The sequence below is a fragment of the Polyodon spathula genome, chromosome 4 (genome assembly GCF_017654505.1).
Source record: "Polyodon spathula isolate WHYD16114869_AA chromosome 4, ASM1765450v1, whole genome shotgun sequence".
NCBI lineage: Eukaryota > Metazoa > Chordata > Actinopteri > Acipenseriformes > Polyodontidae > Polyodon > Polyodon spathula.
Genome location: NC_054537.1, coordinates 25924289 through 25996377, shown reverse-complemented (window position 1 = coordinate 25996377; position 72089 = coordinate 25924289). Strand labels below are relative to the sequence as shown.

The 72089-nt window shown below is 36.1% G+C and overlaps 1 protein-coding gene across 1 annotated transcript; it reads right to left on the bottom strand.

Annotated features, from left to right (window-relative positions):
* Nucleotides 1–39014: 39014 nt before the first annotated feature.
* On the bottom strand, nucleotides 39015–65768 carry LOC121314361 (cysteine-rich secretory protein LCCL domain-containing 1-like). The gene is made up of 15 exons (XM_041247523.1): nucleotides 65610–65768; nucleotides 63774–64078; nucleotides 58794–58912; nucleotides 57727–57859; nucleotides 57375–57490; nucleotides 56937–57037; nucleotides 56537–56704; nucleotides 56297–56357; nucleotides 53653–53719; nucleotides 52106–52236; nucleotides 51921–51964; nucleotides 51759–51831; nucleotides 50425–50500; nucleotides 46130–46263; nucleotides 39015–39404 (listed from the first exon to the last, which is right to left on the bottom strand). The coding sequence occupies exons 2-15, from the start codon at nucleotides 64029–64031 to the stop codon at nucleotides 39353–39355; spliced, it is 1533 nt and encodes a 510-aa protein (XP_041103457.1). The 5' UTR covers nucleotides 64032–64078; nucleotides 65610–65768; the 3' UTR covers nucleotides 39015–39352.
* Between the last annotated feature and the right edge of the window lie 6321 nt (nucleotides 65769–72089).

The following is a 72089-nucleotide window of genomic DNA, read 5'->3' as shown; positions in this document are numbered from 1 at the left end:
GGTGGATACAAAAAGAGTGTTTCAGCACTGAGACAAGTACCTGAAAAAGACACTACACTGGTACCAGGCTGTGTTTCATTGAGATTTGGAATGTAGTCGATCTCATTTGTAGGAGAAGTTAAAACTCCTTTTTTGTGACAATTTTTGACAATAGAAGAATAAAAGAAAGTAAATGGATAAATAGGCTGAACACGATTTTGCCAGCGGGGCTCAACAGAAAAGAATTAACTCCAATAAATATATAACATTTAATAAATAAATAAACAAAATTAATTCAAACTTTGTGCATGCTGATGTGCTGGGGAGGCCTAATCAAGGCTGATCCTCAGAGCCAGCATTGCATGATAATATAAATATAAAATAATGTTAACTAGAATTAATACAGATTTAAAGATATAAAAAAAGATTATGTCACAATACATAGAACACCATTACATCATGTAAGAATAAATCATGGATTTGAATATAAACAATAACAAGTAGTTGTCATGCCATCAAAAACCTATAAATACCTCCAATGTTTTGATAGAAACACATGCTCCCTTGAGAAAGATATGTATAACATATCAAAAAGTTGGGCAGCTGGCTCTTTGAGCTAATATATATATATATATATATATATATATATATATATATATATATATATATATATATATATATTTGGGTCCACCACTAATTTTCGTCTGCCATCTTGCCATCTGATGGCTATGGTGGCCCTGAAGTGCAAAACACAAACACAAAACCGTATCAGGGCCATCGTAGATGGCAACAATAATGAAGTGCAGCTGATTAAAAAAACACAATTGCAACAAAGTCTCATTGTCACGTCCCCTGTCAATCAGGTATTTGCAATGATAGCGAGATGATAATGGATGCAACTGGTAAAAAAATAAAATAAAAAATTCATCTCTTTACCGGGACTCTGAGGACAATAGTGAAACTAATGCTAGAACCGTAATCTCATGCCTTTCTGATTACCAGGGGTGTAATAGGATGTAGAACATAGACATTGTCTGTTTGCTATTCCCATAGGAACACTTTATGATCAGTGAGGTTATGGACTGGTTAGAATTCTAGCAGTGAATTCATTCAATAGCTCTGCAGTTTATATTTTAACGGTCAGACCGTATAGTTCTAAAAAAATGCACAATACATTACTGTTTACAGCAATGGAGGAAGATGGTGGCATTTTTACAGGTGAAAGAACTATGCCAGTCTATAGTTTCTTTGGGTGCTAAGTTTCTTGCATTTTGTTCCTGTATTTCTGTTGCTCTAGCTACTCTTTCAAGGCCAAACGCATATTTTATTGTATATACCTCATCTTTCAGGAGAATGTTGTCTTTAGATGTGTGACCACTACCATTACAGTTTGTTTGTTTAAAAGGATTTTTACATATGGTGCACATCTGAAGCCAGTGTTTATAGGCTTTAACCTGGTTTAGGTTAAAGAATCAGAGCGTTTTTTTGGCAGCAAATGTAGCCTAAGGGTATCATTTAAACAATTTAAAATGTCCACCTCTTTCTCAAAATCCAGAACATATTCAACATTGTACTACATCTGTATACATTTGTTAATGCAGCTGTGGGAGAAATGTGTAGTTATTATTATTATTATTATTATTATTATTATTATTATTCATCAAAAACTCATTCGAGGGACAGATACAAGGTGCCATGACTATCTCATGAAATGATTAAAATTATGATTCAAACAGTTTCACGAATGAGTAGCAATTTGATTAAATTGGTTTTAGAATCATTTTAATAACAATTCTTGTGGACGCAAGTTTAAGAGTTGTTTAAGTATGTTTTCCCAATAATACTGAAAAGTTTGTTGTATTTTAATTAAGATTAAAGTGAAAATATTCTTGTAATGGTAATTTAGCAAAGAGAATAAAACTGATATTTGTATCCTTCTATGATCAGTATAACTAAAGATATTACAGTTTGTTTAAAAGGACACCACGTAGTAAGCCAATAAACAACATAGTTTATAGGATGGCAGCAGACTTTATCCAAAGATATGCAAGCTTAAAAGGCACCAGTCAGATTCACCAGTCAGATGCACAGCAACCTGGAGAACAACAAGGCCTTCTAAAAATCAGTTGCAATATTTATCGTTATTATATGGCGTTCATTTTAAGGCACCGGTAAACTTTTACTATAAGCATTTGCTCTCTCTCAGTTTTAAAACTTATCGTTCACAACACAACACAGTGAAATGATCACAGTATCATGCAGTCATTTTAGGACAGTATTTAATAATAAAGCTGAAATGAAAATGCTTTGAAATAATTTCAAACTGGTTAATAGACTAGTAAGAATTGGCAAAATCAGCTCGGTTTTATACTGTCCCACAGACCCCGCTGGTGCTGTTGCCACTGGTAGAAGCTCTGTTTGAGTGTATTGTGGTAGACTTAGTTGAACCGCTAGAGAGCAGTGCAGCAGGATACAAGCACCCGTTGGTCAAAAAGCCACCTTTTCTTATACTCAGTCCATGCACTGTCATTCTCTTTGTTTGTTTCAGCTCTCCGGCCAGAGCTTCTGTTATGTTGTATCTTGCAAGAGCTAACCAAAGGAATAGGAGAGCATCATTTTTATGGGATCAACCATCCTCCCAAGACTCGCCCCTCAACCAATCCAAGAGTTCCGCACAATAGCCAGCACACATTTCTATTGTATGACTCTGCAGCAGAGTGCTTCTGTGGGGAAACAGCAGCACCTCCATTGTTGTGGACAAATCCTTGTTGCCCTCGTTGCCAGGGCAAAGGCTTTTAATTTCTCTCAAATCAAAACGATTCCGTAACATTGTATATGTAAAAAAATTAATCCCAGGTTTGTTTACATCCAGGAGCTATGATGTAAACACAGATGCAGTTTCATTGACCAGACCATAGCACCCCCAATTTCCGTTGAAATACAGGGCTAGGTCATTGAAATACAGAGAAGGCTAGTTCAGCCAGGGTGTCCTCAGCTAACTACGAACCAGCGACACCTGTGGTCTGGCCAGGCGCCTGCATGCTTGCCTGTAAGCTGTCCAGGGCTGCGTTGTCCTCCGATGCTGTAGCTCTGAGGTGGCTGCATGGTTAGTCTGCATTGTGTAAAGAACTGGTCAGCTGACCTCACATGCTTCAGAGGACATCGTGTGTTCGTCTTCGCTGCTCCCGAGTCAGCACAGGGGTGGTAGCGGTGAACTGAGCCTAAAAATAATTGTACAGTACTAAATTGGAGAGAAAATAATAAAAAAAATAATAATTGGTGACGACTAATTTTTTTTAAAAAAAGGGGTTATGTAATTTGTGTTGCCTTTTTAATACACATACTGTCACAAAAATTAATACCATGTTAATATATAAAGGCCAACCTTGCTTTTCCATTGTAGTCATTTTAAGTATCTAGATGTGTGTTAGTATAACTACTGGTACTGTAAAGTTGTGTAATATGGATTTACTGGCTGTAATTCTTGTTTTTTTCTAGGGAGTTGTGGCAAAGTGCCCGCCCCTGTGTGTATTTTGTGTTGTGTGTTAATGTTGGTGTATAGTCATTGGTGCACGGGATATAAATGGGATTGTGTCACACGACTGTTTAAAATGTATATTTGTATTTAGGCACAAGGATTGCACAGCACTTCACGTGCAAGTAAAACTTAATAATATGTGAGCATAGGAAATTGCACTTTATTAATTCACATGCATTTGTACCGTGACTCCAACTGAATGATTGATTAGCAATCGAGTCTCGGTACAGCTCCATAAAAGCTGCATGTTTTCCACTCGTGGTTGTGTATTCGGTGAGTGGAGAACGGGATTGGAGACGGAGGTAAAGATAATAAGAATAGTTAAGGTTAAAGTATCAGCTCACTGTGTTTGTCTGTATAGTCCGTTTTGTTTGTCTCTTTTGTTTTGGCGAATGTGCCGTGTCCTGTGTTTTTGTTTGTCTTACAACCTACAACAAGACTCACAATTAATAATTTACGACTCGTTGTCAAATTCGAGTGTCGAGGTAAGAACACACAACTGAACAGTCGTCCTGTTTCTGGTCTGACGTCCCCCACTCCGGCTGTCTTTGTCACAGGAGTGAACAACACTAGTGGACACTTGCTGCGACACTGCTGTTGATAGTACAGGTTTATAAGGAGCAGTTCCACAAGCCTAGCTAGAAGAAACGTGTCTGGGACTGAATCGCATTAAATATTTAGTCAGTTAGATACAGTTTTATAAGTTCAGTAGTATGCGACAAAGATCATCACAGAGTAGTCCACCATCATGGTTTAAGAAATACACAAATGAAAGAAAAGAGGACAGTGACCAAAAATGTAATAAATTAATAGAAATAGGTAATAAACAATTGGATATATTAAATGAAAGAAATAATTTGCTGAGTGAATTTACATTGAATTTACAAGACACAAACACCACTTACGTACAATAGCAACTTTAGTAAGGTACGGAGGGTATATACACAGAGTGTATTAAAAAGCAAAAATAAACACATTTACAAACAAATCAAATATACATATCAGTATATACTAATACTAATATTCCTGATTTTAGGAATCTCAGGACATCTCATCAACCAGAATATCACAAATATCAAAAAGCAAAGAATTATTAGTTGCCATTTTAAAAGTCGCTCAGCTTTCTCGTGTAGCAAAGCGTAAAGTCATTTAAATTCAGCTCAGTGTGCTTTTACTTAACAAGCGCCCACTTCCATGCGGGCTAGGAGGGAAGTGGGGGTGGGGCTTGTATACTAAAATAATACTATTTTAGGTCATACTAAAAGACAAAAAAAGATCAACATGTATTGTAATATGGGATTCGCAAACAAGTTATTTACATATGTATATCTCAAAACATCAAATTGACAAGCATGCCAGTTCTAGTGTTAACACTAGGCAAATATAATATCATGTGGTGATAACTTCAACAGTGTAACTACTGTTTGTTGTAATAGACATGTGAGATTTGTGACCTGTTGCTTAAAGCTTTGATATCAGTCCAGAACAGCACCCAGGATAGGGTCCTACCTTGTGCTTTGGACATGCCAAGAACATGAGAAAATGACTTTCGTGTTTTTAAGCAGGCTGCAGGTTCCAAAATGTTTAATTAGTAATAGATAATTAGAACTAAATGCCTTACATATTTTTAAATAAAGTAATTTAGTGGTATTTACAGAAATAATAACTAAAACTGATAATGCCTGGTCTTATTCAAAAAGCAGAAAGTCATGTTTTAATAACTGTTTATAATATGATCAAGAGTCTGCTCTTGTCTCTGGGCTTTAAGAGGCAGTGAAGCATGGTATGGTTTCAAAGTAAAGGTCTGGGTCTTTCTGTAGAGAATTGTGTCCAACCAAGGCTAATTCTCTGCCAGCCAAGAGAACTGGGTAGTGTCCAAAGTCCCCGGAAGTAACATTGTCTTGTGAAGATCCAGGGGTCTGGCAGCAGGTGGCAGCACTTAACTCTCCTATTAAAGTCAATGCACTGTTGGGGATTCATCAATCTAGATCAATGTACTGTATGTAAATGGAACAGTTTGTTAATCAGCTAGTTTAGGTGTTATTTGTGGATAGTGGGACACAGGAATGTAACAGCAAAGATATTCTGTTTACTACTGTATAGATAACAGTTTGCTAGCGAGATGGCAGATCACCTAACCCGGGGCTAATTTAAAATATACTTTCCTGCCTTGTAGGTGTCCCCTCCCCCCACACGCTAACATTGGTGTCAGTTACGTGGTATTTACTAGCAGAAGGAGAAAATGCCCGACACCACTGCAGCATACTGGTACACAAAACATTCAAATGAAATCACAAACCTGGCCGCATTTATGTTCCCAATTGTAATGGCGAACGTGAGCTCATTTATTAAGTATTTTTTAGGCACCTGTAATTTTAAATTGGCAAACCTTTTTTTTTTTTTTTTTTACCTTGTATCAGTGGTGTAACTTTGCTTTCAAAAGTGTGGGGAGTGGGTCAGTTTCTGTAGCTGGGGCATGGATGAAGATTATTCTATCTAAAATAATCAAATATGTTTTAAACAAGTATAACAAAACATTGCATCCCTTGTATGTCTAGTCAAACGATCCAAAGACATTACTGCGGCAATCATTCACAACAATAAATTGTTGGCACAATGTTGTCATGAGTGATGAGAGTGGCAAATAGCTGTATTATTAGGTCGCGTCTAATTCATGGAGTTACAAAATCTTCGATGAGCACTGAAGCTCTGCTCAGATCTATATATAGTTTCTATATACCAATACGATATCTTGTCAGGCTAGTACGACGTCGGGACAGAATATACGATAGAAGAGGCGTTTCTATATAACGTTGCTCACAGCTTACCTGCTGTATTTCATCGACACCAATTTACTTGGTGTATAAATGCGACAGGAGGACGGACCACTGTCATTTCCCTCGTTGAACTTTGAGAAACATGGCTGCTGAAAGATGTGTGAGCAGTTGTGTGCACTTCTGTAACATGGTTTCTTTTATTTATTTATTTTATTATTTATTGATATTGCTATTATTATAATTATGTAGCCTTTTGTTATTGTGTAATGTTTAGTATTTATTGATACTGTTGACTGAGTTATTTCTGTTTTGACTATGCTGAGACTGTGTAGGGTGAAGCAGCCTCCGCCTGTTTGATCCCATGTTATGGCCTGCTAGCAGCATGTATTTTATTTACAATTTTCAGTCCTTTTAATCCTCTTTGTGGAAAACGTTACACAGCTGTTAATTTAAAATAATAAAATGTTGTTATTACTTTATACTTCTTCTAGCAGTAGACCTATCTCTGCTAGTATGTTTTGTTTTTGTTGTTGTTTCAGCAGATGCCATTGATGATTTTCCTGGCTGGTTTGTCTCCTAACTCAACCCCCAATTCCCTTCAATAATTAGGCTCAATATATTTAGTTTTTTAAATGTCATATGTGTTCAACCATATATAATAATTATTTAGTTAAATGTTAAATTAGACTTGATAAATAACTATTAGTAACACAATGTGTTTATGGTACAGTTCCAAATGTGTACATTACATGAGCATAAGGGTGTTAGGTCACTTATAGTCATATGACGAATGAATGATTACGCAAGTACGATTTCCAATACCATTCAAAATTAATTACTTGTGTTGCATGGTTCATGTATTTTCAAACACGACACCAACTACGATTCGACTCGACTATAGAAACAGGTTGTAACTGATTGAAATTGCAGGTGATAACTACTGGTCAAAAGACCTATTGTATTTTAACTTATGATCTCAAAATATTAGAACCGAGCCCCAGATCACATTATACAACTTGAATGCTACAGCGAGTGTGGCATAATGCAGATTTAATGATAGGGATGGAATTGCCCTTGAAATATACTTCTAGAAACGTTGAGGTTTCCCCACAATTGAAATTCTTAAGATAAACACAGTTTTGCTTTTAAAATAATAATAGTACTGTATTGGTATAAGGAAGTGGCGTTTTAAAACAGTATTTTCAGCTGCCATTCTCTTAAAATATGCAGATGTATCTTGAACCTCAAACCGCAGTGTATCGACGATAATGTAAATAACAGCGAGCTCCAGAAAGTGAGTTTCAAACTTTAAACGTGTTCCTGTGTACAGGTAAGAACTCCACTTTACTATGATGAATATGATAGTGTTTGTTTCTTTCCTGCAATATTGTATGATAATAACTACATTTCTATAGTAATTTATACAGCCTTTTTCAATAGATAATGTTTGTTTTAGTATAGTTGCCTACTTCCTCCTAAACAGCCGATTAGAAAAGTCTCGGCTGTCAGTACACTAAATTTAATTTTTTTTGTCTTTTTTGCAATTCACTGAGTACATCATCCTTATATAATTCATGAGCGATAACCATGTGACTGCTGCTACTCCTCCCTTCATAAAATGTCAGCAGCAATGGCAGTTTTCTGACCATTATCGCTAAAATAAATTATCTACTATACTATATACTATACTACATACTATAATACTATATCTGTTAACAGCATAGCTTACACACACACACACACACACATTTGTATTCCTATAGTTGTGGGGACTTCTCATTGACTATCACTGTATTTTTTTTTACTATTTCTAACTCCAGTCAGACAAAACTCCACACGGTGAAAGTCGGCAACAAACTAAATATTTTGGCACATTTCGTTTTTTTTTAAAGGCATATTTAGTTCTTAAAAAGGTATTTTACAAAGTGGGGATGTCCCCACAACATCGTTTTTTCAGGAGTTACTATCTTTGTGTGAACATTTTGGCAAATTTTGTCCCCACATTGATAGTAATACCAGCCACACACACACACACACACACACACACACAAAAATATGTCTCTGTATTTCATTATTTGATAAAGTACACCATTTTCTTTAATGGTTAAATGTAACATACAAGTTTGTATTTACTGGTGAAAATAAAGTTAACCAACAATAAACTGACCAATAACTGGATTAATGTGATTTTTTGTCAAGCATTTTGACAGCAAATCTCAGTGGGGGAGTAAAATGGATGAAGAATATTCAGAGCAGAATAAGCAACACAGCATGCACCAAAACAAAATCTGGTACATCAGCAGATTCCAATTATCTTAATTTTCCAACTTTATTAATTCATTAAATAATCTTGACCCATAGCTGTGCTTAATAAGGTGTTATTTTTGCTGTTCAGTGTGATTAATCACCTCTGTATAGTATGTGAAGACTACAATTCAGTAAGAATGAATAACTTTGAATTGCTGCTGCCAAGAAGGCAAGAAACACAGCAAGAATCTGATTAATGGTCTTTCTTCCCGAATAGCATCAGTGCACATGGATGCAGGGTTCCAAGTTAATGATATATCCTGTGCTGCTTGAATAAGGAGAGCCCTCTGCTTTACCTAAACTAAATCTTTCTGCTTTTAGTAATATTTCATTACTTTTTTTTTTCCTTCTAGGACATTCTAATTGATTTGAGAGACAGATCTAAAAACCTTTTTTTTTTTTTTTTTTATCTATGTCCCGTTTTCCCAGTAAATGTCATTGCAGAACACAACAGTATATATATATATATATATATATATTAGTGTAGTCACTGTTACCAACAGCAGGAAATAATGCCCCAGAGTATTAGAGATGTATGGCTAAGGGTGACCCTGAGTTGATATTTACCAAACCAGATCACGCCATATACCGTACATTTCAAGCTCACACATCAAAAAGCTCAGCACAGCCAGAGGGCAAAAATATTTTCGGGTTATAATGCCCTTGTCAGTTCATTCTTGGAAAATACATTTCTACTGTTCTGCTTTCCAGCAAGGCAACCTGATATCCTGGCAGCAGTTATACGACTGGATGTGAAGATTATACAACCGAAATATCCAGAGGAAAATTTAATTAAGCATAGGCACGACTCGAAGCCTGCAGAAAAAACAAGTTAAAAAGCCTTCTTGACCATCTTCTTCCATTAACTAGGGTGTCTCAGCCAATATCTATTAAAGATGTACTATTCTTTATTATGACAAATAAATAATAAGCATAAAAAACAGACCCACAATAGTGACTGTCACAATAGTGGTTTGTTAGTTAAATACTGTGATGTTAATCTATTTACCCCTTTATGTTTTGTGGTGTTTATTGGATTTTAGAATGTATTTCAATACATTTTTTAATTCACCTTGTTTAATGGTTTTATAATTTTTAATTGGGAGCAATAAAAGTTCAGGAAGAATCAGATGTGTGGAACCCAGTATTGGGTTGCTTGTGAGACTTTTTAGAGCTAAGTGATCCCAGTCATTTTGAAATTATTATTCTTATTATTATTCTTATTAGTATTATTATTATTCGGCACTGGTAGTAGTCCTCTTCGCCTGGCTAATATTATTATTATATATTATAATAATATATTATAATATTATAATAATATATAATAATAATAATATATATAATAATAATAGCAATAAATTCTAAACCCCCCCCCAGTATGTTAAATATCACAAACAATCAGACTTAGTAAAATTATAGTAGGGTTGGGCGGGGCTGGGGGGAATTAGTAGATAAATATATGGCATTTAATCCTATCCATTTAAGCTTGTCGTACTGTATATGTAAACACAAGCTCTTAGCATGTGTTTAGACATTGCTGTATAGTCTTACAGCAGCACATGTTCTAATGTATTCCGCAAGGTTGCTGCTGATATGCAGCAGGTCTTTATAGGAATCGTACAGTATATCTTGGTAAATTACTTTTTGTGGTGCTTAGATGTAATTGCAATGTCTTTCAGTGGCTCAGTTTGAACTCACAGCAGGCATGTCTGTTCTGTTTTATACTTTGTATGATAAAAATCTTAAGAATCTGCAACTCACTTAGATTGACTAGCAAGAAGGCAACTTGTATTGAAACTGCTGTGCCACATACCATAACCTACTTAGGGGTGCACTTTTTGTCTGATGAAAAAGTCTTCGATATTTACCTTCCACTGATTTTATAGTACCCAGTGGGAAAAAAAAAATGTTAGGGTTTTAAGCTGCTTAAAACTTGGTGACAAACATATCATGGAAGCAGTTGTACATATATTTATTTTCATATATCTGGAAAACGGTATATCAAAATGTGATGAAACTGGTATTAACATTAGTTAGTAATATTTTATGAAAATATAACACTGTGAGGGTGTATGAGTCTGTACATCTATCCGGCTGTTAATCGTACTTACATTTGTATATGTTTCATGAGAACAGAAGACATTGTTCCCCATACTGTAAATCAGTCATTTTAGTATGCTTTACCATAATACTAAGACATAATTTGCTAACCCAGTGACATAAGGAAAGGAAAAACTAACACAAAAACATAACATTTATACCATGATAATAACATCTGGATGTATGCTAATCTTGCATAGGCTGTTGAATTCTGTTTATTTAAATAACAACATACTAAAATACCTACTGAAGACCATAAAAAATTAATACAAGGTGTGCAATGCTTAGGGAAAAGTCCATTGGAGAAAAATATACTTTAAATCTTAAACAAATGAAACTCGGGTATACATGGGTGCTAGTCTTATGAAAACAAGGACATATGGTACGTATTGCTGTACAACCTTGGTATTTAAAGTGTTGCTTAAAAGCAATTTTTTTTTCATTCATTTGCACATTTGTTGTAGCATGCATTATCCATAACAAGATCACTATAAATATATATATATATAATATATATATATATATATATATATATGATATATATATATATATATATATATAGAGAGAGAGAGAGAGAGAGAGAGAGAGAGAGAGAGAGAGAGAGAGAAACTAACCCTCTCGCTCTCTAATATTTAGATATATTTCTCTTGATAAAATTTTGTATATAATAAATAAATTAGAATTTCTGCTGTAAAAAAATTACAAATTAAAGCTATGTGATTCATTTCATGTAGTTTAACAAATAATCTGAACTGGCAGACACTTATCTCACAGAACATCAAATAATACCTTCAATCATTAAGCACAACTGGATTACAGATCCATTTTAAATATATAATTAAGGCACACACCTGTGTTGCAGAGTAACAAGAGGTTTTTAAGTTACAAAAATCATAGCCCTTTTCAACTATCAGAAAAGCATTTTATAGAATAATAACTTGGTTACTTGGGAATTGTGGCGTGTGGTTTGTAAAACCACACTAGGAAAACTATATTTGACATGGCATAATGTTACACATTGGGTGGTGTAAGTTCCTCTTAATTCTATCAGAAAATATTCCAAATTTAATTGTTAATAATGATTAAAATGGACTGTGTTTTATTTATATTCCCTATAATATAGTTGTATATAGGCTGCATTTTGCAACTGATAAAAATGGAGTTTGAAAAATAATATATAAAAGTTTTGATTTTTTAGTTTGCAGCTTTTGAAAGTGTATAAAAATAAATGCAATAGAAGGGGAAACAAAATGCTTCAATATATATAATGCCAAGGAGCAAAGCTATTATTCAGCCTGCGAGAACAGTATCAGTAAAAGCTGATCAGCTGGATATTTAAATTTTACAAAGTGGATTAAATTAATAAAAAGTGTTATTTATTTTGGATGCAACCCTGGGCAATTATGTAAGGCAGACTACTATATTACACCTACCGTCAGGGTCAAGTCTCCTACTACGTTTGAAAGATAATGTATTCTTTTTGAGGATAGCTGTAAGGAGACAATGGGGAGCAGCGAAAGCAACCTATTATTATCATGCTGAAAATCTAATGGCATCAGCAGAAGATTTTGGAACAGTACAAGTAGTTTTCCACCTCAGCACTACAGGCTCAGAATGCAGAATGCAGCTATATCCACAAACACTCTGCTTAATTGGTTGTAGTCAAAAAAGTAAGACCTGATGCTGTAAATTAAGAAACAACATAGTTTATTATTTGTCTTTATGCTGACTGCATGAAGTTTTTCTTTTACAGTTACCACAGAAATAGCTGTTAAATTTACAACCACACTGTAATCTACAGAGAAATGGTATGGGACACATCTCTGATTGTATTCTAAGCCTGTTGGAAGCATCATTTTCAGCCTGTTGAATACCACAAATGAACAATTAACAGAGCACATACAGGTCCCATTTAGCTAGTAACAGTAAAGATGTCCATGTAATGGAATCAGACCATAATACAATGTGTTATAATTCTGGTGAAGGGTGGTGAATGAGATTTACTTTTATTGACCATTTATGCATGAAACTGTCAGGGAAACCACCCAATACTGAATCAAAACATCACAGCCAGGCCTTTGTGTGTCTGTCTGAATGTAAAACTGTTTATATATATATATATAAAACGCTTACCATTTGAACTAAAACAGTTACTCATTTTGAAAACTGGGAGAGCACCTGTGTGTGAAGACAATGCAATTGGGGATGAAGAATATAAATGTTAAATAAATGAAAGCAAGTAATCCAATGTCTATAGTACCTGTACTAAGTATTACTGTGAACTAAGCTAGACTGTTTAGGTTCGAAATTGGTCTTAAAGTGTTAGAACACCCTGCAGTATTTACAAGAAACACGCTATCTTTGCTATATCCCTTGCTGTCCCTATTGCAGCATTTATTTTTGCAGATTTTCATATTTCTATTCACACATCATGGTTAATCATCTACTAACGTACAGGGGAAAACTGACGTAAATGATACGTCTAGAAAAATTGTAAGTGAACATCCAAAATTCGTATATAGTACCCGGTTACTAATTCATACTAGTGAATTTATATTATAGTTTGCATGAACCAAATGAACGTTATTATCAAATCAATTTTAAATTATTTGACAGAATCACGCCTAAACCAATATTATAGAATATATAAATATATATATATATCTATATAAGCTTATATTATATATTATATATATATATATCGGTACATAGACAGTCAAAAAGACGAGGTCATTTTTGTTTCTGTATCATATATCATAATGGTTATAATAAATGTTCTATAGTGTAATGATTCATGATGGAAGTGTCATTTGGAATTATTAAATATGTTCTGTCATTAGTTTTCTGCTCCAGTAAAAACAAAGACATAGTATATAGTATTACCAATATTATTCTACAAGATATCCACACTACCTAAGTAATACCTTCACATTTAAACAACATGGTTGACATTCACATTCACTTCAAATTGTGATGATCGCGTGAATAAGGTATTAGTGGCTCTATGTATTGTTTCTTTGTTGTTTTTTTTTTTTTTTTTTTTTTTTTACTGAAGCAGGCAACTACCTATTCTTGTTTTTCTTTTTTCTTCTTATCATGGCAGTGTATCCAGCTCCCTCCTGCAACAATGCTAGTGTTCTGCTTCAAATCAGTCTCGTATTATGGGTACAGAAAACCAGAAGCAGGGAGTGTGGTCTGGATGCACTGTGATCTGTAGAGGAGTTTTTTTTATTCATTTATTTATTTATCTTCTCTTGTTGAACTCTTCCAAATAAATGTTGGAAACAGATTGACATTTCTCTACATTGACCCTGACTATATCCGGAACGTGTATTGGCACGCTTACCCTCTGGTTGCTAGAAGCAAGGCCAAATCAAAGTCGGCGCTATGTTTAAATACCTGTATATAATTCTTTGATACAGACAACATGGGGCACAGCAAATGTAACATAAAACGTTCTTTGTAAACTTTGCAGGGTGTTCTGTAACACTTTCAACTTTTTTTTTTTTTTTTTTTTTTTTTCGAACAATGCTGATTATGGATACATATTTCTAATTCCAGGGGGACTATGCTGTCTGCAGCAAATTATGAGGAAATAAAAACAGGTGCAAATCATTTTCACCATTTTCTTTGGCCTGGCTCAACTGTTTTTCTTGCGTTTGCTTATAGAACTTGGTATTTTTCTGTTTTTATAGTTTACTTATCATGCATTGTCTTCAACAGCTTTACTTGACACAGACACTTTAATTGCTTTTGATATATAACATATTGAAAATATTGAAACCAAAACCTGAGCAATGAACATTTAAGAGTTGAGCACGTTGAGCAAGTATTTCCATGACTCAAATGTATTCCTCCGTGTTGACTAATGTTACTAAAAAAGCTAGTCTATGAATACAATGTTAATTGTTCACAGGTGTTTCTGTATTACAGTTTCATTAGTTCCATCACCTAGAATCTTTCTGTTGTTCCTAATGCAGTAACACCTTACTGTAACACTTAAGAAATAACAATCTTTTTAACTAATCAGATTACTCAGCTGTAGTTTTGTCACAAACTATGACTATTTTCGATTTTAATATACATTAAATAGATCTAGTCTAAATTGAAAAACAATCCATCATTATCACAACTATGGAGTCTACAACAGAAGACAGCATGGGTAAAGTTGAATTGTCTATATTCATACACACATGAATGGAAAGCAAAAGATTACACCGTGTAACAATTTTTTTTTTTTTGTTCCTGGGTATTAAGTGTTATTTCCTAATTGCTTATGCCTCAAAAGTATAAAAAATGGCTATTATTCCCCACAAACTTTGCTTTTGTGACCAGGACAGGTACATTTCAAAATATCACTATTTCCAATGAGAAAAAAGGGCGAATTTGTGTCTTTTCGTTCACATAAAGTAAAAAAAAAAAAACTTAAGACTATACTGTAAATTTACAGTATAATCGTAAATCTCGAAAAACTACTCACTTCTAAATCTTTTGTAGTCATTTTTGTATTACTTTAGTATAAATACATGTTAATTTGGATTCATATGTTGTTTTTTGCTGACTTTATGTGAACGAAAAGACACAAATTTGCCCGTTTTCTCATTGGAAATAGTGATATTTTGAAATTTACCTGTCCTGGTCACAAAAGCAAAGTTTGTGGGGAGTAATAGCCATTTTCTATACTTTTGAGGCATAAGCAATTAGGAAAAAACACTTACTACCCAGGAACAAAAATTATGTTACATAGTGTCATTCAAGAAGGAGAAGAACAAAACATGTTTTAAGGTAATTTTTATTGTGATGATTAGTGTAGTCAACTTTGAGATAAACATTCCAAACTGGATGATGTAACTGAATGTGTATGTTAATAACCTCAAACATTAAACTTAAGCAAGTTATTGCTTAAACCAGTGGAGTAATCAGTATTAGGTCCTTTGCTCTTACTAATCTGCATTAATGACTTAGATTCTGGTATAGTAAGCAAACTTGTTAAATTTGCAGACAACACAAAAATAGGAGGAGTGGCAAACACCGTTGCAGCAGCAAAGGCAATTCAAAATGATCTAGGCAGCATTCAGAACTGGGCAGACACATGGCAAATTACATTTAATATAGAAAAGTGTCAGGTACTGCACGTAGGCAATACAAATGTTTCAGCTCAAACTTTCAAGCCCATTTAGTTCCCTTCATCAGATAAGACTAGAAATAGTCTCAATTTGTACAATTTAATGATTTGTATGATTCGTTAATTTAAACTATTTATACCTAAAATGTATTCATTCAGATTTTGTGATGCATTTTGAAGTGAACCTAATCAGTTTAAATAAGGTTTCTTAAGCCTGCAATACTATCATCGTTATCAGATAACAATATTATAGTACAATGAAAAAAGACAATTTGGATCAATTTGACAACTTTTAGTGAAAATAAAATAAAGTGCTCTCTGTCTACGAAGGATTTGGCTACAGGAGAGTTGTTCTATGGTTTAAATGAACCAATTAATTTCTTGCCCAGTGAATTTTGATATATCATTTGGGTCAATGTTTTCATTGTAAATCTACTAAAGCAAAAGAAAATATTATTAAAACCCTTACTAAGCATTTGTAGTAGATCTGCAATTCTTTGATATATTAGGGCAGGCAAACAGGTTCAGGACTATTGAAACTGGAGGGCGATATCAAATCAAGCGCCAACATAGTAATAAAAAGTTCAGAGGAGGTCTTTAATTAGATATGATTTATATACTTCCGTTTGGCACTGACTCCTCAGGACATAATCTTACAGCTAGTGTTTCCCCTTGATTTTTTGATTTGCCTTGATTTTGATTTATAAAATAAATACTGACCATTTTTGCAGTGTAGAATTTCTGCTTGTGAGAGCTGACTGAAAGCCAATAAACATAAATTAAATAGATTCTAAAATACAGGCAAAATGGTTACATTGTGTGCACAAAATTGAGAGCTTAGGAATCAAAACGCAAAATAAATTGAAATAAAAAAGAAAAGATTGTATTTATAAATGTTTATACATTCTTATATTCTTAATGTATTTGATTAATTTTTATATTTTATACGTTGTTAATTTGGATCTGAAAGAAAAACACATTGGAAATGTGAAAAAAAATAAAATAAACGCCAAGTTATCAATAGTGCCCAGCCATTTAAAGTGGAGAGATCAAATACACACATTTCAGTAATTCATTGGGGCAACCTTGCCCAGCACAAGTAAATAGGCACTTATATTGAAGTTTGCAATATAAACCCTATGTGGGAATCAAACCCAAGACATGCTTCAAGTGCAGCTTGCAGTGCAGATGCCACATAGCTTTCACGCCACAAAGTTTGTTCCATTTTGCAACATTTGCAAGTAGTATAGCAGTAAAGTTACAGTTTTTAACAATATTATTTTGAATACACAATATTATTGTAATGTTTTCATGTTTAGGAAGTAGTACTCAGGGAGATGGTGTTTAATTCTCAAAAAGTCCTGCAACAAAGCAGTTGTCCGGGTCGTTACAATATATGTTTTAATCTGAAAGTAAAAATATATGAAAGCATGCTGACCTTTATTTATAAATATTTTCAATAATATACAATTGAACAAGAACCACTGAGTATTTATTTTCATTTCCTACAGTATGATTTCATACGGTATTAAATGATAGTGTTTATTTCTGATAGTGAAAAATAAATAAATATATCAAGATAGATAAAGAAAGAAATGTCTACGCATTTATTTCAATATGTATTAATCTATTTATGTTTTAATTTTATATATATATATATATATATATATATATATATATATATATATATATATATATATATATATATATATATATATATATACACACACACACACACACACACATACAGTGCCTTGCAAAAGTATTCAGACCCCTGACCAATTCTCTCATATTACTGAATTACAAATGGTACATTGAAATTTCATTCTGTTCAATATTTTATTTTAAAACACTTAAACTCAAAATCAATTATTGTAAGGTGACATTGGTTTTATGTTGGGAAATATTTTTAAGAAAAAAAAAAAAAACTGAAATATCTTGCTTGCATAAGTATTCAACCCCCACCCATTAATATTTGGTAGAGCCACCTTTCACTGCAATATCAGCTTTAAGTCTTTTGTGGTAAGTATGTACCAGCTTTGCACACTGTGTCAGAGTGATTCTGGCCCATTCTTCTTGGCAGATTTGCTCCAGGTTGTTCAGGTTGCTTGGACAACGCTTGTGGACAGCAATTTTCAAATAGTGCCACAGATTCTCAATGGGACTTTGACTGGGCCACTAAAGGACATTCACCTTTTTGTTCTTGAGACACTCCAATGTTGCTTTGGCCTTGTGCTTGGGATCATTGTCCTGCTGAAAGGTGAATTTCCTCACAAACTTCAGTTTTTTAGCGGACTGAAGCAGATTCTCTTGCGGTATTTTCCTGTATTTTGCTCCATCCATTCTTCCGTCAATTGTTACAAGATGCCCAGTCCCTGCTGATGAGAAGCATCTCCACAGCATGATGCTGCCACCACCATACTTGACTGTAGGGATGGTGTGTCTTGAGGCATGGGCAGTGTTAGGTTTGCGCCACACATAGCGCTTTGAGTTTTGGCCAAAAAGCTCTATCTTGGTCTCATCTGACCACAAAACCTTTTCCCACATCACAGCTGGGTCACTCTCATGCTTTCTGGCAAACTCCAGACGTGCTTTCAGATGGTACTTTTTGAGTAACGGCTTCTTTCTGGCCACCCTCCCATACAGGCCAGTGTTATGCAGAGCTCTTGATGTGGTTGACTGGTGCACCATTACTCCACTCCAAGCCACTGAACTCTGTAGCTCCTTCAGAGTGATTGTTGGCCTCTCTGTGGCTTCTCTCACAAGTCTCCTTCTTGTTTGAGCACTGAGTTTTGAGGGACGGCCTTTTCTTGGCAGAGCCTGGGTGGTGTGATGCAGCTTCCACTTCCTGATTATTGATCCAACTGTGCTCACTGGGATATCCAAACACTAGGATATTATTTTGTACCCTTTCTCTAATCTATGCATTTTTATTACTTTATCTCTAACTTCTGTAGAATGCTCTTTGGTCTTCATTTTCCTTCAGATTCACAGCCTTACCAATGATCCTTCAACAGTGGGGTTTTTATCCAAAAAATGTGACAGCAACTTTAATGGTTCACAGGTGGAGGCCAATGATAAGGTAAATGTGTCCTTGTTAGGACAATTTCTGTCATTGGTGAAAACTGGGAGCTTCCACAGCACAGGGGTTGAATACTTATGCAAGCAAGATATTTCAGTTTTTTATTTTTATTAAAAAATTTTCCCAACATAAAACCAATGTCACCTTACAATAATTGATTCTGAGTGTCAGTGTTTAAAAATAAAATGTCAAACAGAACGAAATTTCAATGTACCATTTGTAATTTGGTTATATGAGAGAATTGGTCAGGGGTCTGAATACTTTTGCAAGCCACTGTATGCTACATATATATATATATAGTTATATATAGTATATAGATATAATATATATATATAGATATATAATATATTGTAAGGTTTTTTGTCCACAGAGTGTTAGTCTCATCAACCAGTATCAAAAGGAAACCATACTTCTTTGCGTCAATAGACCACAATGACTTTACACTGACAGAAAACCAAAAATATTCAGAGATCAGGATCAGAATCTCAGAATGATGATGATGATGATGATGATGATAATGAGGACTCGAAAAAAAATCTTCAAAATCTCAAGTCCCCCGAGAATCTCAGTTGGCTGACTTCATCTTTCAAAATAGTGCGTGCTTTCTCAGCTAATTGTGTAGCAGTGGCAGTTAACACAACCCACATGCAAACTTAAGGTTATAGCTTCAAATCCCATGTACACCTGCCCTTTTTTTTAAATGTATATAAAGATGTTTTTGCAGGCAAATGTTCAATTTGAAGACAGTTTAATTCAGTAATATAAACATAGACATCATAATAAGTGAGTTCCCTAGTATATTTCCATGTTGACAAAACAAGTTAATTGTCATTAAACTCGGATGTCCTGTAATATACATATGTGTGGATTAAAACTCCCTGGGGTCTTCAAAAAAGTTATTATTTTTATTTTATTTATTTTTTGTCTGCAATGCGTGCGACTAGTCCATTTTAAATTTTTTACCTTTGGTGATTTATTTCTTATACTGTATCACAGGTTGTGACAGAGATTGAATGACGCTTGGTGTTAGATCTCCCTCCCGACCTGAGAGGGTATTAGATAAAGAGAGCAGGATGAACTGTCAGTCCTCATGCTTCACTGATAACTTGGCGCGAGCAACTACAGAATCACTTTCTATACAAGAAAGGTATACCTCCGTGTGACGAAGTGCCCGCCCCTGTGTATATTTTCTGTTATGTTGTGTGTTTAATGTTGGTGTATAGTCATTGGTACACGGGATATAAACGGGTCTGTGTAACACGAGTGTGTAAAATGTATATTTGTATTTACGCACGACGATTGCACAGCACTTCACGCGCAAGTAAAATGTAATAATATGTGAGCACGGGGAATTGCACTTTATTAATTCACGTGCTGGGATTCAAGTGAATAATTAATTAGTAATTGAACCCCAGCACAACAGTATATATAGATGTACATTTTCACATACTCGCGGTTGGGTGTTCGGTGAGTGGAGAACGGGATTGGAGACGGAGGTAAGAAATAATAATAATAATAATAATAATAATAATAATAATAATAACAACAACATATAGTAAAATATATCTGCTCACCGTATTTTTTGTTTAGTATTAGTCTGTTCTGTTTGTCTGTTTATTTTGGCTACCAGTGCCGTGTCCTGTTTCTGTTTGTTTGTTCAACCCTTTTATTTTCTGTTCTGTTTATTAAATGCTGAGCGAAACATTCGCTCAGCTCCACCAAACCACACCTCTCTGTCATTCATTCCTTTTCCTGGTTCTGACACCGCCCACTTCGGCCCTCTCTGTGACACCCCAATACAATAATATACTGTAAGCATGAGTTTCAAACTGACTTTGGAGAAGCCCTCAGTACATCTCAGTACATATGTCAGAAAGCACTGATATCCATGGAGTCAATTCAAAAGAGATGAAAAGACTGGCAAAACCTTACAATGTTTGATATTTATACCTTTGTAAGCAATTGTTGACTCCCTTCAACCCAACTGGTATTTGTCCAATAATCAAGGTAGTCGTTCTTTTAATACACACAGTGAGCCTACCACATACTTCCTCTGTGAGAAAGGGGGCGGTGCTCTCTGACCTTATGGTCCTTTTAAAATACCTCCCCCCATCTCAGGGTCAGCCATGTGTAATGTGGCATGGTGCGTCCATTATGCCTTTTAATGCACCTTATACTAGACTTACAACTACACTAGTCTTTTCTTATCTGAAATTTACCATAAAAGCAACTAGCACGTCTTTTTTTTTCTTTTTCACTTTACCTGTTCGATTTTGCCATAGAAATACATAATGTCACACTTATTTTGTTCTCTACAATAGCAGCATCAGAGGGTAAAATGTACTGTGGATTTATATATATCCAATGATGTAGGTTGAGATCGTTCTGATGCCTTTTCCTGTCAGCTCCCTCACATAGATCTGACTTTGATTGGTCTTGCTTCTAGCACCATAGCAACCAGAGGTTAAGCGCGCCAAGATAAAGGATAAAGTCAGGGTCAATGTAAGAGAAATGTCAATTCATTCTCAATTAATCATTCATGGGCAATTAAGAGGTGTCACAATTAACAAGTGTCACAGTGCTTCAATGAAGAACTCCAGTGTGCTTGAACAAAAATACCTTGTTGAAAACAAACATTTCTACTGTAAACATCAATGAGGGAAACTGATGTTAAGCTAAAGAGGGGTACAAATGGGTTAAAAGCCCAAAACATGGGACTTCTTTAGAATGCACACACCTATGAAAAAAGTTACGCTCAGATGAAACCCAGAAAGTGATTTACACCATTAATCAGGATTCGTCTTGGAAATACCAGGTAGGAAAACTCTAATTATGCGATGTCTTTACAAGTCATTTAAGACAGCATTTTGATAGCGTCAGCCTGAACAACATAAATGAACCACTGTCTCTACATGGAACAAATAGCTCAAGTAGGAGGCACCCTAACATGCAGATTTCCACAGCACATGCTTAGGGGGCACACAAAGCTATTGTGCATTTGTATATTTAACTGATGGAGCAGTTTTCAAGACTACAAGTTTATGTCTGTACTTTACTAGGAAAATGTGTTTGATGTTTTATGTTGGATAACTGACATTTGGCATAAGGCTGATCTATTGCCTGACACACGGGAGTGTTTCCATGTTTCAGTCCAAGGTTATTTTAGGACAGTTATGTTTTTGGCTCAGAGCTACTTGTTTTCATTTATATTTTCAAAGAAAGAAAAAACTGAAAGTTGCTGAATTTATTTTTTACTCTAATTTTTTTGAACTCCTCTTCTTAATAAGTTAAATGTGGGTGGCATATAAATGCTGACTTATCTGTCATCATTTAGTACTACTAGGACTACTACTATGACTAATAATAATAATAATAATAATAATATAATAATAATAATAATAATAATATTTTTTTTAATAATAATAATAATAATAATAATAATAATAATAATAATAATAATAATAATAATAATCTATTTTTTTATATACAGAAAACAATGTGATGCCAAACAGATATGCAAAAGGTTAGAGATACGGCAACTTCCATCACAGTAGAGTCGACATCAATCCTGTGTAAATGTTACCCCGTACTATACCATAATAGAAATATATCAGCTAAGGATTTTAGTTAGCTTACATGGGCAGCAACTTGAGTTTTTAGTTTTGCTTCTCTATCACAGGGTATTTCCATTGATTTTAATGTAAACAGCTTTGCTTCCTCATTTAAAGTATATATCATATTCTGTTATGTTATTGCCATTGTTGTTATTAATGACTTAAGGTTATTTTTTTGTCTTCTGCCTCTGCCTCTGCCTCTGCCTCTGTCTCAAAGATTAGAAATACAAGATAATAATCAGACCTACAATATGCCACGAATGTGAGGCCTCTATTGAAACAATGCACTGCATGTGTTACTGGCCATCCTGTCAACCTGTGTGTCAGGGCACGTGTACTATAGGTTGACACAACAACAATTCTTGTTTAACTAGCACCTTCAATACAGTTTGTTTTGGGACTTATGTCAGCTAGGTCAGTTAAAGTAGCTTTATTCTATACAAGTTCTCTTGCAAACAAGTCTCTGCTACTGAGTGAAGTTATCTCTGACCAGAACCTTGACTTTTTATGTTTGACTGAAACCTGGCATCAACAAGAAATGGTTTTCTTGAAAAAGCCCACGCCTCTGGTCGTGGCAGGGTGTTGACTGTTGTATACCGACTTGGTTACAATATCAGAGTGGTGGCTGTTTCTTTTTTTTATCTCATTTGAGTGTCTAGCTTTTAAATTAGTTTCTTCCATACCTGTGGTGGTGGTCCTTTTCTGTCAGCCCCCTAAACAAAATACTTAATTCCTGAATAAGCTGTCAGACCTGTTAACGTTTTTATGTCCGAAGAACGCTCAGATTCTGCTCACAGGTGATTTCACTATTCACGTTGACTCTTAGTCCTGTTTTCTATCAAGAGAGTTTTTGGCTCTTATGGATTGCTGTGGGCTCACACACATGTAAATGTCCCTACTCACAATCAAAGTCATATAATTGATTTGGTTATCACCACGTGTCTGCGAGTTACTAATCTCCAATCCCTTGATCTGACAATTTCTGATCGTATGGCTATTTTGTTTAACCTGGATCTACTATTACCAGTAATCAAAGCTGAACGTACTGCTCAATTTCACAATGTTAAATCTATCAATTCTATTGCATTTGCTGAAAACCTTTTTGTTACATCACTATATGACGTTCATCCCTAGGCGTTGGTGGATATGGTGGAGTCTTATAACACAAACCTATGTAGTGTTCTTGATAATTTAGCACCTGAGAAAACACACATAGTTTCCTACACGCATTGTTCACCATGGTACAATAATCAGCAAACATTTTGTTTAGTGCCTTCATTAGTGCAGGCACTTGATGCAATTTTGGAACTCAAGCCACATGTTGTAAAACAAACAGACCCAGTGTGTCATCAGAGAGCTCAGGACAAGTAAAGCTATACTGGCCAAGGTTTAAGAAGAGTTGTGTTGTTTGCCACCTGAAATAAAGACCACATTGTTGTATCATTGTACAACTAACTCAACATCTATTTGACTCCAAGATTTTCTGCTATGAACTGTAGCCAGAAGAGACTGGAGCCAGAAAATTGACCATAATTGTTAAGAAAAATTGTCAACCTTTACTCTACTTCCCCACACTGCAGGGTATAATTTCTGTACCTCCCTCAATAACACATGTCAGCTGGCATGAATTACTAATACTGTATTACAATACGACAAATACCAATATCAGCAAAATCACAAGACTAACACTACATTTCTCCTTCTACTTCATTACATCTGAATAAACAGCAAGGAGTGCTTAGCCAGTGATATGGGATATGCTTAGGTAACAAAGAATGTTTTCCTTGATAGCACTAATGAATATGTTTGGCCCATTCTATGCGGTTCCCAATTGAGGATTGCTCACTGATTCAAGACCATACTAATAGGTTTCCTTGGTAATATAGTTTTCAGTATTAGAAATACCTTGCTTGTGAGGTTAAGCAAATAGACAAACATTTTAATACTGTACATCTCCATATGGTGTGGATACATCTTATTTGATATGGCATAAAACTTGTTTATGTTTAATGTAAAAAAAAAATCTTAGCTTCACATATTTAATTTGAACAGGTGGTTTGAAATGACCAAGCTAACAGGATAGCCCTACATCAAAATGGTGGGCTTTTGGAAAAGGTTATTGTGCTGAGCACAGTTTACAGTACTGACGTATTTGTTGCCCTTACATACATAAGCACAGAAAATAGGACAGAAGGACAGGAGGATGGTCTGCTGTCGCAGTCATCCAAGGGGAGGATAGGTTGCTGTCGCCATCGCAGGAGGAGAAACAGCTGGCAGCTTGCCAAAAGCTCCTTTAATGTCACTCGGATGGGCCTGAGATTTTTTTAGGCAACTCTCTGTGGTATTGTCCATGGCTGGACGCTGTTTAATATTTGAGACGCCACATATTGTTTTCAGTATTTAAAATAAATTAAAATACATTTGTGCACTGTACAAAAGACACTACGGATGATCCTTAGCAAAACTTAACTTTTGCTAAGGAAGTTAATTTATTCACCAGGTGATTATATGTGAATAAAATACCAGTGTTAGACTCGGGGGTGAACGGCATCCAATCACGTTTTTGGAAGGGTGGACACTGTCCACCAACAATTTTTTGTGAAACGCCATTGTTCACACTCGTCTTTATTGTTATTTATCATGAATAGTAGCATATTTTACTACTCCCCAATACTTCTTCGTTTAATGTTCCCAATGCAATGTTTCCTTTTATTGCACCTGCGGGAAAAGGTTTTCATCTGGATATTTCCAGTTGTCTTAAAGCACAGAGAGCTCTCACCCATATAGGTATATGGGTCATCCAATAATTTATTCCATAACTCAGATTACTGAAAGTGTGCCATGGACCTCATGGTAATCACCAGTGTTCACTTGTCTTCAGCATGTCCCAGGGTTATGGAGTTTGAATATAATATTATACTGATGGGCTCATACTTTGACTGGAAAAGTAAAAAAAAAAAGTAAACATTCTTGACTGCTAGAGTGCATTTTTTTCATTCTCAGAGGAGCTGAACCAAATGCTAGCAACAAATTCAATAACAATGTGGTATGATCAGGAATTAAATTAAGGTTATAGATAGAATAACTTTAACCCAACTTTGAGATTACAGTACCTCCTCTGCTTCAATCTAATGTTTGGCCTCACCAAGGAGTTGGGCAGGAAAATTGCTTCACCAGCAGAGGGATTAGGAAGTTCAAGGAAACGCAATGTGCCTGAAAGGTTAGGCTAAGCAGAAAAACCAAGCAAGTCAAAATGCTGTAATACATCCTTATGTCAATTGTTTTTAGGGTAATTCACATGTCTACATGTTTGTTTTAGTCAAATATCCCTTTGTTTTTGACAATAACTAGTTTAATAGACTATTAGGCTATTATTGTAAGTTGTAATTTCCAGTTAATCAATCAGTAAGAAAGAGCATGTTATTGCTTAATCATTTAGAAAGTGGTTTTTCAATCAATGGATCATCAATCTAATACAAACCACCAGCCCTTTCTAACAGGAGCTTATTTTGGAAATTACTATTTTACATTATTCACTGGACATAATCAGCCAATCAGCCTCCAGCTCTAACGGGCTTCTACCATACGGTAGATACCCGCTGGAACCTGCAGCATCCAATGTGAATCAAACTTAAAACTGATCCCCACAAGTATCGCATTTTTCACTTTGACTTGCAGTAATGAAAACTACTGTTTGGACAGCAAGTACTAAACAAAGACACAATTGATTCAAATATATTTCATTTTCCACCAAAAGCAGACAATCATTATTTTGTACCGACAAAGCAGCCAGTCCTGTACCCGCAACTGCCTGTCCGCTCGACTGGAGCGCAGCACCTTTCAACAACAACCAACTGAGACAGGAACAGTTCAGTATATTGCTCAATTCAGATATTTGGCACTTCAATTTTTTTTCTCTATTATGTATTTGATCTTTTAGGAAAATTTCCTGGACTATTTTCCTAAAACTTTTTATAAGAAGAAGGGTCCTGTGGTAAGGATGGCTTGTGGCTGTAGGACATGTGCAGCATTGATACTTGAGATCTGTGTTGAATGGCAATGCCCGTATGTGTTCAGTAGTCTATAGGGCGTTTTATCTCTCACCCAAGCGTAGTGTTTTGTGGGTAAAACAGCCGTTAGTAGGTGAGTACAGTTTGATTTAAGATATAGAATGATGCTTGTACACAGACTTGTCAGTTACATATTGGGCTGTATTAGAATTCCTGATTGTACAATGTCAATTGTGATATATAATATGCGTGTGGGTGTGAACGAGAGTAACGTTACCAAGTTACTTAAATTTCTTTTGTGATTTTCTCCAATTTGTAGTTACTGTATTTGCGTAGCTTTGAAAAAATGTGCTCTGCCAAAACCTGTCCTTCTTTTTTATATATATATATATATATATATATATATATATATATATATATATATATATATATATATATATATATATATAATTACGTTTTTATATTAACGCCCCACATATCAGAATTCACCAGCTGCTACTGGTGACCAGGCAATAGAGACACAGTACTGTGAGTGGAAGCGCTAATGCGTGGATTTATTATAAATAAAATGTTCAAACAAAAACAGAAACACTTCACTGAAACAACAAGGCATGTTGGCCAAAACAAACAGGTAGTATAATTTAAACAAGTAGCATGCTGGTGTGAATCCAGCACAGGTAGCAGTTGTTTATTTTTTATTTTTTGTAGAAAGCATACTGTCTCGCTCTCTCATTCCACCTCTGAACACCCAACCTTGAGGATCGGCTAATTCACAGTCCTGCTTTTTTTTTTTTTTGAAGGCTGAACACAAGGTCACAGGATCCAGTAGTCAGTGATATTTATATTTGGTAAAGGTAGCTTGCCAATATAATGTATGACGTGGTATCAAATAAATAAATAGATTTTAAGTCCAGCTGGTAAAGCAAGATATTTTTGTAGGATAAAAAAAACAAACAAATCAAGACCAGTGTAAAGTGCTGTGTGGTCATTCAGAATAATTCTTCAGTACAGAAAACAAAGCACTAGCAATGAGTAGGTTTCTGTTCATGTTTCAAACAAAAGATTCTCTGAAGTGTTTTTTTTTTTTTTTTTTTAACTGTTTGAAAATGATTTACTCAAACCTTAAGTGAGTTCAAAGTGATTACTGAGAAAGGACTTGTGCACTGGGATATAGAAAGTATGTGTTACCACTACAAGGGAGTATTTACTTGTCACATTTTATTTTAAGGGGCACTTTTGGCTTTATCAACTGTTAACAACTAGCTTACTAACATATTAACAAATTATGTAAATGTTTTGTTAATGTTTAACCTATAACAATATAAATGGCGTGACCTGTACAATCTGAGAAACGTTTTGTAGTACATATGACCGTGCAAAAATGTACATTTTGTGAGGCTTGTTATTACAAGGATAATTAAGTATTCCTACTGTTATACTAATACCACAATTAAATATACTCTGATTATTAACTATTAGCTTCAGACATCTGTTTACATTTTATGTGGTCAGTCTGACTCAATAAGAATTAAACAACTAATTTGGCGACCACATTGCATTCATTAAAACATCAGACTTGTCACATCTAAACTAACATTAAGGTAATTATATTGGATTTAGTCATATAAACCAATTTTGGTGACTTTTTTTATAAATAGCACAAAATGTCTATTTTCATAATTTCACTTTATTTAAACCTCCCACAATTTCATTGAAAAGAAAAATTATTTGTCACTGAAACCCCTTTATGAGAAGGGCGTGCCTCACTTCCTGCCTGCTTGACCGAAACCAACAACCCAGCAAGGCAGCAGTAGAGAAGATGCTGTTTAATGATATAGTTTTTTTAAAACATACTTCTTTTTTACCAGCAGGGAACATACTGTATATGTACAAACTTTGTAAATAAAAACAACTAGAGCTGCACAGGCTTGAGTCTTAACCTCAAAGGCTCCTTATGAGCTCAGTGATAGTCTACGAGTAATGGAGCTTGAACACACACACAAACTCGAACACACAAAAAATACCTACAACCCTCTTTCCACTGCAGCGTTTTACAGGCAGTTCCCTTAAATTTAACACCTTCATCTTAAACTCCCCTGTTTGACTGACATTCTCACTATATCCTACGACTGTGAAGATCAAGTGGCTATATGTATTCTTTTGAGTTCGATCATTTTGGTCTCCCAAGTGCTGACACAGCATTCACAGTTCCCTTGCTGGCAGTAAGCGAGACACTGGAAAACTCAAAGTGTTTCCCTAGCATGGGTGTGTCAGTTGTCGCATTCTGTATTTGTGCTTAGGTTGGAGTACATTTTAATGCCAAAAGAGAAATAAATAGAAGGCAATTCAGTAAACCCAGTTGACTACAGTATGTATACACTTTGCTGAGGACTGTCAATGTGAATGGAATAGATGGCCACAGACCTCAAGTGTTATTTTAAAGTTTGTAACTGTAACAAAGGACAGGATTCATATGACTATATGATTTTTTTCCTACTTCTAGAAATAAGTATTTTTAGGTGGGAATTGCAAAGGTACGCGTGTACTTTGAAATCTAGTAGACTGCCAGGAAACATGGTTAAGTTGACTTAAAATTTTTAGCAGATTGTTACCATTAAATATTCTTACCACAATTATGTGGTGATAAAGACACTAACAAAATACTCAAGTCTTCGGCATGCTCAGCAAAGCAGACTTCTAACATAATTTATCTGCAACAAAAAAGAGAGATTAAGGTAATAAACCAACACAACAAAATATAAACCCAATTTAATTTAAACTAAAAATGAAAAAAAAAAAAAAACAGTCTGCCCCTTATTAAACTGTATTTTCCACCACTACATTAGTAGCTTATATTAGAATTGTGTAAAATAATCCTTAAGGAGGTAAATTTAGGTGGAGATAAATTTAAGTGCTAGTAACCTGAAGATAATGGTAGTTGACCAGAGCTGAAGGCGAGCAAGGCCCTTCCACTGGGAAAATAGTCCCGTAAATGTTCATAAAGAATCACATACATAATTAGAGAAAAAACATAATAATAATAATAATTTTATGGAACAAATAATTTTTTACTTGTCAGAGTTGCTTGTAGTTTATCTAGACAGTGCCAGCTATCTGAATGGAACAATAAGATGGAACTGTCCATGTCTCGGTTTGTTGTGATTGAAAGATGCTGTGCTCCAGTTCAGATGACAGGCTGTAATTGGCTGATCTGGCAGTTGCGAGTACAGGACTGGTTGCATTTGCCTGTGCAAAGTAATAAGAACATAAGAACATAAGAACATAAGAAAGTTTACAAATGAGAGGAAGCCATTCGGCCCATCTTGCTCGTTTGATTGTTAGTAGCTTATTGATCCCAGAATCTCATCAAGCAGCTTCTTGAAGGATCCCAGGGTGTCAGCTTCAACAACATTACTGGGGAGTTGATTCCAGACCCTCACAATTCTCTGAGTAAAAAAGTGCCTCCTATTTTCTGTTCTGAATGCCCCTTTGTCTAATCTCCATTTGTGACCCCTGGTCCTTGTTTCTTTTTTCAGGTCAAAAAAGTCCCTTGGGTCGACATTGTCAATACCTTTTAGAATTTTGAATGCTTGAATTAGGTCGCCGCGTAGTCTTCTTTGTTCAAGACTGAACAGATTCAATTCTTTTAGCCTGTCTGCATATGACATGCCTTTTAGGCCCGGAATAATTCTGGTCGCTCTTCTTTGCACTCTTTCTAGAGCAGCAATATCTTTTTTATAGCGAGGTGACCAGAACTGAACACAATATTCAAGATGAGATCTTACTAATGCATTGTACAGTTTTAACATTACTTTCAACAAAAACTCCTAGGTCTTTTTCATAGATTCCTTCTCCAATTTCAGTATCTCCCATATGATATTTATAATGTACATTTTTATTTCCTGCGTGCAGTACCTTACACTTTTCTCTATTAAATGTCATTTGCCATGTGTCTGCCCAGTTTTGAAAATTGTCTAGATCATTTTGAATTACCTTTGCTGCTGCAACAGTGTTTGCCACTCCTCCTATTTTTGTGTCGTCTGCAAATTTAACAAGCTTGCTTACTATACTAAATCATTAATGTAGATTAGGAATAGCAGAGGACCTAATACTGATCCCTGTGGTACGACTATGGATCCATTATGACTATGGGAGCACCTACACTGATCCCTGTGGTATACCTAATACCTAATACTGATCCCTGTGGTATACCACTGGTTACCACACTCCATTCTGAGGTTTTTCCTCTAATCAGTACTTTCTGTTTTCTACATGTTAACCACTCCCTAATCCATGTACACGCGTTTCCTTGAATCCCAACTGCATTCAGTTTGAGAACTAATATTTTGTGCGGGACTTTGTCAAAAGCTTTCTGGAAATCTAAATAAACCATGTTACATGCTTTGCAATTATCCATTATCGATGTTGCATCCTCAAAAAAATCAAGCAAGTTAGTTAGACACGATCTCCCTTTCCTATAACCATGTTGACTGTCTCCCAGGACCCTGTTACCATATAGGTAATTTTCCATTTTGGATCTTATTATAGTTTCCATAAGTTTGCCTATAATAGAAGTCAGGCTTACTGGTCTGTATTTACCTGGTTCAGTTTTGTTTCCCTTTTTGTGGATCGGTATTATGTTTGCAATTTTCCAGTCCGTCGGTACCACCCCTGTGGTGGGGTGTGTGGTAGCTGGTTTTGGTGTGTGACAAGGCAGAAGCCCTCCACTTGTAAATAATGTTTGGTTTGCTTGTAAGGGTATTAAAGATTTATTATTTTGTATTTAAGTTTGGCAGGGAGGGAGTTAATTCCATCCCTACCGAACCCTCCTGTGGAATGTGGCTGGGTCTTGATTGAATAAGTGATCATCAATCAAGTCCCAGCCACATGGTATATAAGGGAGCTTGAGCCTTTGTTTGAAAGGAGTTATTGGATTGAGTCCAGTGAAGGCGCTGGCCAGCAGAAGCAGTTTATTGGAATAAAAGGTTATTGTGTTTTGTTTAACCTTTTATTTTTGCCCTTGTGCCCTGCTTCTTTGTTCTTCTTTTGTTTGTGTAATTGTGAATAAATGTGTGCAAACAGCGCTTCCCCTGCAGCTTCCTGACTATGGTCTCATTAATGATGCTGTTCTGTCACACGTGATTAATTAAATACATTTGGACAAAGTGCCTTTGTTTAGTATTTGTTGTCCAATAGATGTGAACTGAGCTTTCAATACAGCAAGTCAAAATTTAAAATCTTGCACTTTTTACATGCAGATGCTGTAATGTTACATTGGACATCTACTGCCTAATAGAAACCCACTAGCACTGGAAGCTGATTGGCTGATGGTACTAAATAACCTTCTAAAATACCAGTAACTACTCATCAAACCATAAAACACCATATGGCACGTGGAGTTCTGTGAATGCCCCACTGAAACTGACAGTGTAAAAACATGAACTTCACCACCTTGTTCTACTGCAAATATCTTGTCTTTCAGCTCAGTTTGCCTCTACTTCATCGACTGCTTTTGTAACATATTCAGTATAGTGAGCCCTTTCAGATCCTGCAAAAGCTCCTGGATGAGAACAAGCAAGTATTAGGAACACAGAAGAGATGAAGGACGTCTAACAGGTATAATACTGTGCACATAATAAGAATGTATTCAGACCCATTGTGCAGATCCTAAATGTCTTTAAAAATGACTACAAGTAATTTTCTTCTGCAATGTTGTATGCTAATGCAAGGGACAAGTTCAATGAACTTTATATTCTTTATTTTTTTATCTTTGGGTGGAACATTAAGAGGAATTACAAGTTAATGCATTTTTTTTTTTTCAATTCTTCAATGTATCTACTAGTAATAATGAAAAAAGACCTAAATGAAAAAAAAAAAACCTCTATGAACATAAGTTTAAATAGAATCTGGTCTAATTTCAATGTTTGCCAACTTGCATGCTTATTGGTCTTAAAATTAGTTTATAGCCAGGAGTAATACATTATTAAATGGAGATGGTGGTTTTCCAAAATAAATATAACTCGCAAGTGGAAAATATAACATAATCTTTCCCTGCAGCACCTCCACCACAAGAAGCACGTGCTTCTAATTTAACAGCTACACCCCACTACCAGCTATAGCTCCTCTGCACATTTAAAACAACTAAGCACTGCTACTCACCATTTACAGTAACCACAAAAAAAGAAAAATATCTGCCACGGAGGCAGTTTTCTGAAACAATAGCTTTTCAAGTGTTTTGCCTGACTTTTTTTTTTTTTTTTTTAACTGTTGCATCTCAAATATTATTTATTATTGCTGCTTTTTAAGTGTTTTCCCAGATGTACCAAAGTATGGCTCAAAAGAAGTGATTGTCTCAAAACGATTAAAGAACACATAAAAGCCAATCCAGCTGGAGAACGAACCCTGAACAATATATACATAGTTACAAATAACTACATCTCCTTGTAATTAAATGACAACAAGATCAAATCAGAAGCCAACATGACCACAAAGAAAATGACAAGGTTTTGTAAACCACCTTTTCTCTTATGAGGACTAGCCATTACCCACATAGTGACAACTAGGGGTGGTTGTACAGTTGTTAACGGTTATCAAACATAACTAAATCTCTAATTAATATGCCCTAGGTTTATGGGCAGCGTGGACAGATTTTATACAACATGTCCCTTAATACAATGGGAAACAGAAACCCTAATTGAGGCTTAAGGACACGATTTTCTAACCAGGTTCAGGAAAACATCACCCATTACTTTAGTTCCTGTATTACCTTTGTTGAATGAAACACATCTAAAAGATAAACTTTTGGGGTGATTAGTATTGTATGTTTCTTCCTGCCGAACCCTACCTACTTTTGGAAACCTCATCCATTCATCAGATTAAATCACACTGTTTCATTAAGCACATTAGAACTCCCTCTGCCAACAGGCCTAACCTGATGCATGTGAAAGGATTGGGTTGTTCAACAGAGCCATTTCTTTAGCAATGAGGCTAGATCTGTGCCAGGCAAGGAGCACTGCATCAAGCACAGCAAGATTTAAATCAACTCATACAATGTCATTCTTTGTGTGCTGACTTGGTTCAACACCAAATAGCTGAACTAAGTCGTTTAGCATATAAGGTTTGCTGTTTCTATACTTTACACAGCATGAGGTCCAAAGCTTTTTTCCCCCTTGCTTCCCCTTCTAATAGAAATGTTTAACTGAAATGACCTGACATTGATTCTGAATCTTGACTTGAATCTTCTGGCATTAAAGAAAGCAGCAACCACTAAAAGGCCAGATAATTCATATTTCACATTTTATAGGATCATTTAAATGAGTCACCCATAACTTCAAACACTTGCTTAGGTGTAGTGCATTTAAGAAATCCTGAATTGGAAGACGTAAGCTGTCGCCCAGGGATGTGTGGACAAGAAGGTCCATGATGTAAGAAGGACCCTGACCATGTACAGCCTTGTATGTCAGCATGATATAAGGTAAAATATAGAACAAAAAAGTATACACATTTCAGCTAGTGTCTTTAAATAAAGTGTTTGGTGTATGTGTTTTGGTGCTGGTTGGCAGGGATGGGGTTATTCTGATCCCTGCCAAATACGTGTGAGAATGTGACTGTTCCCAAATAAGATAATTGGTGTTAATTGGGAACAGCCACAGAGCATAAAAAGAGAGCTGGCAGGTCTATTAGAGAGAGGACTGCCAGGGAGCTGGTACTGTGTGTGTTTACTGGAAGTAAACGTGGGTGACTGGTAAATAGCTTAGCTGTCCGTTTAGGTAAAAACTCAGAGTGGTTTTGTTGGGGAAACAGCTTAGCCGTCCCAGCCCTTTAGTTAAGGAAAGCTGTGTTTAGTCTAGGACTGCAAGTGGAAGTAGGTTGTGTTTTGTTTCGTTTAAGTTTGTGTTTAATAAAAATGCTGAAACTGCAAGTTCTGCTGATTTAGAGAGAACGTGCAATAAAATCTGAAATCTCTCTGATGATAGAGAGAGGCTATATACTGCAATATATATATATATATATATATATATATATATATATTATATATTATATATATATATATATATATATATATATAAATAAAATGTATGCATATTCATGCCATACAATTCAAAGGGAATGCAAATATTTGTTCACTGGTTTCATACAAAGCCATTTTCTATCTGGCAGGCTTAAAGGGCAAGCATTGTGTAGTTCTATAGCCTTGTATAAAAATGATAAGTCACGCTATTTCTTAAATCTTCCATTTTTATTACTGGCCAACTGAACTGGCAAATATCTGCACAACAATTTGAGACAAATTGCAATTTGTGTTGCTAGTATAACATTATAAACTTTCCTAACACATCTAATCTAAATTATGTTTTTGAATGTCAGATCTGAGGTTTTCTCATTAGTTCTGGGGGAGGCTGAGTACAAAATATTTATTTTAGACTCCACAATCTAGATTCCAGTCTCCTCTCCAGTGAAAACAGAATGTGTCATCTACAGTTTTTTGTAAATGCATTGTTTCACACAAAGACGATTGAGCAAAAAGTGATGCCTAAGGATGCTTTGGGAATGTAGTGTATTTGTCCCATTTAAATTTTTTGTGAGGAGGGCAATTGTTTTGAATTAGTCATACAAATTAAACATTCTTTTAAATTTCAAATATCACTATTTCAATTAACACGGTTGACTAAAACACACACAGACCCAAAACAAGCTCCCTTATGGTTAAAATGTACTAGTTATTCAAAACAAATGTCCTTGATTAGTTATTTTGTTCAGATGGGAACGTCTTGTATGATGCGACTGACTTCGGGAAAGCTGTTTTCTAATTTCTGTATTTCTCCGTTGTTAAAATATTGCCTGCCTTTTATTCTATTTTCCATTTCTGCTTTTATGTATTTGGAATTTCCCTTTGGCTAAATTCCTCTATTACTTTTCCTGCATATTTTCAATGAAATGCCACAGACTGCTGTTTTAAACTGACATTAAGAGTTATTTTTTTCCTGTTCAGAGGCTGCTATTTGATTTGTTTGTCTCTTGAAAATTGTATATTTTTTGCTTCTGGCAAGATCATCAAATTTGTGCCATAGCTGTTTGTTCATAATTAGTAAGTAATCTGCACAAACAAGATGGTTTAACTGTGAGGCAGTTTTGTTATGCATGCGAAGGGGAGAAGAAAGCTGTCCTACGCCAGATGGTTGGTGTTCATACTGTAAATACCGAGTCCTAAAAGCCAATGGTCATCGCTGTGGTTCTGCTATTGTTATCAGAAGTGTTTAACAGATGATATGTAGCCCCTCTCCATTAACTTGGCTGTTTACAGAGGAGTCTGATGGTCTTGAATCTCAACATCCCAGCATCCATGAATAAGCCTCGTCGGGGATATGACACCCGATTACTTTGGGAATTTTTTATTTACAACAAGGGGTCTCTGCTGGAAATCTGTGTATTGAACGATGACTGGTAAAGGAACAAAAATTTGATGTGGACATCGAATAAAGCAATAATCAAAATGTCAGCTGTGGTGCTAACCTTTTTATTTCTTCTCCATTTTCTAAACTGGCTGCAAATTCAAACTGAGCTTAAAAAGTAGACCACTTTGAACTGTAACGAAATGCAATTGTGACAGCCAGGTAGATGGATTCTGGTACTCTAGCAATGGATAAAGTATGTTCAAGTTTCATCAGTATCCGTCCTCCCTCCTCAAAATGTCATAATTATAATAATGTACTTATTTTTTTGTTTAAGAAACTGTCTGCTTTAAGTTCTGCAAAAAGATAACACCAAACAATGAAATACTTTATTCTGTCCACACTATCAGTATTAAAGACCTTTTACACAATTTATTATATATATATATATATACACACCTTTATTTTTATATAGCACCTTTTATAGTTGACCACTATCACGAAACGCTTTACAGAGGTAGGATGTGAACTGTGCATTATATGCAGAGTCTATTACAGTAAGACATTGATTTTCATCTCATCTGCAGGATGGAGCACAAGGAGGTTAAAACGACTTGCTCAAGGTCGCACAATGAGTCAGTCAGTCAGTGGTGGGATTTGAACCGGTGACCTTCTGGTTATAAGCCCTGGACTATAACCAGGGGACCACACTGCCTCATAGATATTGCTAATGAGAATTTTTTTTTTTTTTTAAGCTTGTATTAAAGTCTCCATCCCTCCCTCTGAGCTTCAGTCTTGAAATTGAAAAATAAATACTTCCCATGAAACACACAATTAAAATTGTAGCCAGAGAATGGACAAAACAAACAAACAAACAAAAAATCTTTATACTTTTATTGCAAATAATATAGCAATTTGCACAAAGCTTTTCTAACCAAGTGAGGTAGTACATATTGCTAACAAAGGCATAAAATAGTATACAAGTTTATAAGGTCTCAACATCAGAAGACTACAATATAAATAAAACATTTTACCAAGCACATTAATATATTTCTTTTCATAGAAACAAATATATTTGTTTTATACCATAGTATAGTAAAACAAATGGCATATTCTGGTCGCCATGAAGTAGCTGATTTCTATGTTGTGGTGAAAACAATTATTCTAAAAGCGCAACATTCTAATTTTTTTAGTTGTGTTGATACCACTATACATCCTGGCCTGCAGGAGTATCTGCCAGGCATTTAAAATGTCTGATTCTAGTTTCAGTGAAATCTGTGTTATGATGTTCACCTCATGGGTTAGCAGCATCCTGTTACTGAATTTTTACAAAGTACAACATGTCCTTTAAAAAAAAAAAAAAATCTAGAACTACAAACATCCTTCATTTTAATCATGATCTCTATAAATATAAAAGCACCTGCTCCTGAACATTAGGTTTTGTATATTCAATGAAAATATTTTAAGACCAACTATTTTGGTATTCCCGATTATAGGTATATATAAACAAAAGTAAATCCTAGGGTATAAAATTAGGGTGGACAAACGTTTCATAAGTGTATTACGATAACATCGGCCGGAGACTAGTACCACTTTTTTTTTTTGGGACTATGAAGGTCCTGTCTACAAACACTTTCTATTTGGTGCCCAATACGAGTAAGGTACAAAAAATGTTTAATACGAACACAGAGGGTATGATAAAATATATAGATATATATATATATATATATATATATATATATATATATATATATATATATATATATATATATATGTGTGTGTGTGTGTGTGTGTGTGTGTGTGTGTGTGTGAATTGATTATGCCTTTTCTGATTATACAAACAGGAATATGAACTGATATTCTTACAGGTTTAAAGCTGCCAAAGTAACAAGCTTACTTCATGCTTGTACTACAACCATTCCCATAACTTCACTGTCTCTGCAAGCATTGTGACATACATATCACTCTCATAGCTATAGCAGCTCAAATATAATTGTATTACTGATTTGTATTTTAATGATTACATTTTGAATTTAGCTTTTAGATTCTATGCAACTTACACTATTTACTGTAAATGTTTCATAATGCCAGCTTATGTTTAATATACTTACTTGCATGTCATTTTACAGGTTTTAGCTTTCTTCAGCTTATGTGTTAATGCTCCCAACAGCAAAACCTAACTATAAAACACTGTAGTTAAATCATTAAGCCAGGCAGTTTTTATCTTTTCTAAAACTGTTTGAAAGAAATACATTGAATAAAAAGAAAAAAAAAAAAATCAGCTTACTTGCTACCAAGATGATACAATAAACTTCTAGTACTGTTGTGAAAGGAAAGCATTGATGAGCAAATGTTGCAAGTCTATTTTTTTATTCTTTCCGAGATGTTGTGAAAGATTGGGTATACCTTCCAGTACTTACCCTCCACCATTATTCAAGATTTGGTTTTCGCACACCATTTTTTGATAATGCAACTCGGGTAGACAAGAATATTCAATCCTTTCTTAAATCGATCAAAGATCGATTAAAAGCAATTAAAATCCCCTAGGGGAAGACAAAATATATAATATTAAAAATCCCCTAATATATATATATATATATATATATATATATATATATATATATATATATATATATATATATATATATATATACACACACACACACACACACACACACACACACACACACACACACACACACACACACACACACACACACACACACACACCATAAAACTTAAAATAATTGCCGGGTCTCAGATAAATCACCTGTCTCCAATACGCGGCAGGTCTGCTGGCAAGTACTGTAAATAAACGGCAGGTCTCTGTCATTGAAGCCGAAGAAGATCAGGAGGAGCGTGAGCGTAATGAACTGCTTATAAGTGACAGCGATGAAAGTGACTCGCAGGATTAATAAATAATAATAGAAAACATAGTTTAAGGTAGGCCTACATGTAATGCATATTTGTTTTAATGCAGTTATTACGTTATTAAAAGTTTTGATAATTTTAAGTATGCTGAAAGTAGGCCAGATACAAACGTCTTGGTGTATTTTTTTTACGTATTTTGTTGTACTAAATGTACAAGTTTGAGATTAAACAATAACATTATTTTTGATAATGACACATCTTGAAATATATAAAATTACAAAATACTGCCTCAATATTGCTAACATTCTTTTTTACAACATGGAATGGTAAATTCATCAAATGGACAAGTGCACATGAATGATTATTCTGTGGTAACTACTTCTATCTGAACAGTGTCATCTCTATTCTGTGTTTATGAAGTAAGCTATTCATCATACAATACTTAAAACTATTCCTCATTTGAGTGTTTCACTGTCATAAGTGACAGGAAGCATTGCAATTATCAACGGTTTCTTTCCAAGTGCTCCATTTTGTTGAATGGTCTTCGTGCGCTTCAATCAAATCACTGCAAATACCCTGAATGCTTTGCCTCCAGGTGGGTTTTGTAAACTGCATGACGAGAGGGGAAAAAAGCATACACATTACAGAGTAATCAATATTCACACAGCTCTCACCACCAACTTCAGACAAAATATAGCACAACCAAGAACTGGACAATAAAATACAGCTAGGGACTTGCATTCCTTCAGCCCCATTTGCCAGTTTTCAATTGATGTAATCCCTTATGCCTAAGTGTTATAATAATAATAATAATAATAAAATATTTATTTTTATATAGTGCCTTTCATAGTGGACCACCATCACAAAGCACGATACAAGCACAAGATACAAGACTAGGGTGTGTGAACTATGCATCAGCTGCAGAGTCACTTACAAGAACGTCTCACCCGAAAGACGGAGCACAAGGAGGTTAAGTGACTTGCTCGGGGTCACACAATGAGTCAGTGGCTGATATAGGACTTGTCTTTCCCCAACATGTTCATTTTCCAGTTCACCACTGCCTCATTTGCAGCTAAACCCATGTGTCTGTCATCTGTGATTTTAAATATCATTCTTACTATATTCATTCATCAGTTTTTTATTTGTTTGTTTGAATTAAATATCCTATTTATCTCCACTTTTAGGAAACAGCAATTATCAATTATTTAATACTGGAAACAATGGGGCAACTTCCATGGCAAAAGAAAAATAAGTCTCACCTATTTCTCACTCTATTTTGGTAGTACTTTTGGGTTGTGTGTGTTTCCATGTAGTTTTCTTTTTAGCCAGAGTAATTCTCGATCCAAATGAAAATAATGTAATTAATATTAAAATACTGGAGGGTATATTTAACTGTTTGTGTCTGAGTTCCAATTTGGCCATGTGAGACTGCTCATATCGTGCAGCTTTCTTAAACCGGGTTTCCACAAAGTGTTTAGGTTGTGTTAGAAAGTGCAGCCTGAATCATTTGGCCACCAAAACAAAACAAGCATTGGAAAAACAAAGGAAAAAAAAAAGACATAGCATTACCCAAATAATGAAATACAGTCCGGAAGAATACTATTTTTGTATTCTGCAAGGATACCAGACAACACTTTATGGAATGTATTATTTGCTAAACATGACTGCATGTATTATTTATTATGAACCTATTATTATTATTATAAACCTCATTATTAGTATTATTATTAATTAGTCATTTAGCAGACGCTTTTACCCAAAGCGAGAGACAAGGGGTGAACTATGCAACTGCTGCTGCAGAGTCACAAGTCTCTTCCAAAGGATATATGCACACGTCCATGTATACATATACAAGCTTTCCTACAGAACCGTAGCTTCAGCAAATCTCATCCTTATAGGTATGGGTCTACCTAAATCTTGATGTCGCGGAAATTGTAAAATTGAGAGGTCACTGTGAAATTCACTCTTTTAAGGGCCAATTCATACCGAACAAGTACGGAGAGGAAACAAAAAAAGAAACCTCGTTTAAATGAACTACTGCACAACGCAAGCGATGCAAACTACGTATCTTTCTTCTGTAGATAGCCCTTTTTTATTCCTTCGCCATCCTGTGTGCATTTAAGCAAAAAACAAACAAACAAAAAATGTCATTTACCTGTACTGTGCAGTAGGGGTGGGGTGGGACAAAGCTGCATTGTTTTGATTTAGGTTGCTAAAATCTAGTTTTCAGCATTGGAGGTAAAATAGTAGAAATGGACGACAAAGCAAAAAAGCAAAGTATATTTCGGTGATTGATCGTGTCAAGATATTTCCCAAAGAAACTGTACCTGCAGATGAAGGGAGTTGTTTTGCATATCTTAATGTGTCTTTACAGAAAATACGATCGATCGCTATTTAGCTTCAGAATCACACATTAAACAAAAGGCTACTACAGAGGCTGCTGAACAGAACGTAAAATAAACAGCTTTCAGAAACCAAACTGGAAAGTCGGCAAGTTAAATCAGTACTACAACGATCTACCGCAGCCATCTCGCTTCAACCTGCTGCTTACTTTTTCGCATTTTAGACCCAAATAGCCACGTTTTATTTGTTTTAACTCGGTAATAATAAAATAAATTATTGATTAGGGCAAATAATGTGACAATGAACGTGCTGCATATATGGCCATTATTAAAGTATGCCAGATGCTCTTGGGTAAACAAGTTTTTGGGCTGTTTCTAATCGATTTCCACATCTGTATAACTTGGCAAAGCTTTGCCTTAACTTCCAAACAATTCAGTGGATGCAAATGTGCAGTCTCAATGTATGTGCAAGTCAACTGCAGGGTGGTGCTGCATGCTTGCCTTTAACAAATGATAGCACTCTGTTTTAGTAAGGAAGCAAGTACCGCTATTCTTAGGCTTTATAGTGTTCTGAAATACCGTCTACTGAGGTTTATTTAATGTTTAAACAGGTCCGCAAAATGTCCACAAGCACCTAATTTTATTCCGCAACATACCCGTGAAAAATACGTAAATTTACCATGATTTAAGTAGACCCTTACTTAGTCTAATAACAGAGCTAAAATACCAGCACTTTCGGTTAACACTAGAACCGCCATGGCAGTCATTTTGATGGTTTGAGGTTTTTAAATTTAAAATTATTCTGCATGTCTAAAAGTTAGACGGTTGTCCGTTTATGACTTTTCCTAAATACATGTGTTAAAAACCCTGACGGTGTTTGAAAGGCAGGATCGCGAAAATAAGGAAATCATGTTTTTATTTTGAATATAACCTACACTACACTATTCTTTTTTTTTTTTTTTTTAAATATATATTTATAAAAGCCTGTTGTTATCTCTACCCCACTGAGCTTACAGCAGTATGTCTTTGAATGGAATTATGGCTCTTGAAGTCTAGACATGTGTTATCTTAGTGGTGGCCAATAGGTGGAACTTGATCCACTGGTGGATCTTGGGGCAAATCTGAACAAGCATCAACACATAAGCATAGCATAATTTTAACAGGGTTGATTGCGTATTTAAATCAAATTTTTGACAATGAATACATACAAAGAAATAACATTAAATACTACACAGTAGATGGCGCAAATAACTGTACTCTGGCTTCCATACCTCAGTAACCCGAGCAAGCTTCCTCAGCGTGTTTCGTAGTGTTCAGTTGTGAGTTTGTGTTTGGTTTCAATGGATCGCTTTGTGGCGAGTTACAAAAAAGTTGGGGGAGAGCCTTCTGTGCCTTCCAATAGTACCGATTTGGATGAAAATATCCCAGTTTTGGGGGCTCCAGAGTGGCGCATCCAGTAAAGGCACTCTGCATGGAGTGTAGGATGCGACCTATAGCCTGGACGTCACCAGTTAGAGTCCAGGCTATTCCACTGCTGACCGTGGATGGGAGTTCCTAGAGGGCAGCGCACAATTGGCAGAGCGCCGTCCGGCCAGTACTTGGTGTGTTGGCCACCACTGTGTTATTCAAAGATCTATTGTAGTCCTATCAATTCCTTGGAGAAATGGCGTCTGGCTGTCTACGTGAGCATATAATTAGTATTACTATATTACTGTCGTACAGCATTATTATTTTACTCACAGATACGGTGACAGGTAGGCTGAAACTCAAAATGGCTCAACAACGACGCATGAGCACTCAAGAAGCAATTGGCTTACCGCTTTGTCTGAAAACGATTCTGATGCAGGGAATGTGAGTGATCATAAAAGCGATTAATCCTGGATTTGTGAAATAGGCAGTTCCACCAGTGAAAGCGCGGAAGTTGCCACTGCATTGCCATGAACACAAAGAGGGCTCCCCAGGTGCAGAAGAGGTTGAAGCAGAAGCAGCAGTCCTGGGGAATCCTCTGCAGTGCCAGCCGCTTTGCCTGTATCCTCTCCTGCAGCAGCTGTAGGCGTGCCAGCCATGCCAACCACTTCACCCACAGCAATACCAAGGACAGCTGTATCGCCAGGCATTCAGGAGACTGGGAAGGATGGCACTATTTGGGGAATTATAAATTCCGGTGCTGGCGCTGTGGGAAATGGGCGCCACAAAATGTACGCAAAATGCAACTTCGATAGCACTCGGTGCTTTTCATTTATTGATCGATATGCAAATGCTACACCACATTCAATGTTGTACTGTAGCAGAAGCACACAGGATACTGTGACAGGTTGGCCAAACGGTGACGTTCCCAGACTAGACAACTGACAGAGACACAAACAGGCAGGTACTTGGGTGAAAGCGCAATAAATGTATCTTTTAAATAAACCCACAAACCATTTTAAATACATAATACACTTCAAACTACACTACATCTATTTACATACAGAGCTTTGCCCTGCCCCCTCTAATTATCATTTTGTATCTGCCCTTCCACAGATACAAAATGATGATTCTTAGGCAATGTCGGTGGAGGAATTAGAAGGGTTTACTGCAATCCTGTATGGTTTTGGAGCATATGGTGGTCAAAACCTGTCACAGAATCGCTTGAGAAATCTTCTGATTTTTGAGTTTTGATTTGAGAGCAACGAAAAGACCCCACCTTTAGACAGATAAATTTGCCCTGGCATCAGAAATTTGGAACGGCTTCATTGAAAACAGCATTGCCTGCTACAAGCCAGGAGAGAACCTTACAGCTGTTTCTGACAAAAGCATAGTGTCGCTGGACACAATGCCTGTGATCAAGTTTTGCCTGGCAGCGGACGATGAGTCCAAATACATGGTAAATGTTACCCCTACCTGGGAAAAGATGAAACTCGCCCAGCTTGTCAGAGACTGAGTGACAATGTTGTACTTAGGCTGCTGGAACTGTACTGAGGGGGGAAGGAATGATACGACTGACATTTTTTTTACTTCACTGCAATTGGCAAAAAAAAAAAAAAAAAGCCTGGTTGGAACAGTGAAGAAGCAAGAAGAGAGCTTCCACCATCTGCGCAAAACTTGCAACCACAGCTGTACTCGAGTACATTTTTTAAACACAATGACTGTGCTATGCTAAATGTTTACAAGTGCAAGCCAAGGAAGAATGTAATTATCAGCTCCCTGCATACAGCAGTTGCTATCGGGAACTGTTGACATGAAAAAAAAAAAAAAGACGGAGACTGGATTTCTACAGTGACACCAAGTACGGCGTGGATGTTTTAGACCAGATGGCACGTCAGTACTCAGTGAACGCTGGTTCTTGCCGGTGGGGTAGCTGTGTTTTACAACATACTGGACCTGGTAGTCATCAATTCGTTTGTTTTGTACAACAAATGCACCAGGAAAATATCAGTAGGAGAGATTTCATCTTGAAGCTAGCCACAGAGTTTCAGTCAGAAACACTTTGATCAGAAAAGTGCAAAGCAGCAAGCAAATGCAGCTCAACCTGGGTTCATTGATGCACCCAGTGACATAAGCAAGAGAAAACAATGCAATAAAAATAAAACTTCTGATATCTGCCCAGTGTGAAAGAGCAGTATGTGCTAAATGCACAGGAAATGTTGAGAAGCGTTACATCTGTGTGGATTGTGCTACTGTGCCCTGAAAGTGCATTCATGTTACCATAATGGGAATTGAGTTATTTTCTTTCTTTTATGTTCCTTTTGTATGTACATATACCTGTTTACATACTAACTTCTTTCAAAATGTTTATTTTATTATAGTTTAAAATTTTTTGAAGTGCTTTATATGTGGTAAGTTAGAAAATAAACCCCTTTATGTTCAATTGTTCATTTAAATATGGTGTTTTGGCTGTGCAGATGTTTGATATGATGTGCCTGAATAAAACTTTTGAGCACTATCTGACAGTTTGTCTTTCATTTTAATATTGAGGTTGCTTAAAATGTAACCGCCATAATGACCGCCTGTGGCAGTTCTAGGTATGAGTAGAACCGCGGCGGTTCTAGTGTTAATGATATAAATATATTTAAATATTGATAGTAAATCTGTCCACCATTGCTGTGTTTCCCACTGCTTATTATTGTTATAACAACAACAACCTGAATCAGAATCCCACAGCGACAGCGTAAGACTCGGTAGAATGTGGTTATAATAGAAAATATTGTTTTCTTGTTATTGATGAATCAGTGTATCGGTAGTCGTACTGTACCCCAAAGAAACTTGCCAATAAAGAATTGCTTGGCATGGCCTTCAGTTATAGTATAAAGTTGCGCAAGGTTACGTCAAACAGGATTTGCACAGCTGAAGTCTCGCAAACATGAAGTACAGCATGCAAAAAATAAATAAAATTATTTTGGTCAATTGTTCAACTTTTTAGCATGAGAAGACGATTTACCTGCCCCTTAAAGTTGTACAATGTTTTACGCATGCACTTGGAATGTACATGGTATGTGTGTGCTACGTCACATAAATAATGACTAGAGCGAGTGATGACTTTCTAAGCTGTGTGGAAACCCAGTCAATGAATACGGTCTCACTTAATTACAGTGCAATATTCTAAATGGAGACATTAAAAAAGTGAATATGATCAAAGCACACATTTTAAATATGCACTCACACAAATAAAATTCAAATAAAAAAAATAATAACAATCAGGCTTGAACAATGCGTGTGTGGAATTTGTTGCATGTATGCCAGTTTTTCTCTCCAGAAATAATTATTACACAACTCTTGTTGTGTGATGCAGTACTGTATTTCTAATCAGCTTTTTGGGGGGTTATGATTTTATAAGATTACAGGAGGCAGGCAGCTCTGTCACCACAGCTTCTGCACTGTCTCCATAAGCACTGTACCAAACTCCAAACTAAACCTCCTTCAGGACAACAAAAAGAGCTGTGATAGGGTCATATTAAGCCATGAAAATTGCACTTGTGAATGAGCTTTGTCTGAATCAGTTTATGTTGGTACCTTTCTGAGAATATGCCATTCTGATATGAAGCAGCATATTGTTTCCTTTTGTCCACAGGCATCACATCAATGTAGCCTCCTACATTGTTCCTAATGACACCAGCGTGTATTCCAGCTCTGCATATACTGGATTTCTGAGAAAAGAAAAAGGTAAAAATTAAAAAAAGAAAGAAAAAAGGAAACTTAACAAACTACATTTCGTCAAGGTATTGTGCTGTATAAGAAGGAAAATTTATTATGAGGCCAAGTACAGTAGGGTTAAAGAACCTGTTAATAGCTTGCTGCAGATACATTTAAAACTGGCATTATAAATTGATGATCTTATAAAAGATAAAATTACAGCTAGCATAGCAGCTAATCTGTCACGGTGTCTGTCAGGGGTGTGTGTGGAGCTTAGAGTGACTGAGGGTTCTCAACTGTTTGTTTCTCTTTTTTTATAAATATGAAAAACTACAACATAGGAAAAAATAAATAGAAACAGGATTAAGGAGTTGGCTCTTCTATAAGCTGACTGTCTGCGGAACAGTGGTGGCCACTATGCCCAAAACCAGGGGTGTCCCTCGGAGATTCCGCTCAACTTATGATAAGCTGATGCGTAGACACGGCATTAAGATCATTGTAGATTATTTTGTCCCAGTTTAAAAGTGTCGAGTTGGAAAAGTAGTGGGATGTGAGCATATTTAATCAGCTTCTCGGACGAACAAGGCTGTTTTTCTGAGCAGTTAAGATCTCGCTCAGAGAATTCTTCAGGAAGGCTTGGTGATTAAGAGAACTTTAGTGTCTGTTGTACCACTTGCTGTTCCAGCTGAGAATTTCAATTTCAAATATACTGCCATTTTTGAAAAATTATTGGTTAGAGAACTGAGCCTCCATGGGGAGATCATGTCCAAGATAATAATGATTCCGCTGGACTGTAATACCCTTTCTCCACTGGCACATCTGACCAGTGAGGGCTTGGTACAGTATGGTGGTTCTCCACTGGCTATTTGTCGAGCCAAGTGAGAACCACACTGAGAAACTCCAGCCTTACAAGTCATCTGAATCTGTCTTTGAGCCAAGTCGGGCCGAGCCAGGGGCAGGGTTAAGAATTTTCGTCATTACGTTGCATTAGTCAGTACACTCCAGGAAGAAAAACAACAAACATGGCAGGTAGTGAGAAAAAGTACAGCCTTGGGATGCTGAGGAAGTGCAGGCTCTAGTTTATCTATGGGCAGAGATAATGTTCAGGAAGATGTGCAGTTGTGCATCAGAAATGAGAACATTTATGCCCGAATTTCTGATGATTTGAAGCAAACTTACATAAACCGCGGGTACGGTAAACTTAACTCACACACTCAAAAACTCAAATCTACCAAATCTCTCTTCCTTGACCTTTATTATAATTATTTCTTTTTTTTAAGTCCTTTTATTAAGATTGAATAAATGTTTTTATAAGTTTACTTTATCATACATGTAGTATGTATGTTGATGCCGAGAGCGCTCGCACGGGTTTTTTTTTTGTTGTTGTTGTTTTTTTTGTTTGTTTTTTTACCACCCAAACAAAAAACAACTATCTTAAAAACAGGATATCTTTGGCAAATCATATTTTTAAAACCTTTTTCCCCCTTCAACAGAACTAACTGAACTTTAGTAAGTCGATATAAAATCAGTAAAATGTGTGGACTATGAATAAATTCCTAAATATAGTTACAATATACAGCGATAAAAGATACAGCTATACCATTGGTCTTAATTTTTGAACACCTTTTATTTGTGCAACTTTTGGCAAACTGGGTTAATTAAAAACAAGTATTAATAACCATCTTTCGTTGCATGTGAAAAACAACCCAGGCTCCCGTTAATGGCACTGTGAGGGCTCAGTATGTCCCTGGCACGGCTCGGTTGTACAGTGAAAAAGAGGCATAAGACTCCTGAGCTGAGACATGTAGGGGTTTATTCATAAAGGGTAACGCCTGTCGAAATGAGAAAACAGGAGTACATGATCAGATTTCATCCATAGCCACCTTGGTATTCATAAAAGATCATATAGATGCGTCGTTAAGCCCCAACGATTTTCGTCTAAGAAGGCATGTTTAACGAAAATGCTGTCGATAAGTAGTTATTGAACGGTTTCTACAGTCAAGTCTAAACTAACGACAGACTTGACAAAGACTATTTTTTTTAAGACATATTTTATTACTACACTTGCTCTGTTATATATTTTGACATACCCGTGATTAACACTGCCTATTTTGAAGAAAAAGAAAACAAATTTGTAGCTTTATATGAAGGAAAATGTTTAATATATACTCACGCAAGAACATATCCTTTTAAAATAGCGCTGTAAAGTAGAGCGCAAGTGAGAGACTGAGAATAGACAGTTATTTTATTTTTTATTTTTATTGCCGTGATCAGTGGCTGATAGCAGCCCTTTTCTTTTACCTGTGTTCACAATAAACAGTTTGGACGATTACTGCCTGTGTGAACCTGTTCTATTTATGTTCATTACAATATACCAGTGTTGCTGATGCAGTCGGTCGGAAATTTGGGCTTGCTTGGTATTGCAAAAAACATAGTTTGAGCCTCAGTGCGAGGCTCGCTAAGTGTTAGAAAGGTTTTGTTTTTTCTTCACGCACCGCAAAGCTATCCGTTTTTTGTACAGTGTACAACACGGTGTGAAACTTTCACGGATTCATAAACTCGCCCCTGATTGATTCCCTGGTTTACGCAGGGTTTATTACTACTACTACTACTACTACTACTAATAATAATAATAATAATAATATAATAATAATAATAATAATAATAATAATAATAATAATATTCTCAGATTGTTTTATGAATAGTAATATGTACGACTTTCATTAGTTTTAAACAAAATTTGTTTTATTACAGCAGTCGGTAAGCAGTTTTATGAACAGGGCACGTAGTGTCGTTCAGGAGACAGCTCTGCATGCTGCTTTATGATCCCAGTAAAAAAATGAAGGTGATTTTTAGATTTCGGGTGGATGGCTGTGACTATGTAGTCTTTGCCACCGCTGGGCAGTCTGCTGCAGTGCAATCGGAAGGTAGGGGTGAGGAGAAGTCAGTAACAGAGGCAGTGGCTGAAGGGATGAATATAAATGTGCCTGTGCAAAAGAGAGGCTGCTGTTGCAGAAATGGCAAATGAACTTGAGTAAATCCCCATCTTTGGGGAAAAAAAATGTAATAGCTGTAAGTACAGAAGAACATATAGAGGGGAGGTAAATGCAGGAGGGCAGTTTAAGCTGCCTAAAAGAAAAAGAAAGGCAAAGATGACATGCAGGCAACTCTGCCAAATGCGGTATTATTATTGCAGAACAGGGAGCGGAGAGGTGCAGAGAGGTGCCAGTGAGAGGGGACTGGGCAGTGCAGTTTGTGCAGTCGGGCGCTGCAAATGGAGCAGTGGAGGAAAGCGAAGGAAGGATAGTGAGGTGGGAGGCAGTGAAAAACGAGTAAAGTCTGTGTCTCCCTAAAAGCCAAAAACAACGAATATGTTTTGTCAGTCACTCTCCACTTTTCTGAAAACTTATTTTTCTTTATTTGTATTTTTTCCTCTCTTCTCCTACAATGCAGAATCTTACAATTTGCACTTTTAAAATGTGAACAGGAGGCAGAGATAGTGAAGAAAACGGCTTGTTTTTATTATTTTATGCAAAAAACACTTTCTACAGGAGACACATACTGATAATTTACATCAACCCACTTGTTTTAATGAATGGAAAGTGGAGGTTTCTCTCAGTCACGGAACAAACTTTAGTGCAGGGGTTGCTATCCTTTTAAACCTGATAGTTTTAATGTAACTGAAATAATACAGGGGCAGCTATTATAGATCCAGGCTTGCATTCGAAATCAGACGTTCACTTTCATTAATTTATATGCTCTCCATGACAGTAGAGAAATTGTTCATTTTTTTAAACCCTAAATTATGTTTTAGAAGAGTGTGAGCTACTGTTTTTTTTTTTTTTTTTTTTAATCTCAATCCTAGAATTCTAGGTGATGCAAAACTTTTGGCCATAGCTGTACACAAATTGGTGCGGTCTTCTATAAAGTGTATAAAAAGCAGTCACATCATTAATAATGTACATTTTTTATTTATGTAAGAATGGTTTCCACTTACACATGTAACTTTTCAGCAAGGGAAATAAATATTAATTATATTATATTATCTTTTTTTTTTTTTTTTAACACCCATGCACTACAATACATTATGTAGTATGTGATTCCCAATACCTTATGCTTAAACAACAGAACACAATACCTGTGTTTGTACCTCCAAGATTTCTTAAATTACTTACATCGGAATAAATCCGTGATCCAATGACACGTGCCAAATGTGGGTTCTCCTGCAAGCAGTTACGGGGACAATATAACCTAACGTATAAATAAAACAAATGTAAAAAATTCTGGTATAAGTGGTTTATTGTGAATGATTCATGAATTAAAATTAGACATTCTGGCCATTTTTTCAGTGTTTACTGTAGCCTTTAACTTGCTATTTATTGATAGTAAACCACCTGTTAAATTTTACAAAACTAAAAACAAACAAGGAAATTATATATTTTGAGTTCTTTTCAGCACTCTCAATGTGTTTTGTGTCTCATTTTGTAGCACTAACATGATTTTTTTTTTCTCCTTTCAGAAAATAAATACTTAAAATATAGGAGTTAAACATCCATGGTGATGTTGACAAAACTATCAAGCAAACCTGCAATTTAGAGTGTACCACCACACAGATACAGCAGTTTTATTATCCATAGTTCCAGGTAATATGGTGGCATATTAAAGTTGAATTGTGTACATGACAAAGCTTCACGTTTCAAGCTGTACTGCAATTCTCATGATATAACGCACCCCCCAATTCTACGCATTAAAATACAGGTTGGCGTGTACTTGGGTTATTTTGTCTAGTATATTGTTGTAGGGGTGTGCAGTTACACAGTGTCCTTATCCTCCTCCCCACCCCCATTTACAAAAGCAAGTACTGTAGCTTTCCTTTTCTGTCCCATTATCTGATTTATGTAATTTGTAAAATGAAGTTTCTTAATTTGTTGGCAATACACGAGACTGTGCTGGTGCTCCTTAACATTGAGACTTTGCCTGACCTAGCCTACATTACATACCCATGTCTATGGCAGGCATCTAGAACTGAAGAACCACCCAGAAAGACAGTAAACACCTGTTAAAACATGTTCGTTATACAACCAGAAATGGATGCCTTTTCCTCTACCAGCAAAATACGTAGTTCCAATAAATGAAAATCAAATGACGTCTCTTTAGACAGTTTGATTTAAAACAGAACCATGACCTTCAATTTTAGGGACTTGCATACAACACTTGTGTCCAATAGACTTTCACAAGTGATTTAAGAGCCAATCAATGCAAGACAAGGAGTTAGACAAAATACCAGCGAATTAAAAAATATAAACGGATGTCATACTAAAACCACACCATCAGAGAAATCGTTGCCTGATTGTCATTGATTGGTACTCAATATTTGTGTAGACGAGGGCTCATGAGGGAGAGGAATTGCCTTGGGTTTTGAGTTGTATGTCACTGGATATTGAAATGTATGGTAACTTGAGCATATTTGGTGCGCCTGCAAGTTTAATAAACCAAGTACAGAGTTTACCTTGGACAATGTGTAACTGGTTTTTGGAATGGGCACATTTGGGCCACTGTTGTCTGACAGGTAACTGCTTTTACTGCAAGGGGACAGAAGTGTGCGATTAATAAGCATTATAAACTGTGCCAACACATATCTATTAATTACAGGTAATGAAAAAAAACTAACCTGGTACGTTCGACACTGTAAACGAGTTAGCAGACTGATATTTGCTGTGGACAAAAGAATAAAAAAATAAGACTTCACATCTCTTTCAAGAGAGTTACTATAAACATTTTACAGCAGTGAAAACTTAATGGAGAAGTAACCTGTTTGTATGCCAGGTTTGTAAAGGTCTCAGGATTTATACTTACCCTATAGATTGTACTCCATGTTTGTTTGATTTAATAAAGTAATCCTTTCGTCCTTGTCTTGTAACATCCAACCAGCCGCCATCATTGTCTATCAATCCGTAATGTATTGCAGATCTACAAATGCTGGATTGCTTAATGGGGGAAAAAAGAAAGTTTACATACCCCAATAGAAATGTATTATTTCTAGAAATTTCAAACAAATAATTATAGGAAAAATATTTTGTAGCAAGTTTTGCTTTTGTGGATGAGGGAAAAAAAATAATTACAAAAATGTATTTTTTTTGCAAAACTCCAAACGACTATCAGCGTGACCAAACAGCTCGATTTTTGTTTTATCACTACACAAAACCTTTTTCCAGAACTCATATCTGTCATTCAAATGCCATTTTGCAAATGAAGCAATTATCCTTGTGACATTTTCCTAAGAGTGTCTTTTTCCTTGGCCTGTGACCATCGAGACCTTCACCATGCAATACTCGACCTGTGGTTGAAATGGAAACCTCAGTCCCACATGCAGCCAATTCACTTTGAATATCTTTGGCAGTCAATCACAGATTGTTATTAACCTTCCTCACAATTCTTCTTCTTGTTCTTCGTGAAAGAACCTCCTTTCTTCCAGACTGAGGGAGCATTGTGACAGTACCATGAGTATTGTACTTCTTGATAATAGATACAACAGTTTCTAAATTGGGTTCCTCAAATGCTTGGAAATCTTACTGTATACTTCTCCAGCTTTATGCCAATAAGGTCTTAAGATAGCTCTTTACTTTTTCCCCATATTGACTTACTGATAATGACAGCAGTCATCCTATGCCTAATCCTTTATACTCTCTAAGAAGGTTCACCTACAATCCCGCATTTTCTAGAATTAGGTTCTGCATTATCATATTGAAATTTCTATTATCTACCTTGTAGATAATACTATCATAGCATCAAGGGTATGAATTCTTTCGAATATGCAAAATTCTTTCAGAATTTTTTAGGAATTATAAATTTCCATTGGGGTATGTTAACTTTTGACTACAACTGTAACATCTTTTATATTTTACATTATTTTTGTTTTACAATTATATAGGTCAGGTTGTCCCTTCCAGTCCTCGTCTTTGTTCCAGCTCTGGTCTAAATTATTTGATTGAACCAAATAAACCTCCATCCAGACCCTGAAGTAGTTAATTATAAACCTGGAGTGGAATGGCCTTCCAGGACTGAGAGTGCATACTCCTGATAGATTAACAATGTAGTGCTAATGAAAGATGAGTGATCATGTCAGCATGCCCTGCCTGGGATGAATTGTGCCAAACTGTGTGGTGGTTCTGTGATACAGACAAGTCAATTTGGCACCGTGTCACCCAGACCCCAGGTAAATAAAATAAAACAAAACAGGTTTAAATTAAAAAAAATACTAAGACTATACATACAGAGAATCATTGCAAAACCTTTTTTTTTTTTCTTCAATACCGTAACTGTTTTAGTTTGTATTTTTTAAAGGGAGTGCATACTATGGTATTAATACTGGTACATTTTAATTTGGTTTGCTATGTACTTACCATTTCAAAATAAACACTTCCAATTACTTTAGCTTTACTGTCCAAACAACCAGCAGGGCACTCGTATCTAAGACAAAAAAACAAAAATGATTGTCAGTTAATATTAATACTGTTGGTTAAAACTTCTCTTTTATAAATGTACATTTTGTTTTTTACTTGTTTACCGCCTAGATGAACTCCAGTTGTGCTTTGATTAGGAATAGAGGATATGATAAAATGTTTGATCTATGCTTTGCCAGAATTTCCCTCACAGGTAAAATAAATGCATGTCATTAAGGCTGCCACCACACTGGACAGAGCGACCCAAGCGAAGTTGCCGAATGTAAATCCACACTAGAAACAACTGGGAAAAAGATCCCGCCCATGCATTCTTATTGTACGTACTAGACGGGCTATGCCATTACAAAACAGGTCTTGTTTTGATAAAAGGTTACCACAATGACCTCCGGCAACTGTGCTGTAAAATAAAAGTTGGTGTAAAATCTATAGATCAGAGTTATTGAACATCTCTATATATCCAACAGTTTTATGGGTTTTTATTAATAGTGGTAATTGCATAGTTTATTTTTTTTTTCCTGGTACCAGTAGTCGTAGTAATCTGATTTGAAGCCCGGTACATCTCCAGCTATCAGAAGACAGCTGGACAGTAGTAGTATAATTAAACCGATATTTTCAACAAAATTACTTTATTGTTATACATTTATATATACAACATACTGCAATCTCAAGTGTGCTTCCTTACAAATTCCTTCTTTGATCTGTTTTGTTTATTAACTAAGTATTTTAAAGTACAACTATTATTATTACATTGTTGTTAAGCACTAATCACCATCTTTATTACTATTGTTATCATCATCATTATTATAATCCATGTTATTATGCACACTTCACCACTTACCTTGTATTACTACCGATGCCGTTGTGCAAATCTATTTTTCATAAACCTATTGAAGACTGCGACACAACAGATCATGGGTGAGTCTTATTATTATGATTTACTTTTATTTAGTTTTTCCTTTTAAAACAGTCTGGTGAACTTTACAGAAAATGCTTTATAAATATGGTTCAATCTTCAAAGCTATGTATGAGCTTGGTAATGCTGGGATGTGTCACACAGAATACAATCGTGTCGTTGGCTTTGTTTTACAACGTATAGAATAGTAGGACTCTAATTTTTGTTTGTTTGGCGAATCTCCACAAAACTTTCCTTTATGCGTATATAAAGACTCATCTTGGAGCTTGGTCGAAAGGTAGCTTTCCTGAGGATCTGAAAGCATATAAAAGTTGCTCTGCTCAGCAAAGGCACCTCTCAGGGCAATAGGAATGTGCAACAAAGAGATGGTTAGTCTAGGTCTGTGCACTGAGAGCATAAAGTGAGCCACATCCCTAGCAAAGGAAGGACAGTGCCTCACATGGTGAAGTAGAAAAGTGCATGAGCTGCAAAAGTATATTGTGGCCGGGGGTCCCGACTCACTCGGTGAGAACCCCCCTAGAGCGAGGATGCGGTAGGGTGAATCAGATGGAATTTTCAGTGGTGGGGAAGCTGAAGGGACTAGTCGATGGAAGCAAGGTATCTGTAAGCGAGAGAGAGTATCAGCCACGTTATTATGGGTACCAGGGAGATGGCGAGCTTGTATTATGAAATTTCTTGAGGCCGAAATCCAGATTAGACGGGTGGAAGGCTGGATTTGAACTTTGTTGTATTGAGTGTTATGCCCATGAATTCCAGAGAATGGACGGGACCGACGGTTTTGTCTTCAGAGAGTGGGACACCAAGGGAAGTGAACAGGTTTTTCTGTTGGAGAATCCGTGTGAGAGACCGTTGATGAGATATGAGGTGAATGATTTGTCTGGGTGAAGTTGAAGCACTTGTGATAGAGCTGTAATTTGGATGGGAGTGGAAACTAGATGCATCTTTGAATGTAATTTGGGACATATTGGACAGACAGACTTGGAGTGGGTGTCGCCACAAAAGCTGCATACGTGTAAGAATTTGCATGATGGATGATAGCAAACTGAGGAGTTGAAGTTATTGCAAACCTGTTTGGAACCAGCGAACTTGATATTGCGACCGTGTTTATCGCGATATTGAGGATCGATTTGGTGGAAATGATGCATGGATGGGATTTGGAACTGCTGACCTTGAACTGATACGTGGTGAGAAGGATCGTGAGCCTGGTCTGAAAGATGTTGATGCTGCTTTTGGCCAGAGAGAGATAGAGTGAGCTGTAGATGTGCAGATTCGCTGACTATGCAGTTGAAGAGATCCGGATCAGGAGAAGACCAGTCCGGATAGGATTGCGGTGACTTTAGCTTAGAAAGCCTTATGATATTCGTAAAACATGCCCCCCCCCCCCCACCATAGCGAACAGAGAGCTTAACTTGATGATTAACTTGTTTTGAGGCGTGACTTATTTTGAGGCATAAAGGGTGTTAACCTTGCTTCTGATTGGTCTGTTTCATTTCAGTCACGTGAAGAAAAAAAATAGAAACAGGTTCTACTTTAGGGATGCGAAATTCTCAAAGCGACGTCGCTCGCTGGTGCAGTGAATTCTAAGTTATTCCCTTGTGTCCAGATACGGCTTAACAGAGACATTATTATCTGTGGTCATTTACATATAATAGGTCTTATAGCTGAACCTACCTGTTACAAGTAGTTCCTTTACATTTGTCACGAAGCCTTGTTTCACAACTAACTTGTTGAGCTGCAAAACAGATTTAAAAAACAGTCAAAGTAAAGAAAGCTTTATTTTAAAGCCATAGCAACAAAGTAAAAATGCATCACTACTACTCAATTGCTACGAAAAGACCCTAATAGTTTTCTCCTATTTAGCAATAGTCATGTTTCTATTCAAAATATATAATGTGCATTCATGACTCTTACACATCTGTTCTGTATTTATAACTTCATTCTTATCCAATTCTTCCGGTCTTGTAGATGATGTCGGGGAATGAGTCCTCGGTCTGGAGTCTTGTGTTTTAATCCTTTGTCGTTCGATTTCGTTTGTTTCTTCAGGTTCTTGAGAAGAGTAATGGCTGTTTGACCCATCCTCTAAAATTTTTAATTTGACAGCAAAAATGGGGGTTAGGCCCATGACTACCCTTAAACATGATACTGCAGCTCCTGAGACAGACTACTGTATTTATACAGTTTGTATATCACAAAGGGTGGAGTGGTAGTCTAGTTCTAGGGCTGTGGTATGTATATGGCCTGGCTTTGCAGAAGCATAGTAATCAAGTAGGGCATGCATTTCACTCATGCTGAATGTTGTTTGCATACGCACCTTTATAGCAGAGATTCTCTCTACAGCCACCCCCATAGCTAGGTGGGCATGCAGAACATGGGCGTCCATTCTTATAGGGTGCATGGCCCCACCAGTTTCCCCTAAAGTGATGAGAAAAGTATTTGGAATCAAAAAATAAAACTATAATTTTAAAAACAATGTACTCTCTTCACTACAGCACTTTTACGTTCACTTAGCATCCTGAAGCCACTCTAAATTTTCCTCCACAATAAAAGTTACAATAAATGTACTTTAATCTGCAATAACAAATACTAGCATTATACAATGGCTCCACATCTGACTTTGTGAGCTGCTTGCATAACTGCTAGGAGGTGCAATTGCTAATTCCTATGAGGTGCTACTGCTGGACAACATCAGAAGCAAACCTTAATGATATTAAAGTGTTTATTAAAAAGAGACTTTTTTTTTTTTACTTACTTGGGAGAATAATTACAAACAAGGTAAATTGCTTTTGGCCATATCTGGCCCCAGACATTCATATTGTGACACAGGTTGATAGCACAGCCTATGCGGCTACTTGTTGCCCATACTACCTAGAGGAAAAACAACAGTGCATGTTATTAAAAGGCTCTGAAAGAAAACAAATGTAACATTTAAGCAAATCTTTGAGTTAACACTGATAAAACGCATAATTGTCCCTCAGGTTTGTCTGAAGGGTGTAATATTAGTCTATGTGTGTGTATCAGTGTACAATATATATATAGATTATCTGAACTGACAAGTCTCTTCCCATAAAGTGATTGACAGGTGCACGACTTCATGACAATACCTGTGTATAATGAGTACAGACTGGCCCAGAGCATTTGAAGGGACAATATGGGTCGCATTCTTGAGGGTATGGGTATGTGTAGTCTCTCACTTCATCATACCAGGCTTGAACGTGAAAGGTTGGAGGTCGGTGCCTAGAATAGAGAATGTAAACAAACAAAAAAGATTAAACATTTTTTAAAAAGCAGAGATTTCAGACTTATACTATGGCAAAATGTTTTGCATATTTAGTCCTAGAGTTTTTGAAATCACCATCTCCCACAGTAATAAGTGGGTGGATGACTTGTCATTAAGTAGAAATGAGAATCATGACACTGCAACTGACTGGATATCCAAGACTTACTGGTCATCAGAGTTTAATTTATTGCAAACTCTAGCTAGTCACAGTGTATGACCGTCTCCCGGAGATCTCAAGACTCATTTATGCATGTCTGGAACTAAATCTGCACAGCTGGAAATAAAAACTAAACAGAAGCCAGCCCCTGTAAGCTCCTGCATATGCCAATACTGTAATATACCATCTTTGATGAGGGCAAAACAAAACTTATCTACAATGAGGTTACCCTCACAAATGTATATTTTGTTGATAGAATGTCTAAAATAAACCTACATTGACTCCATAATATGCACTATGTAGCTGTAATGTTGTTATTACTAAAATGAAAAACAATAACAAAAATACTAAAATGTCAATATTGTAAAAAAACAACAACAACAACAACAAAAAACACAAACACTTTACTATAAAGCAAATGCCATCTTCTGCAAGGCTGGATTCACTGTGATTGTCTGAACTATTCCCTTAGAAGTAAGTTATTGCTATGAGAAGGGATGATGTCACAACAACAAACTAAGAACATCTCAGGCTACAACTATACTTAGTCTAAACTATTGTGTCAGAGTTTTGGAAATATTTAAATATGACACCCTACTTAATACCAAAGATGCCAAATGGTATTTTACATCGAAAACTTGAGCCATTATTGTGGGCAACTAAATGTATTATGAAAAGCCAGATTTGTATTGATACCTATTATAATACATTAACAACAAATTATTAATACCAACCTTCCCCAGTGAGCACCTAGGTTTTGACCTATTGATGGGAGAAGGCTAGCTGGTCCATGCTCCCATAAACAGGTTTCAGCCCAGGCTTCTGAGGATCTTTCAAGTTCTGTATCCCATACCTACAACAAACAGAGTTTTTATTTAATCAGACAGTCTCATTTGATTAACTATTGATAAGGAATTGTGGCAAAGTGGTTGATAGTGTGCTGGTGAAGGTGATTAAAGAACAGACAGACAACTGTAATCCAGGTGAAAAGGTTTGTTTTATAAGTCCAGTGTCTGACGGCAAAACAAACAGTAAATAATGGAGGTAAGTAATACAGCAGTGTGTATTACTAAATTCATAATCTCTGTGTTGCCCCGCAAATAATCCTATTATTATACACCCACACAAAACACATACACAAGTCTGTTAGTGTGTGAATTAGTGCTAGTGGTGCAAATACAGTTTTATTTGTGACACAGGTACAGTGCTGTTCCAGGTTTGTGCTGGCCTCTGGCGACAGCTCCGGAACGTGTTAGCTGTTTAATAGTGATAAGACGTAAAAATATAAACAGAACAAAACAAACACTCACGATTATCCAACAACAATACAGGTCCTTCGGGTTACTTAATACCAACCAAAGCGAAGGAACAGGTAACATTGCTACATCCCCTATTTATACTGTCACTCATGACTCCTTGATAAACGATTGCAGCTGCTTTTTTATGATCTGCAGCTGCCACATCATTTGCCCTCCGGGTCAGTGAGTTAGTGTACCGAAGCTCTGTTTCTTTTCTACATGACGACTTCATTTTAACCCTCGGAACGAAGTGCCAGGTCAAGCAGTCCGGAGTATTCTGTTCCTGTTACTTAGCGCCCTCACAGGTCAGGAGGGAGATTTTCCACCAAGAATCGTTGTCTGTCACAGGAATCTACCGATTGACAATATAAAAACAGCAACAAATTGATAAATACAGTAAGGCTATATGATAAAACGAGATTTTCCTAAGTGTCCACTATGGACAGTAGTGGTCAGTTTCCTACCAGTAATCTCCCTTATTGATTATGCGATTTGTATAAATTAGTTTACCAGAATATAGATTATTGTTGAAATAACCTTTTCAGTGACTGTCAAACTTGTTTGCCTTTAATACAGATTATTCAAGATTAACGTTTAGACATTAGTGATGCTTCATTCACATCGTTATGTGCAAATACATTATGGTCATGAGCTCGGAGTGCTTAAACAACATTGCTATTTATTATGACAGTAGAACTAGATTTACAGGCATGGTTCTCTATTGTTTATATGTGACACAATATGCCAACTCTTCCTGCAATAACCACACTGGATTCCTTTAGTATGCATTACTGCATCTATTATGTAAATTAGCACTGCATCATTAAATTAGACATAATAATGTAAATTTATTCAGATTGTGTTTTTAGCAGGAACATGTAGAGCTTTTTTATTATTATTTTAATCAGTTCTTACACATTTCTAAATGGCTAAAGTCCCTTCCAAATTACTATGGTTCACTTTTCTGCAGTTAGCCAGATAACGATTAGGCTATGGGTCAAATTAAGTTTAATCTTTTTCATTCACCGAGCCTATTTACACATCACTTATCATAAAACAGAGAAATTAGTTAAAACAAATTCAACATTTAAGAACTACTGTAAAATTGGCAAATGCTTATGGTTAATTAAAACAATTCCAAAACGTGTCTCTCTCTCCAATGGACTGCTGTATATTTTCCCTTGAGATTAATCACGCGTATTTAAAGAATTGCAAAATTGCAAAGCTGCTCTCTCTCTTATTTTCCACATGAACAGTAATTTACTTTCTTATGCCATCCCTTCCTTAATTCAGATAGGAAGCAGAATAGTTCCGTTCGTGCTTAACCCAGGATTTATTGGAATTTATGATTAGATGCAGCTGACCCACATTTTATTGTCCTAATAAAAAGTACTGCTCCAATTATTTTCCTAGTCTGCTATTATGGAACACATTTTCACTTTACCTTGGCTGTAAAACCCAACCTCCTTGAGGTAAGATTCACAAGGTTTGAACTAGCAAACCAATTTGCTGTGGTAATTAGACAGGCACTATAACATGTGCCTTTGAGTGCAGACAGTTTGCATCTTAGGTCTTGCAAGACCCAAAGGACAGACTTGTAAAAACAGTCCTAAAAATAGCCCTTGCACCAATAAAAGCTTGATTTGGACTGCAATCTATCGAGGCCAGGGTCCATTATATTAAAAGGTACAGTAGTGATTACTCACTATTAAGGAACATTCATGCAGTGTAAATGCATGTTTTCCTAATAAACAACATCAGAATTGTGCAGCGATGCCATAACGTTCCTTTCTTAAAACACTAACAACTTTAAGCAACAACCTATTTAAAGCACACAGAACAGTTCATAGTACCCACTCCCTCAAAGAGTTGGACTGGCATTCCAAATCCATATTCTGCAACACAGAATCAATGTGGCCTACAGTATACAGGGATCACAAGGTTCACCTTGCAGACTGTTAACAAGCACATATAGAAGAAGTAAACAATTCACATCTTTGAAAGAGTAAACATCTGTGAAAGGGTACTTTCACATTGTCAAAATGTGGCTGTTCTTTGCTCTTCACAGCTGTGAAACTACTGAAATTTTAGCAACTTGGTTCTGTTGATATAGACAGTGGTGCAAGTCACTACATTTGCTGTTCTGTGTCCATTTTTCATTTAGACTTTTAAGAGTTCTGCAAGATTTACAAAGCTGACAGTCTCAGCTGTAAAAGCATAACTAAAACAAAAGCCACTGCATGACACTCTTCTGTAGAACCCTAGGTGTATACATGTAAGCAAGCCAAAACTAAATGAGTAATTTGGCTATAGTGGACAATGTTCTTGCTCAACAACCAGACGGCTTAAAAAAATTCCTGCAAAAGACTAGAGTCCTGCGTGGGTCAGATCTTTACGACCTGCTTCCGACCTGGACCCACTACTACAGGACCAGACCCTAACCAGCAACCTGCTGCAACACCATCTTCTTACCTGTGACCCGACCCGACCCGCTTTAATAAGACCTGCAACCTGAACAAAACCCTCAATGTTTGTCTTTTACCTACTGCCTGCATCAACTGACTCTCGCTCTCACGCAGATATCTCTACCATTCTCCACGGATTGAGTTTACACAATAGGCTATACAGCACGGTAGCTTTCTCTAGTGTTCTGTATATATTTTAACATTAACTATCTCTACTTACTTTACAATAAAATTCCTGTCTATTCCTTTCGTGCCACCAGTTGAAAGGGAGCTACACCTATGCTTTCGCAGAAATGATGTACCAGTTTTGTGGCGGTCGTTCACAAAATCATAATGACAGGTTTTACAAGCAACAGATCCAGTCACATGTTTATTATTTCCATTCGCTATGATTCCAGAATAATACCACGCTTCTGATTTACCTCTCAAACTACATGATATGAAACCTGTCTATCTTTTGTTTTGCCTTGTTCACAAATGTTAATATCACCAAGCAGTCAGACGTGATAAAAGGAACTTGCAACGTATCAAACAAGCGAGAAGAACACTGCTTAGTCAGCATACTCTTCCCTAGTGCAGGAATACTGGCACATTTACCTTCTAATACGTTATTTAGGAAAGGGTTACAGAGGAGAAAATGTTTTGGGGATTCAAAATTTTGACACCCACCCACCCACCCCACCCACCCACCCCAAAAAAAAAAAAAAAAATTGCCCCGCAACCGAACCGCAAACCACGAAAAAGTTCACATTCCGACTTGAACCCGACCCCCTTTTGCGGTTCACCTGCAGGCACTACAGGCACCCGACCCGATGCAAGACTCTACAACAGGCTGCAAAAACTGAGAGGGTCACTAACGTCGCTGCTGTCTTTATTGTAAAGTATCGTTTAAAGTCCTTGATGAAAAGCTTATGAGATTTTGTATTATTTACTTTACCGAGAAAAGTTTGTTTACTAAAACTAAATTCCTTATTTCAGTGATTAAATGCAATTTAATCAAAGCGTATCAAGGAAACAGTTTTAAAAATTCACAGAAACATTCCAAATAGTTTTTATAAGACAATACAACTTTATGTACATATTTACGGAAAAACGTTAATACATTATTTAATATTAATTTTTAGTCATTGACTCATTCGCGTTGTCCCTGGATGATGACACTATTGAGTAATGCAGAAACCAAAGCTCAAGTTTGCTACCACCATGCCCATGCATGCCTTCGTAACTCACCTCACCTCTGAGCTGTAAGTGTGGCCGTTAAATAATCGGATGCAGAGACAGCGCCCGCTGCGACCCACATTATGATTGCAGATCATTATTTGTGTGTGTTCAGTAATTTGCATTACTCTTAAGCTTATAGGCCGCAGTGTAAAATAATTGCCTGGTCTCTAGACAATTTGGATTTTGCAAGCGCAAATGTTTGTGCAGCGCCTGTCCTTACATCAGCCCCACTGTGTGCATTGAATTATGGTTTTATTATAATCAGCTGATGGATATGTCTGGTGACAGGGTTATAGTGGAGGCAGATTTACATCTGTCCCTGTGTCACACTTTAGAGTTTGTATATCACACTCACATTTTTATACATATTGTATCTAGAGAACTTGATTTTAAAAGGATGTTCTTTACCACAAGTTTTTAGTCATTGATTGACTGTACATGCACCTCAAATGTCATTTGAGTAGGCAAAATAATGTTTATACTGCTTAGTGATTGACAAGTACCAAGTTATAATTGCAGCAAGGTTTAAGAGCAACACACACATTTATATATATTATACATACACACAGACTCACACACACACACACACACATATATATATATATATATATATATATATATATATATATATATATATATATATATATATAAAACTATAAAACAAATACACCTGTTAAAATCTGAATTATGAATTCATAAACATATGAGACCTCTCTATGATGTCTCTTACCATGTACTCCATATTGGAAGCTGAGGGATACACTTGACCCCTCAGTTTATTATGAAGATCCAGGATGACCTGCATGTCACTCTCTGTGATGGCTCTTTTCCCTCGCTGCTTGGAGATCCACCACTCCTCATCCTTCTCCATGTACTTTTCCAACAGAGACTCCAAGCGGGTAGAATTTGAGATGACCATTGTGACAACTGTTTGGATTATAAACAGTAGAGTAATCCCTCTCAGCCATTCCATTGCTGCAAACTTCATGATGAATTACCTCTGAAAACTCCCTGGGATTAACTCCAAAACTGGGTCTGTTAGCCAAAAAAAAAAGAGAGAGAGAACATAATAATTTGATGGTTAAAGTACAGGTCTGAATTAATTTTCTAAATAACAAAACTCAGTATTGTACTTGGGAAAGGTGGTGGTGGTGGTGGGGGTTGCCAGTGTGGTTTCCTGGGCGACAGACCAAGACGCCAGTGAATGAAGACACCCATTGCTACACCGAAGTACTGAGGAGATAAGTTATCGTCTGTCTGAGCTACCAAACAGAAAAGTACTTCTCTCAAAGGTTTACTTTGAAGCTAAAAGGTGGAGAAAAGTACTCAATTATACAGCTTTCTTCATACAGCCTCTTTTCAGAGTGAGTGAATTAAAACCTGGTCATGTACACTCAGAAACCTATATCTGTTACTATTCCAGTTCCTCTCAAAGGCTGGTAGTCCAAAAGCTATGTATTTTTTCATCAGACAATAGCTCATATTCACAAAATTCCTCATTGCCTGCATATATTAAACCAACAGCAACGCAACATGTTTATTAGCTAACAACATCTTCATGGCATTTAACAAATCCACAGTTTCTGTGTAAAAAAAAAAAAAAAAAAAAAAAAAAAAAACAGTCCTGTTTGTAACAAATGCAGTGGAGTTGCCCTGGATTAATGATACACATTCTTAGGGTTGAGATTAAATGGAATCTCCTGTACTTTTCTGTATGGGATACCCTGTGTATCATGGACTGGTTGTTAATAAAGCTATCTCACAATGTTAAGAGTGGACCCTTATTAGATGCATATCTTTATAAATTAATGAGTAAAGTTACACTATTCACTTTCATTCATCTTTGCTGAACTATTCAGGGTGACATGGGGAAGGGGTTGGGTCTACAACCATGAAAGCCACTGGTGTTTAATACAATACAGAAGGTTTCACTTTGTCATCATTTAAGGCACTAAAATGTATTATTGCATGTCGTCCTGCTGGCATGGTTTTGCACTTCCAAACTTCAACAAGCAATGATTGGTAACAACATAAAACTACCAAAGTGTTACATACCAGTATACCATACACACACACGCACACACACACACACACACACACACACACACACACACATATATATATATATATATATATATATATATATATATATATATATATATATATATATATATATATACATATATACATATATATATATATATATATATATATATATATATATATATATATATATATATATATATTTTTATTTTTAATACACATTACAATGTTATGTTTTTATATTTGTTAATATTATATTATATCATAATTATTACGTAAAGATATGTACTAACTTGATCGTTATTTATTACCAGCAAATACATACATACATACATACATACAATAAATAAAACACATTTTTTTTTCTATACCTGTAAACCCTAGTACTATAAACAAAATTTCTGAATCACACAAAAAGTTTATTAAGGTACCTTAGGCGTGTAACTGTATGCTTTTCTAGATACTGCTCACAACTAAGATCTTTGCATACGGCAATACCATTACAGTATAAAAGTTCACTCACGTTTCACAGAGCAACACTTTTCTGGGTTTCCTCTTGCAGAATACGTACAAATTGCACAGACACACCACATTAGTTCAAAAGAATGCATGCGATGTCCTTTTCTATACTGAGTTTGATCGTTCGAGTTTAATGTTCTTCTTTTTTTACAGACACTGTCGCTTCTTGTTGAACCTTAATGAATCTGTGAAACCTAGGGCTTCCACTTTTATCCTAATTTGGGAGTTTGTACAGTGTGACGTCAGGTCGCTAATCCCTCCTTTTGAAGAACTCGCTGAACAGATGCATTTCTGCAGCTGATCAGATTTCAAAATTGCTACTGTTTTAAATAACATTATTTACTAGTTTTACCAATAAGACTACCTGTCAAAAACGTTACAATATTAAAACATTTCCAGCAAGGTACTCAACATGAGAGGTAAAAACCACAGTGAGAAATGAGAAGTTATAAATTAATGCATGGGATGAGAAAAACACAAACGCATTACCCCTTTGATTTAATTACTGTTTTATGTGATTCGCATTTTACTTTTTAGAAGCTATAAGGTGGTATTTAATTATCCCCATTTGCTCTTGTGACTGGGAAAGTGCAACAATTAATGAGCATAACTGATAAACCATGGTGCTTCGCAGTGGCCCCTGGTCATGCAGTAATTGATTCCAATATTAAACCACCCATAGGCGCCGAGTTTTATTTTTGCCATTGGGTGCTTTGTGAAGGGTGGGGTAGTGGTTTGTGGAGTTAAGGTTATACAGCATCTAAATAAATTATGAAAAAATAAAATAATGTAGTGATGGGGAAAAATTAGGCTTTTCGAAGCAAGAGCTACTTGAAGCAATTGCTTCGAAATTGGTTCACTGATTCGAAGCAATTGGGGCTTCGCGCTCAACAGTGACATCTGGTGGAGGGTGAGTATGGTAATTCATACCAGCGACTTAGAAACCAAGAAAACCGTTATCTGCCTACTTCGGGGTTTTCCGTGAATCTTGTGTTTCATTTCAGCTAGGGCGAATCAATCACAGGTGTCAGCAGCATTTCACGAAGGCAACATCGTTTAGTTTGCTTCATTCAAAGCTGAAACAAACCCCGGTAATACGCTGGCACGTGATAATGATTCAAGTGTCATTGTTTTTCCGGTCCGAAGATACTTTGTCAATGCTTTACTATGCTGTGCAGTGTCATGCCCTTGCTTGTAGGTATTTCATTGTGTCACACACACATGAACATTGATAGGGTATATGGATATGGTAATATATGATCCATTTATAACCCGTATAGCAACAACAATAATAATAATAATAATAATAATAATAATAATAATAATAATAATAATAATAAATTTTCCTGAATGAACGAACAGGTGTACATGGAACATAGCAAACATGGCATTAGAGGGATTTCCTTGATGCTCGTGACAAAAACATGTTGTTAAAGATCATAATTTAACAAAGAAATATGGACGAATCAGTGAGTTTTTATTTATTTATTTATTTATTTTTTTGCGTAATATTATTTGATAAACTATATGTAGAACGAACCGCGAATTAACTATAGGGTACAGAGGGTTCATAATTGTTAACATTTGTGATCCACTATGCACGTACATTCGAAGCTCTCAAAATTATTTACAGCGGATACAAGTTTGATCAATTTTTGTGTTGTGGATTGAAAGGTAATGTAAATTACAAAATGTGATGCAAATAAGTAATTAAGTATATATAATATATATATATATATATAGATATATATATATATTCTTATATATAATATATATATATAATATATATATATATATATATATATATATATATATAGACACACACACACACACACACACAGTATATCAGGGTGACACAGCAATGCCTTAATACTTGTTTTTCGGGGCACGTCAGTTCAGACGGTAATAAAGCTGTCATTAAACACCAGACGAAGACGCATAAGAACATTGTTTCAACAGTAGTTTTCATCGTCATCAAAACGAACAGGTATCGTCATCCCATCTCTGGTGCGATGTTACGCATATGGGACAGGACAAACGAAATGCGTGATGACGTGAGAATTTATGTTCAGATGAGGCTTCGACCTTTTGCTTTGCTAGGTCCGACATGGCCTCGAACCCTTTCTGCCATCCCTAATATAACGTACTCACCAACATATGGCCTTCATTAATGCCATCTGGATGAAGTTATCAGCAATTGTATTTACGTCCAGATCTCTAGTAAGGTCTTGATGAACATAAGGTCAGCAACACGATTCACACTTGTCTCATTGGTGAGTGTAGATAGTTCATCTCAAGTCTCCTAAGACTGGAGAATGAGAGTCCGCAGTATTGTTACAAATTTGAAGTTCTCGGGTAGCATATTTCGCAAGTATTCGTTTAATTTTTAAAAAGGAGCTGAAAAAAAAATTGCGTAAAACTCTGCTACTTCCTTGGTTAACCATCTCCCTGCCAGTCGTAAATTACATTTTTAGCTGAGTCGCAAGTTTCTTCGCATAGATTCTCGAAGTCATTTTCTCTCATCAGCTGCGTCGTTTATCTTTCGTACAAGTGTAGTACACTCAAAACACTCAACTAATTACTTTCAAAACATTCAGGTCACGTTCATAGCACTACGTCTATGTCTACGTTTAAAACAACACCAACTACTTACTTTCAAACACTCACTCTCAGAACACTACACTACAGTGCATTCATTTCAAAGCATTTATTACTTTCAAAACACTCATGCTCACAACACCCTACACTGCATGAAGTTCAAAGCACTTACGTTTCTTTTTACAGTTATGGTATTGTTTTTCAGCTAATGATAACTGAATTAACCAACATAACATAAGAACATAAGAACATAAGAACGTAAGAAAGTTTACAAACGAGAGGAGGCCATTCGGCCCATCTTGCTCATTTGGTTGTTAGTTGCTTATTGATCCCAGAATCTCATCAAGCAGCTTCTTGAAGGATCCCAGGGTGTCAGCTTCAACAACATTACTGGGGAGTTGATTCCAGACCCTCACAATTCTCTGTGTAAAAAAGTGCCTCCTATTTTCTGTTCTGAATGCCCCTTTGTCTAATCTCCATTTGTGACCCCTGGTCCTTGTTTCTTTTTTCAGGCTGAAAAAGTCCCTTGGGTCGACACTGTCAATACCTTTTAGAATTTTGAATGCTTGAATTAGGTCGCCACATAGTCTTCTTTGTTCAAGACTAAACGGATTCAATTCTTTTAGCCTGTCTACATATGACATGCCTTTTAAGCCCGGAATAATTCTGGTCGCTCTTCTTTGCACTCTTTCTAGAGCAGCAATATCTTTTTTATAGCGAGGTGACCAGAACTGCACACAATATTCAAGATGAGGTCTTACTAGTGCATTGTACAGTTTTAACATTACTTCCCTTGATTTAAATTCAACACTTTTCACAATGTATCCGAGCATCTTGTTAGCCTTTTTTTATAGCTTCCCCACATTGTCTAGATGAAGACATTTCTGAGTCAACAAAAACTCCTAGGTCTTTTTCATAGATTCCTTCTCCAATTTCAGTATCTCCCATATGATATTTATAATGTACATTTTTAGTTCCTGCGTGCAGTACCTTACACTTTTCTCTATTAAATGTCATTTGCCATGTGTCTACCCAGTTCTGAATCTTGTCTAGATCATTTTGAATGACCTTTGCTGCTAAAACAGTGTTTGCTACTCCTCCAACTTTTGTGTCGTCTGCAAATTTAACAAGGTTGCTTACTATACCAGAATCTAAATCATTAATGTAGATTAGGAATAGCAGAGGACCTAATACTGATCCCTGTGGTACACCACTGGTTACCACACTCCATGCTGAGGTTTTTCCTCTAATCAGTACTTTCTGTTTTCTACATGTTAACCACTCCCTAATCCATGTACATGCGTTTCCTTGAATCCCAATGTACTAATAGAAACTGTAACTGTACAAACATACTTATTAAAATTCAGAGAGTTGAAATACAAAGCAAACAAAAAATAAAAATGACCAAAGATAACTATATACACATAAAATAAAAACCCACAGAACCAACTGTCTGGTTTTAAGGGAATTTGTACAGTAGTCGAAACCACTGACCAGACAGTAAATGTACGGTTCTTGTGAATTCTTACTCATGGTTTTTACTTTTTATTGTGACAAGCCAGCCAGAGCTATGTCCCTGTTTCTCTGTTGACATTCCTATCTCAACGCCCCACAGTTGAAACATATTTTTTAATCTGTCTGTTAAGTTTGAGAACTACTCTAAAACATATTCTGCATTACTGCATTTTCAATTTCACTCCTTCGTGGTTTTTTTTTTTTTTTTGTTCCAGAGAACTTGTTGGTGTTGATTGTTATAAATATTTCATCTTTTTCACACTTTATTGGTTGCAAATCTCTGTAAAGATTTCTAGCAAGCAGTGTGTGATGGGTAGTGGTGGTGTCGGTTTTGGGAAAATGGCAAGTTAGCAACCCTAACACATTTGTAAATTGGAACCTATGGTTAATGATCTTCTTTCAAACATACTGGTTTAAGTTATTTTGCTTCAAAAACAACAGTCATTCTCAAGTGATTATAAATGTTTTCGCTATACAACACGTTTTGAATATGTTATCTTGTTTAATAAAACTTTTTTTTTAATTAAATATATATGTACATACTGATAGAACATGTCTATTTTGTGGCTCACCTTTGACCCCATTCACACTTGCAATTTAAGGCAGCCCAGGGTCGCCTTTTGTCATATGTGAACTCTCCAAAAAAGAAAAGGCAACTCAGGCCAACCTAGATTTAGGCCACCGTTTTGATGTGGCCCAGGTCCTGCAATCCAGAACCAGGGCTGGCCTTTACATATATATATGAACGCAAAGCAGACTTAGGACCACCTTTTCGTATCACATGACCAATTTGGTTACATCGCTCCCATACTCCCACGCATGAGAAAGATAATCAAAAAGGAAAATGATCTGCTAGTCAAGATGGCAGTGGATCAATTTTGAATGGTAATTATTTCTACATCATACTTTAATTACACTATGTAACACAATTTTTGTTCCTGGGTAGTAAGTGTTATTTCCTAATTGCTTATGCCTCAAAAGTATAGAAAATGGCTATTATTCCCCACAAACTTTGCTTTTGTGACCAGAACAGTGATATTTTGAAATGTACCTATTTCCAATGAGAAAACGGGCAAATTTGTGTCTTTTCGTTCACATAAAGTCAGAAAAAAACAACATATGAATCCAAATTAACATGTATTTATACTAAAGTAATACAAAAATGACTACAAACGATTTAGAAAGGAGTAGTTTTTTTGGGATTTACGATTATACTGTAAATCACTTTCACGAATCAGCCCTCAAATGTAGTCTCCCATCATGTTCTCGTTATACTGTCCTTGGTAGCGGCGTTCAAAGTCTAGTATATCCTGGTGGAAGCACTCGCCTTGCTCCTCCGAGTACCCTCCCATGTTCTCCTTGAATTTATCAAGATGAGCATCAAGGATATGGACTTTGAGGGACATCCTACAGCCCATTGTGCCGTAGTTCTTCACCAGAGTCTCAACCAGCTCCACATAGTTTTCGGCCTTGTGATTGCCCAGGAAGCCCCAAACCACTGCGACAAAGCTGTTCCAAGCCTGCTTTCTCCTTACTAGTGAGCTTCTTGGGGAATTCATTGCACTCCAGGATCTTCTTTATCTGTGGTCCGATGAAGACACTGGCTTTGACCTTTGCTTCAGACAGATTAGGAAAGAAGTCTTGAAGGTACTTGAAGGCTGCCGACTCCTTATCTAGAGCTCTGACAAATTGTTTCATAAGGCCCAATTTGATGTGCAGTGGTGGCATTAGCACCTTCCGGGGGTCCACCAGTGGCTCCCACTTGACGTTGTTCCTCCCCACAGAGAACTCGGTCCGCTGTGGCCAGTCCCGCCTGTGGTGGTGCGCCTTGGTGTCCCTGCTGTCCCAAAGGCAAAGATAGCAGGGAAACTTGGTAAAACCACCTTGGAGACCCATCAGGAATGCCACCATTGCAGCCTCTTGATGCCATCTCAGAAAAATGCAGATATGTATCCACTTAGGCAGCTGGAACTAAACTGAACTGGTGGGCTTAAGGCCCCTGTATTTATACTACTATTTATATTACTGGAAAGTTCTAGAAAGTTCTAGAAGTTACTCCAAGTTTACTCAGCACTGAATCTATCTGGAATGTTCTGGAAAATAGGTAAATTCAAAATATCACTGTCCTGGTCACAAAAGCAAAGTTTGTGGGGAATAATAGCCATTTTCTATTCTTTTGAGGCATAAACAATTAGGAAATAACACTTACTACCCAGGAACCAAAAAAAAAAAAAAAAAAATTGTTACACTGTGTTATAGGAAATATTACATTAAAAAAATCTAGCGGGTTAACGTTCAAGTTGTTTCTTTCACATAATATATAAGCTGCATTGCATTCATAATCAAGCTTAATTTGTCACAATTACCTATT

Coding starts and splice junctions, on each gene's coding strand:
- LOC121314361 (XM_041247523.1), bottom strand. CDS start 64,031: ATGAAGTTTGCAGCAATGGAATGGCTGAGAGGGATTACTCTACTGTTT. Junction 56,705..56,936: donor AGAGAATCTCTGCTATAAAG/GTGCGTATGCAA, acceptor TAAAAATTTTAG/AGGATGGGTCAAACAGCCAT. Junction 51,965..52,105: donor CATGGAGTACAATCTATAGG/GTAAGTATAAAT, acceptor TTTTGTCCACAG/CAAATATCAGTCTGCTAACT.